At 35.3% G+C, this 72,089-nt stretch overlaps 1 protein-coding gene across 2 annotated transcripts; it reads left to right on the top strand.

The window, feature by feature from the left end:
- Positions 1-15,517: 15,517 nt before the first annotated feature.
- LOC131163325 (uncharacterized) lies at positions 15,518-43,837 on the top strand. Of its 2 annotated transcripts, XR_009139061.1 has the most exons (9): positions 15,518-15,796; positions 19,812-19,880; positions 25,020-25,148; positions 26,075-26,157; positions 26,265-26,340; positions 33,957-34,142; positions 34,741-34,869; positions 43,304-43,681; positions 43,778-43,837. XR_009139061.1 is itself a non-coding variant. In XM_058119896.1 (8 exons), the coding sequence occupies exons 1-8, from the start codon at positions 15,722-15,724 to the stop codon at positions 43,463-43,465; spliced, it is 909 nt and encodes a 302-aa protein (XP_057975879.1). In that variant the 5' UTR covers positions 15,518-15,721; the 3' UTR covers positions 43,466-43,797. The 2 variants fall into 2 exon arrangements, 1 of the variants encoding a protein (XP_057975879.1); XM_058119896.1 differs by having other exon boundaries at positions 43,304-43,797.
- Positions 43,838-72,089: the final 28,252 nt, after the last annotated feature.

Here is a 72,089-nt window from a genome sequence, read left to right as displayed (position 1 = left end):
AAAACAAGTGATCAGCACAATTATAGGATCATTATTAAAATTAGATTATTATTTAATAATCGATAAATTTTATTTATTTATTGTATATGCCATGGTTAGGAATTGTTTGGATCTTTTTTACTACAGTTGGGATGTACTACTCGTGATTCTAATTAATAATTTTTATTATTTTTTAATTCTTGCATGTTAACAAAGTAGATAACCCATGGAAGTAATAATAATTACAAACAAATTAAAAACAATCTTAATATTTTTTTTATACATATATTTTGCCCCGCCTAATTGTGGTTCCTGTATCCGCCACTGATAATAACCCATATAATTTAAGATATGCATTCATTAAATTCATTTCTATTACTTACAAGGTCAATCTTGAGAAAAATATTTTTCTCCTACTCTTCATTTTGAAAAAACTTTTAGAAAAAATATTTTTGAATTTTACAAGAAAGCTTTGAGCATAGTTAAACTCGTATATATTGCTTGAAAAGCTTCTTAATTTATCAAAAGTCAATATAAAGAAATTCATTTTCCTACTCTCATATTTTACAAAAAAAATATTTTGAGAGAAACTCATATACTTTACTGAGCTTCATTTATAAATTATTTGAGAATACATTTAGATTTCATTTGTACAAATCAACTTTTGAGAAGCATCATCTTGTACGCAAAATTTCATATCATTTGTATCCCTGCGGTTCGGGTAGTGAACCATGTTCCAGGCATGAGTTATCGCCTGAAGAGGAGGACTTTATCCTTAAGGAGTGTGTAAATGGCTTTGCTCCACCTGGTCAAGTGAGCAAGATAGTGGAATCCTCAAGCGGGCTGGTTTGAGGCGAAGACGTAGGCGAGTAGAGCCGAACCTCATAAAGAATATTGTGTTTGAGTTTTCTCTTCCTTACACTCTTTACACTTCAGCACTTGTATGTTTATGTTCAATTTGTTGTTGTTGTATATATGTTGAATATTTGCATACTCAAATATTTGTGAGATTTGTGATTGCTTAGAAAAATCCTAGGCTTCCATAATACTGATTCAGCTTTAAATTAGGGGTATATTTAACCTAAAATTTTTAAATACCTAATTCACCCCCCTCTTAGGAATACACCATTCCTGTCATTCATTATTTTGTGTCTGCATCAATTGTTCTAAATCAATCTGAGTGTTCTGAATTAGTTCATGATTGATTTCGTATTGGTTTGAGTTGTGCGTGCTTCCGTTGCGTGTTCAACTCCAACAGATACCATGTCAAATTCTCTATCTTCTTATTTCATCTATTTACATAGGTCTTGTACATATATATATATATATATATATATATATATATATATATATATATATATGTAGAGAGATTAACAACCCTATCCTTTGCTATACAGATTTTATGGTTATAATCATGTTAAAATCAGATTTTAATAATTATAATCATGGTTAATCCCTTGACTATTCCTATAATCTCTCTAATTGGTTTATTTCTATAATCTCTGTGATTTGTTTAACAACTCACGCCAACGGAGACTATGGAAACCTAAATGTTATATACCACCCTATAGATCTATATGTTTGGTTGTTAGCTAGAGTAAATTGTGTCTCTGAGTGTTGTACAGAAACTAGATAGTAACCTAAACCCAAGGAGAAGTTAATTCTCTAGGATAACTTGCAATGGTTCTAATTATAGAGGGGACCAATGTATAAGCCTCTCTCAAGGTCACCCTTGGATTCAAAGACTTCAAATCTTTTGATCAACTTTTAAAGGTTTTCAAGTGTTAATAAATTTGATTTAGTTGAAGATAACTAGGCAGTTAAGATAGATGACAACATTGTAAATTTTTTGATGCAGGACTTGTGTAGCCCGCTTAGTTGCCAAAAAATTTGGTGGCCATTTGAAAATCAAGCAAGTATAGTTAACCAAGCTTTTGGTTATTTAACTTACCTTTTTTTTGTTATAGAAAATAGAATCATCATGTTACTACAATTTTTTTAAAAAAAAAAAGCAAAATAAAGGAAATTTTTTTTTGAAAGAGATTTAAGTTCAAGATTATCATTATGAATAGGGAAGATAATTCTTTCAATTCCTTTTTAAGGGAATTCAAAGAACTAGCACTCTATAGGATTATTTTAAGAATGGTTACCATATTTACTTTGCATGTGTGTCTCCCTTTGAAAATGAATTTTTTTTTTGAAAAAAATATGTTATTTTAAAGCATAGTGAATGAGTTGCAATAGTGGTTGGTCGAATGCCTATACAGGCCAGTTGACAACCTATAGTGGCAAGTTGATCACCTCTTACAACCTCTATCCCTTTTACCTTTCTTTTAGAAAACCTTTTTACCTGAAAACACCTTTTTAAAAAGGATTTCGCAAGGTCCTTGTAGAAGAATTAACCTCATGGCAACCCCATTACTTTATGATATTTTAAAACAAACACACATTATTGCAAATTTTAAAAGAAAAAAAGAGAAGAGAGGTAATGAAAAAACTTAGTCTTTTTGGTTGGTATAACTAAATCTATAAAGTAGAAACCATAAAACCCAACTTAAAGTCCTTAATTTTGATTTTTACAAAAGAGATTTTTTAATCCACCCAACAGCTGCATTATGGACAATTTATTAAAAAGGTTTTTTTTTTTTTGAAAAAAAAAAAAAAAAAAAAAAATTTTTTGGTTTCTTTGGGTGGAAAATTATATGACTCAACTTTACATATTTTATTTTGTTTTTTTTTAAAGGCTTTTTCAATCTACTCAACAACCACATCATCTTTAGTTTACTAAAAAGGTAAATATTTTAAAAATAATTTTTATTTTTTTGAAGTGGAAAAACCATAAAACTTGAAGATGATGATTTTTGATTTTTTAAAGAGAAAAGTCTTAAAATTGACACCAATTTTTGCCAAAACAACTCGATCAATCTCATCGCGCAATATATATGTTGTGCCGGGCACCCCACTTATGCCAAACACCAATATTACTACTATTGCTATTGAATATATGTATAAGAAATTAAAGTAATGCAGAAACTAATAATAAAGCAATAAAAAGAACAATACAAGAAATTTACGAGGTTCGGTATAGAATTACCTACGTCCTCGGGCGCCGATGATCAATCCACTACTTCTTGACAAAGTACAACTTTGAGGTATGTTTTACAAATGAAGAGTTGAGCTCTTTATATAGCTTCAACCTCAAGTCTAAAAAACGCTTCTCTCCAATGTGGGACAAATAATATAAAAAATTGAAAACAACCTTTTATACTAAGGTGGAAGTATTCTACCAATGTGGGACAAAAAAACAACAAATCTCCACCTTAACGATAAAGTCAACCAAATTTTCAATCACTAACATTTTCTGGAGTTCCACATCATCGGCGCCTTCCAAAAATATTTAGATTTGCAGGATATTGATCAAGTCCAAACAATGTTTGAACTTGATTGTTGTCATAATCTTGGTCAACATATCTGCGAGATTTTCAGTTGTAGCAATCTTCTGAAGAAGTATCTTGCCTCCATCAATAATATTCCGTATAAAATGAAACCGAACGTCGATGTGCTTTGTTCGTGCATGATAGACTTGGTTCTTTGCCAAGTGAATAACACTCTGGCTATCACAGAATACAACCATGTGCTTCTAAACAACTCCCAAATTTTCAAGTAAACCCTGCAACCAAATAGCTTCCTTAACAGCCTCTGAAGCTGTCATGTACTATGCTTCTGTTGTAGACAAAGCAATGGTAGACTATAAGGTAGACTTCCAACTCACTGGACCATTAGCAAATGTAAAAATATATCCAGTACTTGATCGACGTTTATCCAAATCACCTGCAAAATCCGAATCCATATATCCAACAACACGTTGATCAATAGTATTATTTTTCTCAAATACTATACCAATATCAATCGTATTCATAATATGTCTCAAAATCCATTTCACAGCTTGCCAATGTCCTTTACCTGGATCATGCATATACCTGCTCACCATACTAACAGCTTGTGAAATATCAAGTCTAGTACAAACCATTACATACATCAGACTACCAACAACACTTGCATAAGGAACCTGTGACATATACTTACGTTCCTCATCTAACTTAGGAGATAAAGCAGCACTAAGTTTGAAATGAAGAGTAAGAGGAGTGCTTACTAGTTTTAACTGCTCAGACATGCCAAAACTCTGTACTACCTTCTTCAAATACTGTTTCTGAGACAAACTAACTCTTCCTTTCATTCTGTCTCTGCGAATCTCCATGCCAAGTATCTTCTTTGCTTTACCAAGATCTTTCATCTCAAACTCTTGATTTAACTGACTTTTCAACTTGCTGATTTCTTCCCTATTCTTTGAAGCTATCAACATATCATCAACATACAAGAGTAAATATATAAGAGATCCATTTTGTAGTCTGCGAAAATAAACACAATGATCATGTTTATTTCTGATGTACTTCTGACCCATCATAAACTGATGAAATCGTTTGTACCACTGTCTTGGAGACTGTTTTAAACCATACAACGATTTACCCAGTTTACATACCCAATTTTCTTTTCCAGCAATCTGAAATCCATCTGACTGAGTCATATAGATTTCCTCTTCCAAATCGCCATGTAAAAATGCAGTTTTTACATCGAGTTGAACTAGTTCAAGATCAAATTGTGCTACCAAAGCCAACAAAATTTGAATAGAAGAATGTTTAACAACTGGAGAAAATACCTCATTATAATCAATGCCTTCCTTCTGTGCGTAGCCCTTAGCTACCAATCTAGCTTTGAAGCAAACATTATTTGCATCTGGAAATCCTTCTTTCTTTACATAAACCCATCAACCAATTACTTTCTTACCCTTGGGCAGCTAGGCTAGCTCCCAAGTCTGATTCTGATGAAGAGACTTCATTTCTTCATCCATTACTTTTTTCCACTTGTCTGATTCAGAGTTCCTCATTGCTTCTTTGAAAGTGTAAGGAACATTATAATCCACAATTGGAAGTGCATAGGCCACCATATCAGTATACCGAGCAGGTTTTCGAATTTCTCATCTTGGCCTTTGAGAAACAATTGATTCTTGTTGCTGTGAAGATTCTCGAATTGAAATCTCCTTTTCTTGTACACTATTCCCCACCGTAACTAGAGAGTTACCTTGTGTAGTCTTATTTCTCACTAGGTTTCCTAAAATTGTCTTCATCCATTGCTTTTTTCCACTTGTTTGATTCAGAGTTCCTCATTGCTTCTTTGAAAGTGTAAGGAACATTATCATCCACAACTGGAAGTGCATAGGCCACCATATCAGTATACCGAGCAGGTTTTCGAATTTCTCATCTTGTCCTTTGAGAAACAATTGATTCTTGTTGCTGTGAAGATTCTCAAATTGCAATCTCCTCTTCTTGTACACTATTCCTCACCGTAACTGGAGAATTACCTTGTGTAGTCTCACTTCTCACTGGGTTTCCTAAAATTGTCTCAACCTCCGCCTATTGTTGAGTACCACTAGTCTTCTCTTCAACTCGTGACTCCTTGCGTATTGTTTTCTTCATCATCGAAAGTTCATCAAAAGTTACATCTCTACTTAAAATCAATTTTTTCGTCTCTAAACACCAAAGACGGTATCCTTTGACTCCTGCGCTTATCCCCAAGAATATTGCTTTCTTGGCTCTTGGATCCAACTTAGATTCTTTAACATGATAATAAGTCATAATACCAAATACATGTAAAGAATCATAATCACTAGCAGGCTTTCCAGACCATACCTCATAAGGTGTTTTTCCCCCTATTACAGATGATGGTAGACGATTGATGAGATGACACGCATATTTAACAGCCTCAACCCAAAACCTTTTGTCTAACCCAGCATTAGACAACATACATCGAACTTTCTCCAGTAAAGTTCGATTCATACACTCTGCCACCCCATTTTGTTGTGGTGTATTTCGAACTGTGAAGTGTCGAGCAATACCTTCATCCTGACATACCTTCATAAACGGGTCACTCGTGTATTCACCATCATTATCTGATCTAAGCCGTTTAATCTTTTTGCTAGTTTGAGTTTCAACTAATTTTTTCCACTTAAGGAAAATATCACACACTTCATTTTTATGCTTCATAGAATACACCCAAACTCTTCTAGAAAAATCATCAACAAAAGTGACAAAATAATGCATGCCACCTAACGAAGCCGTTTTTGTGGGCCCCCATACATCTGTATGGATGTAGTCTAAAATACCTTCAGTATGGTGGATTATTGTGCCAAATTTCACTCTAGTTTGTTTTCCCAGAATGCAATGCTCACAAAATTCAAGTTTGCACACCTTTGCACTCTTTAACAAACCTCGCTTAGCCAATTGTTGCAAAGGTTTTTCTCCTGCATGTGCTAATCACATATGCCATAACTTGGTTGTATCTGAACCTGCATATTTCTCAGAAACAATAGCTGCAGAGCCAATAACTGTACTACCTTGTAAATAATACAAGTTATTTTTCCTTATTCCTTTCATCACCACCAGCGCACATGATTTAATCTTTAAGGTTCCATCTTTTAAAGTGATAGTAAACCCTTTAGATTCTAAGGCACCCAATGAAATCTTATTCTTCTTTAGGCTTAGAACATACCTAACATCAGTCAAGGTCTTAATAGTTCCATCTTGACATTTCAACTGTATTGATCCTATTCCAGTTGTTTTACAAGTATTATCATTTCCCATAAAAACAACTCCACCATCTAATTCTTCAAAATTAGAAAATCATTCCCTATTGGGACACATGTGATAGGAACAACCAGAATTCAAAATCCACTCACCAAAATAATGTGACGAAGATGTTCCAACAAGAGAAAAATCTGACTCACTTCCATCATCATTGGCTATATTGGCATTAGAATATACTTTGCCCTTATTCTTCTGCTGTAATTTAGGGCAATCTTTCTTCCAATGCCCTCTCTCACGACAAAAGGTGCATTCATCTTTAGCAGGTCTCCCACAAGATTTACTCCTCCCATGAGATTTACTCTTCCTTCCAAGCATATGACTATGAGAACGTCCCCTTATTGTAGTGCTTCTGCTGTTTCCTTATGGACCTTCTGATCCTTCTTTTTGCATTCAGTACTAATCAATGCAGTACAAACAGCATCATAAGTAACTTTATCTTTCCCATACAATAAAGTGGTGGTCAAATGTTCATACTCATCAGGGAGAGAATTCAGTAACAATATGGCTTTATCCTCATCTTTCACCTTTTCATCCAAATTTAACAAATCGGCCAAAATTTTATTGAAAGCATTTATGTGGTCATTAATCGAAATACCTGGTTAATATTGGAAGCGAAACAATTTCTTTTTCAAATAGAGCCAATTTTCCAGACTCTTGGTCATAAATGTATCTTCCAATGTCTTCCATAATTTCTTTGCAGATGTCTCCCTCATAACACAATATTTCTGATTTTTGGCTAGACACAGACGAATCGTACCACATGCCTGACGATTGATCTTTTCCCAATCTCTGTCACCCATATCTACCGGTTTATCATCTAAAGCAATATCTAATTCTTGTTGATACAAGATGTTCATCACCTCATATTGCCACATACCAAAATTATTGGTACCATCAAATTTTTCCACCTCAAACCAAGCATTAGCTATCGTCTTCGATGATGATGTCGAAGTTGAAGGGGTTGGAGTTTGTGTGGACAGAGTTTCTTCTACTGCTGCACTAGTTTCTGCCATCTTCCATATATTCAATAGCAACCAACAAAGCAAAAGGCCTAGGGTGAATAGTACGTACCAATAGTGTCTACTCTATTTTATCCTATGAAATTCCACTTTGACCAGGCCGACCTCCAGGGAGCGACTAAGCCGCAATGGTCTCTGAGCACTCGCTTAGACAAAGTATTTCTTAAGCATCAAATGTGGAATCAAGGATCCTAACAGAGGAACACCTCCGTATCAACACTATTCAACCTAGCTCTGATACCAATTGTTGTGCCGGGCACCCCACTTATGCCAAACACCAATACTACGACTATTGCTATTGAATATATATAAGAAATTAAAGCAATGTAAAAACTAATCATAAAGCAATAAAAAGAACAATACAAGAAATTTACGAGGTTCGATATAGAATTACCTACGTCCTCGGGTGCCGATGATCAATCCACTACTTCTTGATAAAATACAACTTTGTGGTGTGTTTTACAAATGAAGAGTTGAACTCTTTATATAATTTCAACCTCAAGTCTAAAAAACACTTCTCTCCAATGTGGGACAAATAATATAAAAAATTAAAAACAACCTTTTATATTAAGGTGGAAGTATTCTACCAATGTGGGACAAAAAAAATAACAAATATAAACATTGCAACATTTCAAGAAATCATAGGTGAATGCAAAAAGAAAAAAAATAATATTTCAAGCTCTTGCTAAGCTGGTTGACCGTCTCCAAAAGGGTTGTTGACCGCTTACATGCTCAACTATATTCAATTTTTAATTTCCCAATTACTTTGATTAATTTAAATAAAGTTTAGATACTCCAAGTTGAAGTTGTAATAGTTTAAGATCTGTTCTTTGTTCTTTCAATAAGTTTGTAATTTCTAATTATTTAATTCATCCAACCTTCGACTTCCAATTCCTCACTATATTTACATTCTATATCATCTTAATATACCACTTTCACACACACACCTATCCATCCAGGCCTCATTTGGTATTAGAGTCATTTCCATCTTCATATTATGTTCATCTTTTTGTGTATTCATTTGTTTATGCTTATTCCAATATTTTCAAGAAAAATATGGGAAAAAGAGATTTTCATAAATCTAATTTAAGTCCCTTTATGTTAATTCTTAAATATGGTATAATGAATAAAAAATCGTTAATCCGAACCTAATTTGACTCGCTTAAACTAACTCATAATCTATTTACATATTAAATGAGTCGAATATGTTTAAACTATTTTTTATTATCTTTAAATGAGTTTGTTGGCGGATTTAAAATTTTATCAGATGAATATCTACGTGTCTACTAACAACTAATGTCTAAATTTATTAATAATCCTAGATGCCAGACTTATTAGGCATTAATTCAAATAAAATAAGCTCTACTAGCCAAGGCCTAATCCCACACTCTCAGCTCTTGCATTATTGTATGCGCCTCTGTGTTTGCTCCATGCTCATATTCAAACTTAAATCCAAATACTTAATTTTTTTGTAATTAAAACAAAGATCTCTAAATTAATGATATGAAAAATTTTAAAAATTATAATTTTGTGATTGGTTATTAAATGTTTAACAATCATCAAATTATAAATTTAAAAATAACTTCAATTGTTATGTTACAAAATAAATTATTCATCAAATGGTAAAAAAATTATATTAGGGATTTGAATGACAAATTAACCAACATCCACCATGGATTATCCAATCCAAACTGTCAAAAATCTACAAGTTAATTGAAATATGGATTGTAATATGACTCAATATTCCAATGTGTTTTATCAGGTCGATTAACCCTTAAATATAGCAACTTCTCGTATAAAAAAAATTGACAATGTCAATTAAATATATTCTAATAAAAAAATAAAAAATAAAATCACAAGAAAAATGTGCGCACAATACTTGCAATTTTATGTGCAATATTACATTAAATTTTAGTTTATATTGTAAAATGGAGAATTGAACCATCAAAATTAAACTAAATTGGTTGGCTTGGTTTGATTAAGTTAAATCTTTTAAGTTTAGTCCTAAAAACAAGGCTTAGTTCCTTAAATTGACAAATATCAATGAAGTATCTTATATTAAAAGCAAAAACGTGTGTACAAGACTAACAACTTTATTTATAGTACAATTCTGATTTTTAGTTATTATTGCAAAAAAAAAAAAAAATCAAACCATTAAAATTAAAATTTATTCAAATATTCAAGTTTAACCAAATTGCTAGACTTGATTGGATGAAGTTGAATCTTTTAGGTTAAAGGCACCCTAAAAGGTGTTGTTTATTGTCCCACATTGGTAGAATAGTTTCACATTGGTATAAAAAGTTGTTTTAAATTTTTTGTATTATTTGTCCCACATTAGAGAGAAGTATTTTTTGGACTTGAGGTTGAAGTTATATAAAGAGTTCAACTCTCCATTTGTAAAACACACCTCAAAGTTGTACTTTGTCAAGAAGTAGTGAATTGATCATCGACGCCCGAGGACGTAAGTAATTTTATACCGAATCTCGTTAATTTCTTGTCTTGTTCTTTTTACTATTTTATTATTAGCTTATGCATTACTTTAGTTTCTTATATATTCAATAACAATAGTTGTAGTATTGGTGTTTGGCACAAGTGGGGTGCTCGACACAACAATTGGTATCAAAGTTAGGTTGAATAGTGTCCATACAGAGGTGTTCCTCTGTTAAGATCCTTGATTCCATGTTTGATGCTTAAGAAAGAACTCGTCTAAGCAAGTACTCAGAGACCATTGCGGCTTAGTCACTCCTTGGAGGTCGGCCTGGTCAAAATGGAATTTCATAGGATAAAACAGAGTAGACACAGTTGGTACATACTATTCATCCTAGACCTTTTGCTTTGTTGGTTGCTATTGAATATATAGAAAATGGCAGAAACTAGTGTAGCAGTAGGAGAAACTTTGTTCACAAGAACTCCAACCCCTTGGCTTCGACATCATCATTGAAGAAAATAGCTAATGCTCAATTTGAGGTGGAGAAATTTGATGATACCAATAATTTTGGTATGTGGCAATGTGAGGTGATGGACATCTTGTATCAACAAGAATTAGATATTGCTTTGGATGATAAACCAATAGATATGGGTAATGGAGATTGGGAAAAGATCAATCATCAGGCATGTGGGAGGATTCGTCTATGTCTTGCTAAAAATCAGAAATATTGTGTTATAAGGGAGACATCTGCAAAGAAATTGTGGAAGACATTGAAAGATACATTTATGACCAAGTGTCTGGAAAATCGGCTCTATTTGAAAATTTGTTTTGCTTCCAGTATCAACTAGGTATTTCGATTAATGACCACATAAATGCTTTCAATAAAATTTTGGCTAATTTGTTAAATTTGAATGAAAAGGTGAAAATGAGGATAAAACCATATTGTTACTGAATTCTCTCCCTGATGATTATGAACATCTAATCACCATTTTATTATATGGGAAAGATAAAGTTACTTATGATGTTGTTTGTACTACATTGATTACTACTGAATGCAGAAAGAAGGATCAGAGGGTCCATAAAGAAATAGCAAAAGCACTAACAATAAAAGGACGTTCTCAGAGCCGTATGCCTGGAAGGAAAAGTAAATCTCATGGGAGACCTGCTAAAGATGAATGCGCCTTTTGTCGTGAGAGAGGGCATTGGAAGAAAGATTGCCCTAAATTACTGCAGAAGAATAAGAGCAAAACACATTCTAATGCCAATATAGCCAATGATGATGGAAGTGATTTAGATTTTTCTCTTGTTGGAGCATCTTCGTCACATTATTTTGCTGAATGGATTTTGGATTTGGTTATTCCTATCACATGTGTCCTAATAGGAAATTGTTTTCTAATTTTGAAATATTAGATGGTGGGGTTATTTTTATGGGAAATGATAATACTTGTAAAATAACTAGAATAGGATCAATACATTTGAAATGTCAAGATAGAACTCTTAAGACCTTGACTGATGTTAGGTATGTTCCAAGCCTAAAGAAGAATTTGATTTCATTGGGTGTCTTAGAATCTAAAGGGTTCACTATCACTTTGAAAGATGGAACCTTAAAGATTAAATCAGGTGCACTAGTGGTGATGAAAGGAATAAGCAAAAATAACTTGTATTATTTACAAGGTAGTACAATTATTGGCTCAGCAACTGTTGTTTCTGAAAAAGATGCATGTTCAGATACAACTAGGTTATGACATATACGATTAGTAGATGCAGGAGAAAAATCTTTGCAAAAATTAGCTAAGCGAGGTTTGTTAAAGGGTGCAAAGGTGTGCAAACTTGAATTTTGTGAGCATTGCATTCTGGGAAAACAGACTAGAGTGAAATTTGGCACTACAATTCACCAGACTGAAGGTATTTTAGACTACATCCATACATATGTATGGAGGTCCACAAAAACGGCTTCGTTGGGTGGTATGCATTATTTTGTTACTTTTGTTGATAATTTTTCCAGAAGAGTTTGGGTGTATTCTATGAAGCATAAAAATGAAGTGTGTGATATTTTCCTTAAGTGGAAAAAATTAGTTGAAATTCAAACTGACAGAAAGATTAAATTGCTTTGATCAGATAATGGTGGTGAATACACGAATGACCCGTTTATGAAGGTATATCAGGATGAAGGTATTGCTCGACACTTCACAGTTCGAGATACACCACAACAGAATGGGGTGGCAAAGCGCATGAATTAGACTTTGCTGGAGAAAGTTCGATGTATGTTGTCTAATGTTGGGTTAGATAAAAGGTTTTGAGTTGAGGCTATTAAATATACGTGTGATCTCATCAATCGTCTACATCATCTGCAATAGGGGAAAAAACACCCTATGAGGTATGGTCTGGAAAGCCTGCTAGTAATTATGATTCTTTACATGTATTTAGTACTATGACTTATTATCATGTTAAAGAATCTAAGTTGGATCCAAAAGTTAAGGAAGCAATATTCTTGGGATTGAATGCAGGAGTCAAAGGATACTGTCTTTGGTGTCTAGAGACAAAAAAAAATGATTTTAAGCAGGGATGTGACTTTTGATGAACTTGCGATGATGAAGAAAACAATACACAAGGAGTCATGAGTTGAAGAGAAGACTAGTGGTACTCAACAACAGGTGGAGGTTGAGACAATTTTAGGAAAACCGGTGAGAAATGAGACTACATGAGGTAGCTCTCCAGTTATAGTGGGAAATAGTGTACAAGAAGAGGAGATTTCAATTTGAGAATCTTCATAGCAACAAGAATTAATTGTTTCTCAGAAGTCAAGACGAGAAATTCAAAAACCTGCTCGATATACTGATATAGTGGCCTATGCACTTCTAGTTGTGGATGATAATGTTCCTTATAATTTCAAAGAAGCAATGAGGAACTCTGAATCAGACAAATGGAAAAGAGTGATGGATGAAAAAATGTAGTCTCTTCATCAGAATCAGACTTGGGAGCTAGCCTAACTGCCCAAGGGTAAGAAAGTAATTGGTTGCAAATGGGTTTATGTAAAGAAAGAAGGATTTCCAGATGCAAATAATGTTCGCTTCAAAGCTAGATTGGTAGCTAAGGGCTATGCACATAAGGAAGACATTGATTATAATGAGGTATTTTCTCTAGTTGTTAAACATTCTTCCATTCGAATTTTGTTGGTTTTGGTAGCACAATTTGATCTTGAACTAGTTTAGCTCAATGTAAAAACTGCATTTTTACATGGTGATTTGGAAGAGGAAATCTATATGACTCAGTCAGATGGATTTCGGGTTGCTGGAAAAGAAAATTGGGTATGTAAACTGGGTAAATCGTTGTATGGTTTAAAGCAATCTCCAAGATAGTGGTATAAACGATTTCATCAATTTATGATGGGTCAGAAGTACATCAAAAATAAACATGATCATTGTGTTTATTTTCGCAGAGTACAAAATGGATCTTTTATATATTTACTCTTGTATGTTGATAATATGTTAATAGCTTCAAAGAATAGGGAAGAAATCAACAAGTTGAAAAGTCAGTTAAATCAAGAGTTTGAGATGAAAAATCTTGGTGAAGCACAGACGATACTTGGCATGGAGATTCGCAAAGACAAAATGAGAGGAAGAGTTAGTTTGTCTCAAAAACAATATTTGAAGAAGGTAGTATAGAATTTTGGCATGTCTGAGTAGTCAAAACCAGTAAGCACTTCTCTTGCTCCTCATTTCAAACTTAGTGTGGCTTTATCTCCTAAATCAGATGAGGAATGTAACTATATGTCACAGGTTCCTTATGCAAGTGTTGTTGGTAATATGATGTATGCAATGGTTTGTACTAGACCTGACATTTCACAAGCTGTTAGTATGGCGAGCAGGTATATGCATGATCCGAGTAAAGGATATTGGCAACCTATGAAATGAATTTTGAGATATATTATGAATACGATTGATGTTGGTATAGTGTTTGAGAAAAATAATACTATTGATCAACGTATTGTTGGATATGTGGATTCTGATTTTGCAGGTGATCTAGATAAGCGTCGATTAACTACTAGATATGTTTTTACATTTACTAATAGTCTAGTGAGTTGGAGGTCTACCTTCAGTCTACCATTGCCTTGTCTACAACAGAAGTAGAGTACATAGCAGCTTTAGAGGTTGTTAAGGAAGCTATTCGGTTGCAAGGTTTATTTGAAAATTTGGGAGTTGGTTAGAAGCACATTGTTTTGTTTTGTAATAGCCAAAGTGTTATTCATTTGGCAAAGAACCAAGTCTACCATGTATGAACGAGGCACATCAATATTCGGTTTCATTTTATACAGGATATTATTAATGGAGGTAAGATACTTCTTTAGAAGATTGGTACAACTGAAAATCCTACAGATATGTTGACCAAGATTGTGACAATAATTAAGTTCAAGCATTGGTTGGACTTGATCAATATCCTGCAAGTCTAAATATTTTTGGAAGGCGTAGATGATGTGGAACTCCAGAAAATGTTGGTGACTGAAAAATTTGTTGAATTTATCGTCAAGGTGGAGATTTATTGTTTTTGATCCCACATTGGTAGAATAGTTCCACATATGTATATACAGTTGTTTTGAATTTTTTGTATTATTTGTCCCACATTGGAGAGAAGTGTTTTTTGGTCTTGAGGTTGAAACTATATAAAGAGCTCAACTCTCCATTTGTAAAACACATCTCAAAGTTGAACTTTGTCAAGAAGTAGTAGATTGATCGTCGGCGCCCGAGGACGTAGGTAATTCTATACTGAACCTCGTTAATTTCTTGTCTTGTTTTTTTTACTGTTTTATTATTAGTTTCTGCATTGTTTTAGTTTCTTATATATTCAATAGCAATAGTTGTAGTATTGGTGTTTAATACAAGTGGTGTGCTCGACACAAAAAAAGGAAGGCTTTTAAATTTGTAATACTACCTCACAAATAGGCTGCTTGTTATGTAAGGGTGGTAGACCAGGCCGAAATTCGACGGGTGACCCGTGACTCGTGACCCGCTTATTTAAATCGGGTTTGAGTTTAGTACATGTTGACCCGTTTATGAATGGGTCAATTCGGACCCGATCCATTTATTAAACGAGTTAGGTGTGTTCGGGTCGAGTCATTCGTTTATGATCCATTTAAAAAATAAAATGGAGTGTTTTTTTTTTTTAATGTCACTTTATAAATGTTTAAAATTTTTTAAAATAAATAAATTATATTTTTTAAATTGATGATCCATTTACTAAACGATGGATTTGGGTTCACATCGTAGTCACCCATTAATAAATGGGTCAACTCGAATCCCAACCCGTTTAATCCCAACCCGTTTATGATTCGTCCGAATTCGGGCCCTTCTAGGGTTCTTTCAGAAATTATGGAATATGTGGGGAAGATCTGTGAAATGGATTAAGGACAGGGAGTTCCCACTAATTATACGTATGTGGATACGCCTTGTTGCGTGCGTTTGTTCTGTGTGGCGGTGTGAGGGTTTCCTTCAGGCCAGTGTATTCTACCTTGCTTTGTTTTTTCGTGCTCGTTCTTTCCTGCAACAAGCGTCTCTTCCACTCGGTGAGGGCTCTCTTTGTGAAGATATAGATAAAAAATGCAAGGTGGGGAAGAGGTTAGCATAGATGAACTTGCTTCAAACCTCTCCACTTACAAAGATCAGCTTCAACAGGTAGTCTTTCACGTATCTTCTTCTTGAATTTTTTTACTTCTGTTGTCTGCTTTAACCTAAAATAAGAGTTTTACGCCGTTTATTTAATTGTTGTGCTTATTATTATGCTTTTTCCCTTTTAAATTCTGCCTATTTCGATGAATTTTTCCCAAGAAAATGTATTTGAAATGTCCCGTGCAGACAAAATTTTCCTAATTAATTTTTTGTTTGGAGATTTTTTTGAGGAATCATTTGCTGTTGGATAAACAGGGTTAAAAGAATTAGGGTTTTGTTTTAGCTCCGATTTCTTCGTAGTTGGTTTTCCTTTTCCTTTCCTAGTTATTATAATTTGCTGTACTGCAAATGTTAAGCAACTAGTCATGTTAACAACAACAATAACAACAATCAAGCCTCAAGTCTTATTAGGTGAGGTAAGTTTTTTTTTATGAATCTTTTTTTTTTTTTTGCCATTTTGCACAATTATTGGTAATATGTTTAGAAAATTGGACTGCCGTAAAGTTCTTATTTATTGTGTCACTCGGTCTTTGTACTTAAGGTCTACCGTTGGCCCTCCTGTACTTAAGGTCTCTTTTTCTCACTTCAGTGTCCAAACCATGTAATTTTACTTCTTATCTTCTTTGTATGTGTTGTGCCTAATTTACGTTAGATGTGTTCTATCCTCAATATATCTTTTAGAGCTATACTATTTATCCATCACAACATTCTTGTTTCTTTTACATTTATTTTCTAGATATATTGTTTCTTATTTGCTCAACTCTTTCATCCATATAACAAAGATAGTCTTATAGTTGTTTTTAAGAGCTTTTCTTTTAATTTAGAGGAATTCTACAATTGCACACTATTCATAAAGCACTTTTTCATTTTATCCAACTTGCATTAACTTTATGTGTCATGTCGTCTAGTTCTCCTTCAACTTGCCTGATAGGTCAAAGGTACTAAAATGTATGGTCACCAAGAATAGCTTGATCATTAAATTAATATTTTCTCCAATATTCCTTCTAGAACTACCAAAATTTATGTATTTTTTTTCTTCTACTTATCTTGAATTCTCTAGAATTTAAAGCTTCTCTCTATAATTAATTCCTACTTGGATTTTACTCCACCTTTACTCTCATTTATCAAGACAATATTATTCCCAAACAAAATGCAGAATGGAATCTCATTTTGGGATGTCTATTTATCAACAACTAAAGGAAAAAAGGGAGTCGGACATTTAACTGACACATCCTGATTTGAAATTATCTTGATTCTTCACTTGTAATCTAAGATCTAACACAAGGCATTACCTCTACCTACATTATTCATTTAAACCTTCCATATATATGTGTGTGCATGTGCATGCATATGGATACTAATGTGTGTTCATTTGATCACCCCTTCCCTTATACTCTCTCCTATCGGTGCTATGCCTAACTTTCCCTGAATGTGTTTTTCCTTTATTTACTGAGTCATCCACCTTATCATTCTCATTTGCGCAAAATTTGCATTTTTGATATGTTGCTTCTTAGATGCCCAACATTATTGTGATCCTTATAATTCCTCTCCAAGACCTTTACCATAAAGCTCCAACTAACATGGTCATTGTTGTTGGTATTAATACTACTTTTTTTTTTAAATTTTAGTAATTATTTTTAATTTTCTATAACTATTATTATTGTAAATAGTATTGTTGTTGTTGTTATTATTATGATAATTTATATTCACATTATTGTTGTCGTTATTGTTGTATTTATTATTATTGTTGTTGTTGCTGCCGTTGTTATTATTATTGATATTATTGTTGTTGATATTATTCTTATTATTGTTGTTGTTATTTTTATTGTTTTTGTAATAGCTAATATTATGCTTATAATTATTTTGTTGTTGTTTATTTATTTATTTATTTTTATTTTTTATTATAATTTATAATAATAATAATAATAATAATAATAATAATAATAATAATAATTATTATTATTATTATTATTATTATAACCGCAATGGGAAAGTTGAGAGATGTTCAACTTGTGTTTTATTTAGAATGTAATATTCAATGAGGGTTATGATTGTCTTCCAGAAAAAGGAGACAGGAATGGAATTGTGATTCCTACTTCTAAGAGGAGGAATACTAGGGGAATTCACATTCCAGATTCCACCCTTATGCAATCATGGTTTTAAATCGCGGTAGCGGGTAGTGTAACGTAACGGTAACAGGTGTAACGGGAAGCAGGAGTAGCGGATGTTACATAACGGGAAGCGGGTGTAACGGCCGTGAATTTTTTTGAAGCACGCACAACCTTGTGCATATTAGCGTACTTGCATGTTTTAAGCTTTTGGCCATTCTTAGAAAGGGTTTTAGTGCATTTTGGACCCTTTAGTTCGAGTAACTAAGTTATTTGGTAAGGGCAACAAGTTTACATTTGTTTTAAACCATCATTGATAGAAAATTACGTATGTGCACGTATTTATACTTCTCATTGTTCTTATCTGTGATATATTCTTATGTGTGCTAAATGAATTAATAAAATAAAATACATTATACACTCCATTAATCTATTAGACACATAAGACATACGAATAATATAAATATAAAATAGCTAGAAAAGAAAGAAGGTTGAAGTTGAAAAATAAAGAACATAAATATCACATTACTAATATTATTAAAAAAAAAAAAATTCCTAACAAGTTAGTATTTTGAAATTGTTAATTAATGCATCTATTGTGAGTATTTAAAGAAAAAGTAAATTTTGTATCATTGTCATCCTCATTATAATCTTTTCCCCCTCTTGCCACTTGGAATATTGAGAATGATATATGAAAGAGAGAGAAAAAGTGAGAAGAAAAAGTAAAAAATAAAATTTTTTTTGGTGTAACAGTCCTGTAGTGGGTACGTAACGGCCGTAGCGGCCTTTACGTAACGGTCACAGTCCGTAACGGCCGCTACGGCCGTGATTTTTCTTCTCACCGATTTCGCGGTGTGTAACGGTATTGGTAACCCAAAAAACCTTTATGTAACGGCGTTACGTAACGGTCGCGGCCTTTATTTAAAACCATGTATGCAATCCAAACATAGGAACGGGATTGGGTCAGAATTTTGGTTCCATTCCAATCCTGATTCTGCAAATCAATTTGGGGGGGAGGGGGGGGGGGAAGCTATTGATGCACATGGGATACAAAAGACAACAAATTTTCACCTTTTGTTTTTTTAAAGGCACAAATTCCTGGCTACCTGCCAATGGAAGACTCTAGACGAACATGTTCAGGTATAACTTCTGACCTTTTCAAAGCTCAAAAAGCTTTTGACTAAACACCACAAACCTTGCTTTTGCTTTTAAAATGGAGAAGCATCCCCCAAAAAAGCTGGCTACTTGAAACTTTAGTATAAATATTCTAATATATATAATATATTTCTTTCCTCATGGATTCTTGAGTTATTATTTAAAGTACGTTATTTAGTTTTGTTTTCAATATATTGTTCAAGTTGTGTATCTATGTGTTAAATAACAATTTAAAGTCTCTTCTCATTGGTTATGTGGTGGAAGAATGGTTAGTACCCCTTTCTAGGTTGGTTCCTAGCTTTGTAATTTATTTTTTTAGATATTGCAAAATTTACTGTCTTGGTGTAATAAAAACCACATCAATTGATTTTGATGATTTCCAGTTTTATTTGTGAAATCTTGGTCTTTGGAGGATCTGAATGTGGAGTTATGGGTTGTGGTTATAATTGTGATATCTGACAGGCTCTCCAAGAATGCTGGATGAATAATTTTATTTCAATTATTTATCATTACAATTTAAAAAAGATGATTACCAGGTTTTCTTTCTTATTATATTTCTTTTGCATAGAAAAAAAATATGAATACAAGTTATTCTGAAGGTGTAGTGTTATTGTATCATTATTCTGTTATCAAAGGATTGCCTTGTTGCCTTGATTTCTTCATGTTGTTGGTGCTGCATCTTTTTTTTAAATTGTTTTTGTATGAACTATTGTTGTTTTATCTTTTGTCTCATGACTTCTGCTTCACACATGGATCAGGTCAGAAAGCTTTTGGTTGATGACCCTGGAAACTCTGAATATGTGGACATGGAAAAGGAGCTTGAAGAGGTTATTCTTGCCCGTAATTTGTCTCTTCAATTTTTGTACGGATCAGCTTGGATCCTTTCTCAAAGATTTTCTTTCAGTCTTCTCACAATGTGTATTGAGCTCCTGTCCTTGGGATTGCTATATGACTTGCTATTTTAGACTTAATATTGTTGTGCAAAGCATAGGTAACTTGTTTCGAGCGAAAAGTTCTCTACAAGTGTACTTCATTTTATATGTGTTTGGATATCTAGGTTTCAATGCAGTTCTTGCCCTACCCTCTAATGGTCACCCCCCTCCCCCAGCTTAGGGCAACATCCTCTTTTTATTAATGAACTGGTTTTAGTGCTTTCCATGTTATCATTTTTCGAATATCAAGAATTTGAAACGGAGAGTTGGCATCATAAATAGGCCTTTAGACATTGTCCTTGAATGTTAACATAAAATAGGAAATTTGTGTGTATTTAGTTGCAAACTTGTAATAAACATTGAGATGTATTTTTAGCAGGGCAAAATGTATCATATTGATTTGCAACAAAGATTGGAGATCATTGACCGTAAATACATGCAAAGGGTGCTTTAGGGTGGAAACCTTATCATAGTATTTTTTGTTTGTTTGAAATGGGTCAAATATGTAATGGTTCCTGCAGCATTATGGACGTGAGTGAGCAGAGAAGGTAATCAAGGGAACTAAGGTCTGCTTTGCGATTTCCAATAGGGGTCCTCATTGGTAAATATGGAGATAATTTGCACAGTGATTAGAAGAACAATGGATACAATTTTCCTTCAAGAAACTCAATAGGCAGGGGAAAAATCTAGTTAAATTGAAAAGATAGTAACTTTGGTATACTGGGAAAGAAAAGCATAAGCATGAGTTAGCATCTTTGTGGACGAACACCTAAAAGATAGCAAGTGGATGTTAAGAGAGTAGGAGATATAATTGTAAAATAGGCATCTTTGTCGACAAAGACCTAAAAGATAGTGCAGTGACGTTAAAAGAATAGCAGATATAATTCTAGAAATTAAGATGGTTTTAGGCCAAAAGGTAATAAGTGTCATTACTGCTTATGCTCCTCAAGAAGGCTTAGCTAAAAATGTTGAAAGGACAATTCTTGGAAGATGTGGATAATATGTACTATGATGAGTAGGCTTAAATATTGGGGTGTAGGGGCGAAATTTTTTGTAGGAGCTGATTTAAATGCTTGCAAAGGAATGGATAATTAAGGTTATGAGAGAGAATGAGAGATAGATACATGGATGACGTGGAAATGGTGGTGAAAATGAGCATGGTGATATGATCTTAGAGTTTGATATATCATATGGTCTTATAAAAATAAATGTCTCCAAAAGATAGAATATTTAATAAGGTTCAAGAGTGGACAAAACAAAACAGAAGTTTTTTTTTTTGTTTAATTAAGAGAGTAGATCAGAACAATGTTATCTTAGGCGAAAGCTTAACCATGCAAGATAGGTTGCTGGTGTTAGTTATATGCAGTGTTTTACAAGGCGAAGGCATAAGGTGAGGCGTTTTACCCTCCGGGAGGCGAGGCATAAGCCTCAAGGCGTTGAGACGTAAGCATTTTAGGACTGTATTTTTTAAAATAATTAATAAAAAAAAAAAAAATATATAGTATAAAATTTTCTTTTAATTTTTAAATATTTATCTAACAAATCCTTAAAAAACATATATTTGCTATGTTTCTCATATAAATGTTGAAAAAACTGTAAATTCAATTATATTTTATAAGTTTACAAAATTAAAAATTAAAATAAGAATTATTTTGTACAACATGCCTCAAGATTTTTAGTTGTAAAAAAAATAATTTATATTTTGATTCCAATTTTTAATACAAAATATCACATCCTTTTCAATTTCTTATATCTATATATACATTTAAAAGATATTTTATTTTAAATTTGCTTTATATATGTTGGATAGATAAAAAGTGAAATAGTAAAAGTAGGCAGTCACAAAGCTAGCCAAGTTCTCTCGATGAAGCTTGGACAAATCGTTGGAGGCAGTTGTCCAGTCGTCGGAGAGGGAGTAGAAGCTTCACCGAGAGAGGAATCTTCGAGAGAGTGCTTTGTCGAGAGGAATCGTCAAGAGAGGAGAAGACTGGAGGCTTCGTCGAGAGATCTGAAACTTTGTCGAGAGGAATCGTTGAGAGAGGAGAAGACTAGAGGCTTCGAAGAGAGAGCAGGGGCTTCGAAGAGAGAGTAGAGGAGAAGAAGCTTCGCGGGAGAGAGAGAGGGAGGATAGGGTTTTGGGTGCGTTCTGGGTTCTAGCTTTTTAAATATATGCTTTAAACCAAGAATCCCAAAAGGCGTACGCCTTGCATATGAGGTGTAAAAAGGCGAGATTTTTGCCTGATGCGTACGCCTTCTCACCTGAAGTGTACGCCTTTGTGGACTAGTGCTTTTTCACTTACGCCTTGGTGTGTTTTAGGCCAAAATCGCCTCAAGGCGCGCCTCAATTATGCCTTTCAAATAACTGGTTATATGTATTAAAAGTGGAAGAGATACAGAACTAGGTGGTGGAACCATGAGGCAAAAAATGCCGTAAAATTTATTGACAAAATATTAAAATGATAAAATAAAGGTGGATGGACAAGAGAAGAGAACATAAACACAAAAATCCTTTTGGGCATAGCTTAACATTAGTTGGCAGTGGGATGGAGGATGTACAAAAATTAGTACCAATGTGGTTTAAGATATGACAACATTGTAGAAATACGGAGAACTTTGAATAAAGTAGCATGAAAATACACGAAATGATCTGGTAGTGAATCTATAACCAATAAAAAGATGTAAGGGCGATTTAGTTAAAACAGTTCATTTTCAAAGAAATTTTCGATTGTCCACTATTAAACTTCCCCCTCCTTCATGCACAATTTCTCCTTTGACCCACGTAGTGGGTGCCATGAGGCTAGTACACAATTTATCTGTTGTAGTAATTCCAATCGTGATGGAAAAAGGATGGGGCTGCTGATGGGAACAGGGGCAATTAACTGTAAAGTTTTATGTTAAGTTGCCTTTTAATAATCTTTATGGTGTCACAGATTAACATAGTTGGTTGCTATTTAATTTGAACCAGCTTTATGTTCAAGCATTCTTTACACACGACAAAAAACAATAAACTAGCCTCCCTACTTTTCCCCCTAAACACCTAAAGTAAAAAGCTCAAACTGAAGCTAAAAACTGCTTTTTCTGAAAGCAAAGCCATACATAGGAGTAATCCACTGCTGGAAAATCCTTTAATTTCAATTTTCATAGGTTTTATCCTCATAAGAGTCTCAAATAATAGCTGGAAAACCCGCAATTCTCCAAAAATAAATATTATAAAAAATCACATTGCTTGAAAAAGAAACATCATTCAGCTGCTGAAAGCATATTTTTAGAGGTTTTTATTTGTTTATTTATTTATGGGTTGAAAAGGAGAGAAATGCTTTTCATGTTGAACTATAATCCAAATATTGATATTGTATGTGAAAGTTTCAATAATTTAAAATAACAGTGGAGATAAAATTCAAATGAGCATGTGAATCTGTGAATCCTTTGGGAATGTCATTAAAAGTCATGCAGTTTTCTTTCTTGAAGTGCATAATTAGTCTGCTTCGCTGCGCATTTTAATCATTGTGCAAAATTGAAGATATATAGCGCTGAAGACTCTTGATATTATTGCTTCTGTGTAGGTCTGATGCTAAAGGAGAGAACTTCAAGAAAGAAAACCTACTTAAATGTTAAACCTTCATTTTTAGGAAAATAATTTTTATCAGGTGCAACCATGGTTTTAAATAAAGGCCGCGACCGTTACGTAACGCCGTTACGTAAAGGTTTTTTGGGTTACCGATACCGTTACACACCGCGAAATCGGTGAGAAGAAAAATCACGGCCGTAGCGGCCGTTACGGACTGCGACCGTTACGTAAAGGCCGCTACGGCCGTTACGTACCCACTACAGGACTGTTACACCAAAAAAAATTTTATTTTTTACTTTTTCTTCTCACTTTTTCTCTCTCTTTCATATATCATTCTCAATATTCCAAGTGGCAAGAGGGGGAAAAGATTATAATGAGGATGACAATGATACAAAATTTACTTTTTCTTTAAATACTCACAATAGATGCATTAATTAACAATTTCAAAATACTAACTTGTTAGGAATTTTTTTTTTTTAATAATATTAGTAATGTGATATTTATGTTCTTTATTTTTCAACTTCAACCTTCTTTCTTTTCTAGCTATTTTATATTTATATTATTCGTATGTCTTATGTGTCTAATAGATTAATGGAGTGTATAATGTATTTTATTTTATTAATTCATTTAGCACACATAAGAATATATCACAGATAAGAACAATGAGAAGTATAAATACGTGCACATACGTAATTTTCTATCAATGATGGTTTAAAACAAATGTAAACTTGTTGCCCTTACCAAATAACTTAGTTACTCGAACTAAAGGGTCCAAAATACACTAAAACCCTTTCTAAGAATGGCCAAAAGCTTAAAACATGCAAGTACGCTAATATGCACAAGGTTGTGCGTGCTTCAAAAAAATTCACGGCCGTTACACCCGCTTCCCGTTATGTAACATCCGCTACTCCTGCTTCCCGTTACACCTGTTACCGTTACGTTACGCTACCCGCTACCGCGATTTAAAACCATGGGTGCAACTATTAGAAGGCATACCAAAAAGAAAATTTCAGTAATATCATCAATTATCTTGGGGGATATTGACTTTTATCTAGATTTTAGGAAGCTACAGAATATTGGTCCTTTGATAGAAGTTTTACGTAATTATATTAATTGTCATCTAATAATTAATGTTGAAATCTTTTAAAGCTGTTGGACATGTCCTTTGAAAGATTAACATGTTGGTGGGAATTAAAAATGAAGGTATGAAATGAAGTTTATACACCCTGGAATAGGAACCTTCGTGGAATTTGCGAAATTAACTGGAGCTATGTGAAATTCCGAGTTTTATCAAGATGACCATCACCTGTATCTTGGTTCCTGTGCAGGTGTGCTTTGTGTCGTGATGGCCAGCTCTGTCAGATGTTCACGCTGAGATTCTAAGTTCGAAATTCATTGTTAATCGGGCCTTTATGATGCATACATATTTATGTCATTAAGCTTGGCCTAACTTTCTGGAGATGCAGGTGATTGCATTGACCGAAGAACTATTGGCAACTGCAAGGCAAAATGAGATATCTGGTTTGAAAAATGGGACTGGTGCAGATGCATCATCTAGTTTGGACCCATCAAGGGGGTCTTTTATGCATAAAATGGTAATCTGTTTATGTCATTGCATGAATGATGCATGAATGGGTGCATGTGTCTTTGCATATGTATATTTCTGTTGGGTGGGAGTGAGATAGTCTCACAGATAAGACTTATAATTGAGTGGGGTAAGTTTTTTTTTTTTTCATCATCTATTTTTTTTTTTTAATTTTAAATATGGAAAGTTATAGGTGCTTTTTTAAATTTAAAAAAAGGGAGAAGGAAACATTGTTCAATTGGATTTCCAGTTTGCAGCCCTCTTCAACTGAGATATCCATGTTCAATGGTGTATTTAGAGACTACTTTCATTGTTTCTTTATCCTGCAGTCGCTTCCTTCTTCTCTGTTAAATGATTTTTTGCTTCTTTAACGTTGGACTTTGTGATTGTGAAGCAAATATTATTTTACGGTGTTTTGACATTCTATATGGTTTGATGTGGTACCCTGCATATCACGCCTTGCCAAATTGTCACAACAATTTTTAAGTTTATTATTATGGGGTATGTGAGTCATGTACCAGTTTAGCTGTATGGTGTTTTGTAATGGCAGCTTTTGCAGCTTGAGCCATGCTATTTGTGACGACCCGTGACACTAGGAGGAAGTGATGATTCTTGTGTGTGTTTTCTTTTCACCAGATCTTGGAACAGTTGCTTTTGTGCCAATATTCTGATTTATTCTTCATTGCTTCTTTTGGAATACTTATTGTTCGATACTGTTTTGAGTCCCTTTTTGGATTGTGAAATTCATTGTCAAGTACATTGTTTTATTTTAATAACTAGGGCACTTTATGCAATAAATTTGGCTACAGTGCTGCACCATATATTTTTCCTAAAAGAATAGCGTTCCTGTGTTCTGATGATTTTTTTTTTCTCATACATGCATACATATATGTGTATGTGTGTATTAATTTTATTTTCCCTTGTTTTCATGAATAGGAATCAGAAAATGTTTCAGACCATTATGAGAGGTTTCCTGTTGGCACAAAAGTACAAGCGGTTTGGAGTGAAGATGGGGAGTGGTATGTCAAAACATAGCAATGTTCAAAATTTTAGTTAGATTCTGTTTATTTTTTACATTTGTTTTACCTATTTTTTTTCTTGGTTGTTTGATTAGTTGAATGTTCAGGTATGATGCAACTATTGAGGCACACTCACCGAATGGGTATTATGTTTGCTATGATGGATGGGGGAATAAGGAGGAGGTATATTTCTTTTGCCACTCACTCGAACCGCCAAGTTTCATTTGGTGTAATGACATGCTTAGACTGTAGTGATCATTATTCCTATGTTTGTAACTAGGAATGAAGTTATTTTTTCTATTAGCATGAGATTTTTCATTTAATTTATGGATGATTGCTCACTGAAAAATGCTAAAATGTGTCTATTATTCTATTTACTCATTTTGACCATTCTAGTATATAAATTAATGGTAGCCCGTTTGCTCTATAATCATGATCCTTGATAATGTTATTAGTATTATTTTTCTTGATTGCATGAGAAATTTATTTAGAAAGGAGGAAATAAGATTGTTGATAATGTTATTGACACCATTGATCATTGATGCTACTGTTATTTTTATAGTACTTATGACCCCCATCCTCAGATCAACGTGCTTAGACCCTCAAGCTATGATGGTGACTTCCCACCATTAGAATACAAAGATGTGAGATCCCGTGCGAAGCACTCCTGGAAGATCAAAGATCCACTTGTTGTGAACCTCGACAGATCTTCCAAGCAAGTATCCCCAGCTGAAGCAACTCTCAATTGGCAATCATATACTCATCACTTGCTTTTGCTGCAGCTTGCCTCCATCAATCCGGCCCATATTTTCATTACAACTCCATTACTACCATCATTGCGATTGTTACATAGCTTATGCCCATGTGTAGGACCAGGACCACATCCTATGTTTACTGCACCGGAATTTCAACCATAGACCATTTTTTTTTTCAGTGAATGCTTTTGCCTACATTGTAGTCTTCCACGCATGCCTGCGATTTTCACTTTGCTGAAAAATAAATTAAGCTAACTTGTTTGGTTCTTATTAGTGGTTTGTTTTGAAATGTTTAGCCAAATGATGCTTCATATTTGTCTCCCCTTGTACTGGTGATCAATTTTCTGTGCCTTATCCTACTTCTTGGAGCAGCATCATGATTTCTTCTTTGACATTGCTACTTAATCCATTGCTTTGTGTCACGAGCTAAGCTTGTTCAGGGCATTATGCTTGCCTGTGACCGCTTATCTCGTGTGCTTGGGATGAGTTTCCATCATGTAAATACTAGTGTAGGGTTATTTTCTGTTAGTAGTGTCTTTATATGCCAAATAAGGCAGTATGACTCCTCGATCACTTTGATGTTTCCTAGTACCAAGATGATAATTACATAAAAACCTCTTTAGGGGAGGGTGAGTGTTCATCAGTCATTGTAAAACTCACTAGCTATTGTCAACGTGTTTAGCCTACTTGCCTCCCTCGCTAAACACACAATGTCAACGGAAGTGTTGTTAATGAATTACATTTGCTTCAATGTTTACTGCTTGCTTGCCATGGCTTTCATGAATTGATTACTGTTTCCGTTGCTATTTGAATGAATGCTAATGAAAGTGTTTCGTGGATTAATGTTGGTAAACAATAGGCTGGCTAGTTAAGCAAGAGTGCTTTAGCTAGCGCGGCACGGCCCTTCACAAAGGTGTGAAAATAGTCGGACATGACACTTTGGCATGATTGTTGTAAACTACTTAAGCTAGTACCTCTTATGCCTTGAGTACTAATGGATTTTATGACTTTTTATTTTTATTTGTTGCTTGCAGTTTATTGTGAGGTGTATGGTTTGGATGGAACATTTGTAGCGTCGTAATTTAATAATGGTTGTCTAAGAGAATTTATGGTTGAACTATTGCAATTTTTTGTTGATGGGGTCATATGAATATGTGGTAGTTCTTGTAAAGGCAACTTAGAAACTTAGAGATGTGCATGTATTTTTTCAATTGATATATTGACATGATCAATCAATCTACATTTTGAATATGTTTATTAGTTTCCTAATGCTTTGATAGCTAAGTTGATTTGCTGGCATTACATCGATGAAGTTGTGATGTTGCCTGAACAATGCTCCAATGCCTAAAAGAAGCCACTGCTCCTCGAGATGGTCCTCATCGATTGTTTTCTTCATTGCAACCATGGAAGTGTCTTCAGAGATTGTTAAACAAAGTTTTGTAAGGTTCTTGAGGCAAGTTTATATAGTGGGGGGGAGTTTGGAATAGGTGTTTTCTATGGTTAGGGTGGAGCAAAAAATCATCAACTTGAGTCGTAACGACTCCATAGTATTTCAGATTTCAAAGTTTGCAAGGAGGTGCTTTTCCTTTTTTTTTTTTTACTGAAGATAAAGTTCCTACGGATTTCAAAATCTTTGGGGGTGATTTTCGAAGGTAGTTGAGGATTCGAAGTGGGGAGTTGAGGAGATTGCTTTGTAGAGATGGAGAAGATTGGGTCTCCATTAGGTCGCGATTCAATGGGAAGGGGAGACCCTTTTCTTGGAGAAGTCTTTCGAATGGAGATGAAGGCAAATTCAATGCATCTCTGAAGGCAAGAAGAGTGAATGATGGAGAGGCTTCTTTGAAACTTTGCTAAAGCTATTGATTAAACATGATGGTATTGTAAACCCTCGTTTAAGATGCCTAGGGTGTGGCTCTTCATTCGACACGATAAACAAACAATGAAGCAGAGTGTGCATTGGAGGCTCTCAAAGAAATGCTCTTTTTTTGATGTTGTCAAATTAGCACTGGTGAGGGGGAGGAGTATCTTGGGGAGGAGTGTAGTCCGTGATTATGGGGATGGAAGAGTATTTCCTCTCTCAAATGTGGATTCTGATTATGTTTCCAATCTTAAACTTGGTTTTGGGAGAGGTAGCAGTGGGCCTTTTCTTAGTGGGCCAGCTAAAGCAGTCTAAAAATGGGTGGTTAGTGGGAAGGGGTTGAATGGGTTCAACCCAGTTCAAGAAGTTGACCCGCTATCTTTTGGACTAGAGGGGGTGGGCTTGTATAAAGTCGTCTATTGAGAACAAAAATATGGGTGGTGACAGAAAGGAGGGTTAGAAGGGAGTTTTTGATGTGGTTGGTGCACAAAAAAGCTTAAAGCTGAAGGCAACTCGAAGAGAGGTGAGTATACTGAAGAGCTTCAAGGGGCTATATAACCAAAGGACAAGTGTATTCATATTGAAGATATGCCTTCGAATATAAGGGTAAAGGAAGGTGATCTAGCTAAAGGGGTTTTGATTAGAATGTCGAAGTTATATTGAAGAGAGTTGGACAAGATGAACGACACCTAAAGAATTTTCTACTGAAGGGTAATTGTGTCCCCTTTGAAGAAGTTTTGTTTATTAGTAGGGGAAAGACTTGTAATTATGACAATAAATTTTCTTCTCCACTACTGTGTGATTGTGGGGGAGCATAGAGGGGCATGGATAATGAATTCTGAGAAGGGATTGTTGGTTGATTAGTTGAGAGTTGACTTAGATTTGGATGGAGAAGATGCCTTGATGCAACTTTCAAAGGAACTTTTTGTGAGTGAAAGAGACAAACTATTGGGGCAGAGTATGATTCTATATGAGAAATTCATTAGTTTGGGGAAGAGTGCGCTCAAATGTTCTCTGACTCTATGCAAGGGGGTATGAGTGTTTAGTGAATGGTAGCTATTGTTGTTGAAGGATGAACCAACGTCTCATATGCAGTGGCTTGGTTAAGGGAACCCACTGGAGTCATAGCTAAAGCTAGCCTTCATAGGGCAATTGTCGTTGCTTATGGATGTGAATCTGGGTAATCTATCCATGTTCAGGATGAATCTTGGGTGAAACTATGTGGAGGTTTGATCTCTCTGAAGAAAGTATTGGTTGATAAGAGGCCTTTGCCCATTGATCCTGAGCCTATTCTCGGGCCTATTGCTGATATAATGAACTTTGTTGTTATTCCTTGGACTTTGTTGTTATCCCTTTTGAAGTTGGGTGGGATAATGGTGAAGAGGTAGTTCCTGTGGTTGATCTGAATTGTTTTGAATCTAGAAAGGGTATTCTTCCTCCTTCTTTCAATTCATTTTCTCATTTGACACTTTATGCCACAGGTATTGTCTTGATGGCGGAAGTGCTTTGGTTTGGCGTTTAGTGAAAGAGACCATAGAGACCTAAAGAAATTTATGGATGACCTAGGTTTGGAATTGGTGTGCCTTGTTGGGGTCGAGGTGAGGTTGGGCGTTGAGTCCTTATAGAATATATGAGTGAAAGAATGAGGTCGTTTAGAAAGAATTGAAGAATTTGGCTTCTTTTCCATCAATTATGGGGGTGGGAAGGGAGCCAAGAAGGGAGGTAAATGTGTTATATCATGAAGATTGTCAATTAGAATGTTAGAGCCCTAGGGGACTTTAGGAAGAGAAGTTTGATTATAGAGGTTTTGCGTAGATATTCACTCGATATTGTTTTGATTTAAGAGATGAAGCTTGAGAATGTTGATAGGGAGGTTGTTAGAGGGATTTGAGAAGGGCATTGTAAGGATTGGCTTTTATACCTTCTCACGGTGAGCGACATTCAATTTGGGACACAATCTATTTCTAGAGTGGATAGTCTCGTAGGTCTCTTTCTCTCTCTCGTTGGAGGTGACAAGTCGGTGCCAATGGTGGGTTTCTTCTGCGTATGGTCCTTCTAGATCAGCTCTTAGGAGTTCGTTTTGGGATGAAATTTATTTCTTTTTTGGTTTTTTGTGCCCCTAAATGGAGTGTGAGTGGTGATTTTAATGTTATGAAGATTCTATGGGAGAAGCAGGAGGTATGGTTACTGCGATTGTGCCTAATTTTGATGCTTATTAGTGAATGTGGTTTGAGAGATCTTTGTGGAATGCTAATTTTATGTGGTTGGTGGGTGGAGTGAGGGCGGTGGCTAGCAGGTTTGATAGGTTCTTGTTCTATAGTGTGTGGGACGATGAGTTCCCTAATCTCTCCTATGCTATTTAACCTAGACCTGTTTTGATCACTCCATTCTTGATGGAGTCGAGTAAGGTTTCTTGAGTCGTACTCCCTCTAGGTTTGAAAATATGTGGGCAGATCATCATTCCTTCCAGCCTTTGGTGAGGAATTCTTGGAGTAAGGAAGTGGAGAGGGTTGGGAAGGGTTTAGATTTATGGAAAAGTTGAAGCAGCTGAAAGAGAAGTTGAAAGGGTGGAATATGGAGGTGTTCGGAGATATTAGGTTTAAGAAATGCAAGTATTTTAGGCAAGTTGGATGTGTTAGATAGGAGGGAAGAAGTTGTTCCTCTTTCGGAGGATGGGGAAGTGAAGAAGGTGTCAGTGTGTCATTGGAAAACAATATGAAATAGATGGTTTAAATAAGATTTTGGAGGCAGAAAATGAAGTTTAAATGGGTTAAGACGGTGATTGTAGTTCTAGATTTTTTTTATAGGATAGCAAATGGGAAAATGTGGAAAAATTCAATTTGGGATTTGGATGTGGGTTAGGTGGGGGGGGGGGGGTTGGAGATTATCTTTGATTCTAATTGGACTTCTTCCGAAATACCTGATTTTTAAAAAAAATAATTTGTACTCTAAGGAGGATGCTAGTAGACTGATGATTTAAGGTTTAGAGTGGATCTTTTATCTAGTGATAAGATTAAGGGTGACTTGTTTGAGGTTTTTAACTAGTTTTATTGGAATGGAATTTTTAGCGAGAGTATTAATTCCACTCTTATAACCTTGGTGTTGAAAAAAAGTAGGTCTATCAAGGTCTTTTGACTATAGACCTGTTAGTCTAGTTTCTAGTGTATATAAAATTCTCACTAAAGCACTAGCTATTAGGTTGAGTGTGGTTCTTGATAAGACTTTACTAAGGCTCATAGTGTGTTTGTTGGGGGGTGGGAGAGACAGATTGTGGATGCCATTTTGATTGCTAATGAGGCTATTGAGGTTATTTGGAGATGAAAGAAAGGGCTCATCTTTAAGCTAGATTTTGAGAAAGCCTCTGATAGAGTGAGTTGGAACTTCTTGGATAAGATTGTTTTGAGCAAGGGGTTTGTATAGAGATGGCGTCAGTGGGTGAGGGATTGCAAGAAAGAAGGGTTCATCTTTAAGTTAGATTTTGAGAAAGCCAATCATAGAGTGAGTTGGAACTTCTTGGATAAGATTTTTTTTTAAGGGGTTTGGAGAGAGATGGTGTCAGTGGATGAGGGGTTGCTGTCTAATGTGAGCTATTTCAATTTTGGTGAATGGTGAGCATAAATCTTGGTTTTTAGGGTGAAGAGGGGGATTTTAGACAAGATGACCCTCTCTCCTTGTTTTTGTTCATTTCAGTGGTTGATATTTTGAGTAGGTTGGTTGATAGGGTAGTGGTTAACAGGTTTAGTGAAAGGGCTGGAAGTGGGGAGGGAGGGTGTGATGGTTTTGCACCTTTAGTTTGGTGATGATGGTGTCTTCTTTTTAGAGGACCATAGGCCTTTTTTGTTTGAATAATTTGGGTTTTTTCATATTTTATGGGGAAGAGTGGTGTTGCGGCTATTGATGTGTCTGATGAGCGTGTTAGGGAATTTTCTTTGGAGGAGTGTTTGGATTTTGGAAATTTGGTGTCTAAAAACATAGTTCTCTTGGCCAAATGGCTTTGGCGGTTCCTACTAGAGGATTCTTCTCTGTTGCATGGAGTTGTTAAAAGAAAATTTGAACTAGATGAAATGGGTGGGTTACTAATTTGGGATCTAGATGTTCTTTGGAAAGTTTGTGTAAAGCTAGCTGTCAGATTTATGTTCTCTTTATTCCCCATACTAAATTCCTGTTGGGTAGGGGCTGTAATATTTGTTTCCGGAAAGACATTTGATTGGGGAATGTTGTTTTGTCCACCTCTTTTCCTTTGTCTCTTTCGTCTAAGCTCAGGGTAGAATGGTACCATTTCTTCTTTTGTTCTTGATTCAGGTTTGCCTTTGTGGGGTCTTCACTTTCGGAAGTCCTTGAATGATAGGGAGGTGGAAGAGTTATCCCCTTTGTTGGTCTTGTTGAATAACTGTCAGCCTTCTTTGAAAGCAGATAGTCGGTCCTAGTCTTTGGATCCTTCGGGAGTATATTCTTGAAAATCATTTTTGAGAAATTTTGAGTAGTTTTGATTCTTCTTTTCCTCTCTATAAATTTATTTGGAAGGCCAATGTCCCCCTCCTCTCTCTCTAAAATCAAGGCTTTTGTCTAGTTAGTTGTGCTTAATGGAATCAACAGCAATAACTTGTTGCAGATTAGGAGATCTTTAAAGGCTCTTTCCAGATGTTTGTGTGCTTTGTTTTAACTGTTCAGAATCTACATTGCATATTTTTATGCAATGCAATTTTTCTTCTTGGAGGGTATGGAATAAGTTATTGGGTTTTGTCAGAGAATGTTGGGCCTGTCCAGAGACAGTGGAGGATTTCTTGGCAGTTTCTTTTGTCTGTTTTGGTAGGAAAAAGGAGACGACAGCACTCTGGAAATGTGTTTTCTCTTCTGTATTTGGGGGTGCTGTGGCTGGAATGCAGTATGTGTATTTCCTCAGGGAAGAAGTTGTCGTCTCTGCTGGTTTGGGAGAAGATCCATTACATGGCTTCTCTTTGGTATGTGGGCCATGAGAGCTTTAAGGGGGTGAATTGATAGTTTGTGCTGGTTTTTTGTTTTGTTCTCTTTGATTTTTGGTTTTCTTTGCTTTTTCCCTGGATTATCCCAGATTTTGCCAAGGAGATGTCTTATTTTTCTGGCTGTATATTCTGCAATGCATCTATCAATGAACTTCTTCTTTTGCTATCCTGAAGAAAAAAAAAAAATTAATGTTGTTAATGCAGGTGGATCCAAGCAATGTAAGGTCAATTCAAGGAGGGGTTGTCAATGCTTTATTAGAAGCTGAGAAAGAAGCTGAAGCTACAAAACAAGCTATAAAAAGGAAAATTGCACAAGCTGCTGCTGCAGATTTCCAAGCACGAAGTTTACCAGCAAAACTTCGTATAGAACCAGATGACCCTGAAGATGTGGTGAGTACTAATAGTGCACAACTTCCTTAATTTTTAACAGAAAAGAGGGGTTGAGGGCTGTGGGAAGCCAGTGACATCCATGCTAAAATCTTTGGCATTGGCTGTAGTTTATTTTGCTTGCTCTAAAATATTTAGCTGACTATGATACAGCATTGCTCCAAATAACCGAAACTGTGCTTCAGCAAAGAGGAATAAGCATGCTTTGGTTTCAATTTTTCTTTGAAATCTTGAAAATTTACATGTTATTTTCATGATTCCCACATCAATGGATTTTCTACTATATTTTGGAACAACTTGCCTTGGTTGTAGTTCCGAAATAGCATCTAATTTGTAGGCGAACAATATGGGCTGTATTTATTTCAGTTGATGGTATATTATGTTAGATATCTAACTGGCCACTCATTCTCCTAATTATTCCCCTACACAATATTGAGTATTTTTATTGGGTTTAATATGCTGTTAAATTTGTGAAGTAAAGTTTCTGCATTGTTTATCACTTGAATTTTATTTCCAATTCTTTCCTTATAATTTCTTTTTTAAAAAGAAGCTAAAAATGCTCTAGGATGCACTTGCTAACAGCAATGTTTATACTTTACAGAAAACTGCCAAGCGTAAGAAAATACATGCTTTTAAGTCAAAGATGCGGTTCGAGCAGCTGGAAGTCACACAGAATAAGCGCCAAAATGCCTGGCAGCAGTTTCAGACAACCAAAGGCCGGGCTAAGAAGGTAATCTTGTATTCTAGTCCTAGCATGATGTGTGGTCTCCCACAAAACCACATAAAAACTACAATGGTGTATGGTTACAGCCTTATATGCAAACAACTGCCAATTTTTAATGTACTGGATTTCGAAATATGGGTAGAGCTGCTGTAGGTTGCTTAAAATTGCCCTGGCATATGTTGTAGAATTGGAAATTATTGGTTCCCATGAGCATAGTTTTAAAATCAAGAATCAAAATTCCAATTTCATGAATTGAGAATTGAGAGTCAAAACTCGATTCTGACTGATATGCATATGTATACAACAAACAAAATAGTAAGGGACATTTGAATTTCAACAAATATGGATTAACATACTGGAAGCTTAAGTGTCAAAACTAAAGCACCAAGTCTAAGAGAAATTAGGTAAGGATTCAAGAAATTTTTTTAAAAATCAAACTTTACGTTTTTGGTGCAAGTGTAACATGTACTAACAGTAAAAGATCACGTGTATGCCCTTTTTTTTTGGTTGAAAAAGCAAATAAGGGGAGGAATCAAGAAGAAAGGGTGTCCTTGGGCCACAAGGCTCCTTACTTTGCGAGGGAAGGGGAGTGATCCTCACGGTGTACCAGCCTTACCACTATTTTTCCTTTGAGAGACTGTTTACTTGGACTCAAACCCATGACTGACTGGTCACAAAGGAGCAACCTTATTGTTGATTCAAGGCTCGCCATCTAAGAGGAGGAACTAAGAAGATATCATTAAAAAATTGAATTTTATGGTTTTTAAGGGAATGAATCAACAAAAAGTAATAAAAATTTGAACTTTATGGTGCTTAATTATAAACAAAATCATTTTTAATGCTTTGGCTTTCTCTAGAAACTAATACTAGAAGAAAAAGTAAAGAAAAAGGATAAACAACCAGAAGATCACCCACCCACATCAACCAGCTTTCCTCTCAATGGAAAAAGGGTGGGCTGGTTTTCTTCTCCACTCAGTTTTCTTCTCAATGGCAGTCAGTTGCAAAATGGGAAGGTCAATGGGATTTTTATTCTATTTCGAACTCACATAAACAACAAAAAGAATAGCAAATAGAATCTTACTGTGGAAACAAAAAAAAAACGGGTTTTGGGTGGATTTTGCTGTAGTCAGACCTCACTGGATCAAGGATAAACTGAATTGGTTGATTCATATGATCTGATTCGATTCAATTTAATTAGATTCTGGCATTCACCAGGTGACTCATTATATTCGCTTACAATTCACAGAATTCTGCAATTTACCCATGAGATTTAAATCAGATTCAGCCTTACTTAATACAAATCGTACAATTCAAATAGAGAATTGTACAATTCTAATAACTATGCCCCTAAGTTATATATGTATAGTAAATATTTATTACTTCTATATCTGTCATTTTTAATTTTTAATTTTTAATTTTATGCTTAATTTCACAATTGGTTTTTTGCATGGAACACACATCTTTGATGCACAAATGTTTGATGGGCAACTTTCTTTCTCTTATTGAACCTACCATTTTTTCCCTTATATTTTATTTATTTTTTTAAAACCATGGAGTTTAATCTTGATTATTTTATCTTGTGTTAACCTCAAGTAAGCAGCTAGAATAATTTGATAATGTTTTAAGCTTATAATTTCTGGATTATTTAAATGGGAGAAGATCCCTTTGCCTTGAATTTCCATAGTCTTCTGTGCAGAAATTAGCATGTTGTACTAGTAATGGAATGCCTGATTTTCCGCCACATGCTGGACTTAGAATGGGAATACCAAGTTGCTTTGAGGCTGTGATATTTTCTTTTAACTTTGTAAAATAACACACATTTGATTGGGCAGTCTAAGCCACCAAACTTATTGTACAAATCGGAATTTTTTATCTAAATAGCTGAATTAAGGGACAGATTTTTAATTAATAGAATCGTATGCTTGCATAACTCATTGAAACAAATTGACTTTTGTAGTATGTACAAGTTATTATATATTTTGACCAATTTTTTTTTTCTTCTTTTCTGTTTATAGTAAATTATATGTTTTGACCATTTTAGAAAAGGTATTGCCAATAGGTAATATTGTCTCATTGTTGCATGGAATTTGGCTGATAGCGTTGTATAGATTGTTTCATAAGAACATTATGAGTGCACAAGAGTGTTTTTGGAGGTGAAAGTGAAGGAAGCATTTGAGTGTGACGATATTGCAAGTGAGCCAAGTTACCATTCCTATCTTTTTCTTCTTCTCTCAAATTTTAATTGTGCAGCACCATTCACTGAATATTTCCTTCTATTCTTCTTGCAATCCTAACCATTACTACATCTTATCCAAGAAAAGCCTGAAACAAGGAAAAGCCCCTGAAGGCACATCCTTAGAAACAAAGAAGGATTACTGGCATCATGATCTGCCTCTCCCTCACTACAAGTGCGCGTGCATGCGTGTGTGTGACATGGGCGTCATAGGGATGCACTCCATCATTGAACATGTTCCACCTAACCTTGAATTTGCATCTTTCAACACTGGCTCACATAACCTCACTCAGCCTTAATTCAGAATCAGATGCGTTACCATAGTTCCAGAACCTCTTCACAGAGCATTTTTCACCTTAAACCCCCCCGTAAACCTTAATTGTTTGACTTCCTATATCCATAACTAGAGATCATCCCGAACCTTACGATCATCCATGCTTAGTATCCTGGAGTTTCTCTTTTTGGATACATTTTGAACCTTAATCTCATTGTAGTAGTTCAGTTTATTCCTCCAATGCAACATTAACCAAGATGATAAATCTCCTTGGTTTCGAGAAGGAGAGCAATGTTATGGTCAACAAAAAGGAATTTATTTTTGAGGAAAAAGGAAGATCTCTTCATCATAGAGAGAACCAACCACCATCTTTTCTTCATCTTTCTTTCTGAGGAGTGGCGATGGTTGTCAAGGGGCTGCGCTTCTTCTCTTGTTAAAAACAGAGCCCATGTGTGAAGAGCTTTATGGTTGCTGAGAGCAAACATTTATGGACGTTTTATATTGATGGAGAAGGTGCTACTCAAGGGGGCAATTCAAATGATGTGTATTAGATATGGAGGCATTGGGATAGAAGAAGTTTTGGGAAGCAACGTTGAAGTCAGCGGAGGAATGACATCTAAATAACTTCAACTAGGACCTGTGTTGCATTGATTGTGGCTCTTTGAATGTGGGCCAGTTGGTTTTTTCAAGGATTGAAGTTTTGCCTTGCTTGCAATGGAGAAATTTCTGTGAGTTTGGTTGGGAAAGGAAAATCAAATTAGGACATGTGTGACAAGTAGGAAGATTGTTCATTTTGAGGAACTTTTCAAATTTGAATCTAGTTTGGAAGAAATGTGTGGCGTGGGACACTCCCCTTCCAGAATTGATAATTTTGTTTGTTTTTCTCGTTCTCTGCCTTGGTGGTTGTGAGAGGTAGGGGTTGGTGGTGGGTCTCTTTAGTATATGAGCCTTCTAAAGTCTACTATTAGGAGCGCCTTTTGGGATGAGTTAATACATGGGCTGAGAGATCTCCTTTTGGGTAATGCTCGTTATTCTTGGCCCATCGGTGGTGCTAAGGCTGTTGCTAGTCAGCTTGTTAGGTTTTGTTTTACAGCAAGCGAGTGGATGAATTTTTGAATCTTTTCTGAACTGTTTTACCTAGACCTGTGTTTGACCACTTTCCTATTTTGTTGGAATCTCTCAAGGTTTCTTGGGGCCAACTCCTTTTTGTTTTGAAATAGATGGTTGGATCATGATTTTCTTCGATCTTTGGTTAGGATACTTGGAGCGAGGATTTGGAGAAGGGTGGGAAGGTTTCATGTTTATGAGGGAAGCTTAAGCGTTTGAAAAGACCTTGAGAAAGTGAAATAGGGAGGTGTTTGGCATTAGGATTAGGAAGGCCAACATTTTAGGTGATTTAGATTATCTAGGTTGAAAAGATGTTAGTCTTTTGGGGAGTGTAGAATTTAATACAATTTTGTTGAAGAATGAGTTGAAAGAGTTGATCTTTAAGGTAGTGAGAAGTTGGAGATAGAAGACCAAGTTTAAATGGGTTAAAGATGGTGATTATAATTCAAGAATTTTCCATGATCTAGCTAATGGGGAGAGGAGGAAGAACTTGATTATGGAATTGGATTTGGGTAGGGGTGAGGTCATCTCGAATCCTCATCTGATTGCCTTTAAGATCATTGATTTTTACCCTGAACCTTCATATGGAGGAGGATGTCTAATAGACCAATGAGGGCTTAGAGTGGAGTCCCATTTCTGGAGATTCGATGTCTTGGCTGGAAAGACTGAGGAGGAAGTGAGGGCTAATGTGTTTGGGATGGAGAGGGATAAGTCTCAGGTCTGGATGGATTTATTATGGCCTTTTTTCAAGATTGTTGGGATGTAATTAGGTGGGATTTGCTGAAGGTGCTTAATGAATTTTATTGGAAAGGGATTTTGAGTGAGCTACTTAACCTTTATCACTTTGGTGCCTAAAAATAATATGTCTATTAAGATTGCAGAATATAGATCTATTAGTCTAGTATCCGGTGTTTACAATATTATCGCTGAAGCACTAGCGAACAGGCTGAGCGTGGTGCTTGATTAGACTATTTCTAGGGTTAGTGCATTTGTTGGTGGTAATTAGACTGTGCATGCCATTTTGATTGTTGATGGGGTAGTGGAGGACAATTGGAGATAGGGAAAGGGGATCATGGTTAAATTGGATCTTGAAAAAGCTTATGATAGAGTTAGTTGGTAGATTGTGGATGAGGGTTGCTTGTCCAATGTGTTCTTTTCTGTTATGGTGAATGGTGAGCCTAAATCTTGGTTTAGAGCTTTGTCCTTCGAGGGAGGTTAGATAAGGTGATCCACTCCTTTTTTTGTTTTTTTTTTGTTTATGTTAGTGGTTGATGTGTTATGCATGATGGTTGACAGGGTGGTGGATAAGGGTAAAAGGTTTGGAAGTGGGGAGGGTGCGGTTGGTGGTTTCTCACCTTTAATTTGCTTATGACATCATGTTCTTCTTAGGTTATCACAATTTTTTTTTCTTGAATATTTCGAGTCTACTGCATATTTTTGAGCAGGTTTTGGCTTCAAATTAACCTGTGGAAGAGTGGTCTTGCTGCTATTAATTTCACTGTTGGTCAAGTTAGGGAGTTGGCTTCATTCACGGGTTGTGGTATTTTGGATTGGCCCTTGTTTTATTTAGCGATCCCTTTGGGCTGTAATCCTAACTCAGTTAACTTTTGGGATCTGGTAGTGGAGTGTGTGAAAGTGTGTAGATGCTTGGAAAGTTGCATTATTTTCTATTGGGGTTTACATTACTCTTATCAAGGCTTTTTTTGCTACTATCTCTTTGTATTATTTGATTGTTTTTAGGATTTCTGTGGGGATTGTTAGTAAGCTTGAGGAAATTATGAGATTTCCTTTGGTTTGGGGTTTTGGGGTAAAAGGGGTGATTTGGTTAGTTGGGGTGCTGTGTGTTGCTAAGAAATGGAGGGTGGTTTGGGTCTTGGAAATTTGGTGTCAAATACCCTCTTGGTTAAATGGCTTTAGTGGTTCCCCTTAGAGGATTCATCCCTTTGGCGTAGAGTCATTAAAAGTAATTTGAATTGAACATAAATGGTTGGGATAGTAACCTGGTATCTAGATATTCCTTGGAAAGTCACGTGGAGATTTCTCTCTCAGATTTATCTCTTTTTCATTCTCCATAATAAGTAATGTATCGGGTGAAGGTTCACATATTCCTTATCTGGATAACAGGAGCGGCTTTTCACAATATGGGGCCCTAGGCGAATGATTTAATTAGGAGCCCTTAATATTTTATTTAATTTTAATTTTTATTTAAAATTAATTTTTCTAGGTACATCAAATAATTTTAGCTGCATTGCATGTGCACTCACCCACCAAATACGTGAATTCCATAAATAATGTTAACATTATTATATTAAAAAAGAAAAATTTGGGGCCCCAAAATTAGGCAAGCACCTCAATGGCCTTAATGAAGAGCCGGCCTTGCTAGATAAGGAATGTTGCCTGTCCACCTTTTCTCCTAATCTCTATCGCTGGAGTTGAGGGTGGAATAACGTTCTTTCTTTTTCTGTTGTTGATTTGAAAGGTCCTTTGCTGTCTTAAGGTTTTCGTTATTGGAGGTCCCTCAACGATAGGGAGACGGTTAAACTCTCTATATTGATGATGTTGAATGATTGTTGTTTTTTGTTGGGAGTGGATGGTCTGTTCTTGGTCCTTGGATTCTTTGGGGGTTTGTTGATTCAAATACTTGTATGGTTTTTTTACCTTACCTAATTTTTCTATTTTGTCCCATAAAAAAATTTGGAAAGCCAAAATTCTTCCAAAATTTAAGGCTTTTATTTGGTCGATTAAAAGCTTAATAGAGTCAACACCAATAACTTCTTGCAGATTAGGAGACCTTTGAAGGTACTTTCTGTGTACTTTGTTGTTTTTAAAAGTTCAGAAACAGCATCCCATAAGTTCCTCACCGTGATTTTGCCAGGAAAGTGTAGACTAAGCTATTTGGTTTATTGGGAGAGAGCTGAGTTTGTTTGGAAATGTGGAGAAATTTTTGGCAAATTTTTCTTTTGTTAGTAACGTGTGTATTTCTTTTGGGAAGAAGGCGAAGATTTTGATTCTAGGATATCTAACAAGATTGGTTCGATTTGTTGGCTTCATTGGTGTTTTTTACATTTCCTTTATGTCATGTTTGGTTTGCAGGGATGGAATGAGGGAGGAAAGGAATGAAATGAAAATTTGAATGGGGAGGACAATAAAATCAAATGATAAATTTGACTCCATTCATCTCCATTCCATTCCATTCCTACATGCCAAACATGCTGTTGCTGTTTCTAGTTCTCATTGTTTTTTTTTTTTTTTTTTTTAAATTTTTAGGAGGATGTCTTATTCTCCTTTTTGAACAATTTTGGTATGCTTTGTGATTCAGAATGTTGGGCAACTAAGAAACATGTATAAAAAGTAAAAATTGCTGAAATGCGAATGTTAAAGTGGATGAGTAGTATAACATTAAAAGATAAAATAAGAAACAAGCATATACATATGGTTTAGGCATAGCACCGGTCGAAGATAAGGGATGGGCGGTTTAGATGGTTTGGACATTTGAAATGCAGACCTAATAAAACATTTGTGAGGAAGATTGAGTTAATGTTTTTGGCATGAAAGGGATAGGAGTAGACCTAAAATATCTTGGAATGAGGTAGTGAGGAAGGATTTAATAGCTCTTAATCTAATAGAGGAAAACGCTCTCGATCGGGTGAATAGGTGGAAAAGGATTCATGTAGCTAACCCCACCATATGAGACTTAGGCTTCTTGTTCTTCTTGTTGTTTCAACAACAACAACAACAACAACAATAAAACCAAGCCTTAAGTCCCACTAGGTGGGGTTGGTTATATGAATCATTTTCTGTCAATTTATGCGATCATGGACCATTTTTTTTTGACAAATTTAGGGATATTAAATCCTTACTTACTGCCTCCTCCCAAGTTATTTTAGGTCTACCCCTACCCCTTTTACTGCCCCTAACAGTAACTAACTCATTCTTCCTCACTGGTGCACTATGCGGCCTACGTTGTAAGTGTCCATACCATCTGAGTTGTCCCTCTCTTATTTTATCTTTTACAGGAGCTACACTTAACTTAGCGTGAATATGTTTATTCTTTAATTTATTTTTCAATGTTATACGACTCATCTATCTGAGCATTCTCATCTCAGCAATTTTTATTTTTTGGATATCATATTTCGTCATCCAATATTCCGGTCTATATGACATAGCTGGTTTTATAGTTGTCTTATAATACTTTCCTTTCAATTTTAAGGGTATTCTACGATTACAAAGCACACTTGAAGCATAGCTGGTCTTATAGCTGTCCTATATATATGTTTGAAATGTATATGTATGAATAAATATATAGGTTTGTATCTATATGCATGCATAAATTCACACACACACACACAAGTATATTATATGCGCGCGCACACACAAATTAATCAAACCATTAGTTTGTTTATCCTTAAGTGAATTTATAATTGAATCAAATACATCGTCCTTAAGTAAATCTTTAATTGGATAAAATATTTTTCTTACTATTAATTTTTATATAGTTTATAATAACAGATTTTATAACACTAATAAAATTTCAAGAATATTCAGAATCAATAAAAAAAATGGTACGAGAAAATATCTTGGGGTTCCTTATTATTTTTTCTTCTAATTAGCTCATCAGTTAATATGATTGGCATAATACATTATATCACTGGTTCAATCACCAGTTTGTCTTTCGACTGTGAACTTATTTGACCAATCTGTTGGCTTTACTAGGAGATTATTGGTCTGGGTTTTAAAACTATGATGACATGCTGTTAGTTGATGCTTACATTTTTGCAAAAGGGAGACATTACAGTTCCTATTAATGATTCTGTTTAAATCTCCAGATTGGTTTCTTCTCGGGCCGCAAGCGCGAGAGCATTTTTAAATCTCCTGAGGATCCGAATGGCAAAGTTGGTGTCACTGGAAGTGGGAAAGGCTTGACAGACTTCCAGAAGAGGGAAAAGCACTTGCATCTCAAGGGTGGAAGCGCTGAAATTGATGATTAGGTTGTAGAGTTTCTTTACTTTTTCCCTTGCTGGATGGCACTTTGAAACTTCTGCTTCAAGGAATTATGCAAACCAGTTCGCTGTAGTCTGGCGTTTTGTGAACCACCTCAAATTGCATGGTGTACCATAGGCGGTTTTATGCATTGTAGGAATGGGGTGTTCAATGTCTAGCAAAGATCTTTCCGTAGCCATTACCGCTTCTCCTCGGCCCAACAGGTGTTTGCCTCGTTTCTGTTACTTGTTTTGCTTTGCTCTATTGAATTTTTTGGTGTGCGTAAATTGGAGAATATTTACTTGGAAAAATATTTACAGATGAATTAAGCGTGCACAAAGATGACTGGCTTAGGAGTGGAGAATATTTACATGGGAAAAGTGTGTGAAGTACTCTGCCGATCGCCCTTTATATAGAAGTTCAAGTGCTTGGTGATAGAAATAATGAAAACTAAAATTAAATGGATCCTGAAAATAAAATTCAAAATGAATTTTAGTTTAATTTTAAAGAGAAAATAAAATAGATTACATGGACGACAAAAATCAGTTTAAATGACTCATTTCGAAGGTATGGTAATGTAACAAAGTGAGATTGGGTCAAAACATATTTGAAAGGTATAAGCATCTAATTAACCATTCCATTTTGAGGAGCTGCACAAGGATGACACGATCAACATCAAAATACCCACAATCTCATGGCATGATATGGAAGAGTGGTATAATATTGCATGGCTAAATGTGATTAACATGCATGTCTTCAAATGGTATTGTAACACAACAAAGTAAGATTGGGTCAAAACATCTCCATTACGTATAAGCATCCAATAAAGATGCTTATACTTCATATGAGTTGATTGAGACTCAGGTAGGAAGCTCTCAAAACAAAACAAAATGAGGCTGGGTTAAAATTTATCAAGAGCTAGCAAAGCGAGACTAGTCAGAATGTCTCAATTCAAAAAATCATGATATTGCTATAAACAAGAACTATATATGTGTGCACACGATGGAATGAATGGTAATTAAAAACAATTGGTCCTTAATATTCTTGATAATTTCATAATCAACAAAATTAAGTTGCAAAAATAATAACAATATACGTTCACTAACCCAAAACACTAAAAGATTTAGCTAAACTGATATGATTTGTATGTTCTTGAAAAATTTAGGAGTTAAACCCTTGGTTAGTGGATCCTTGATTATATGCTCTATGGCTATGTGCTTATTGTGAGTTTGACAATCATGAATCTTCTCTCTAATAAACAAGATCTTAATGTTTATATGCTTCGAGCATGAAGAATTCTCGTTGTTTCAAAAGAAGCTGAAGTAGAATTGCCATGATATCTTAACAGTGATCTCGTAATAGAATCAACAACTAGAAGCCATATAATGAATTTTTACAAGCATAAAGCTTGACATGTAGCCCTATAACAAGCTATAAAATCTGCATTTGCAGCTGCAATAATCACTCTACTAAGAAATAGCTCCTTTTGCAATCATGATAATAAAATCAAAAGTAGAATTCCTATCTTCTAAACAATTTACATATTCAACATTAGAATATCCAATAACCTCAAAATAATTTGACCTCCTGTAGGTGAATATATAATCTTTAGTAGTACCTTACAAATATCTGCTTACTTTCTTTGTAGTTTCTTGAGACTCACCCCATAATCACTTAAATATCTTCTAGAACACCAATTAGTTCAGCAATATCATGATTGTGTGTACAATAGAGCACATATAAGAATACACTTCATCCATAAGGGACCTCTTTTATACATGTTTTTTTATTATCTTTCTAAGGATAACGAGCCATTCAAAGCCTATACCTGCAAGATTAAACTAAGTCAAAGGTCATCTAGCTCTAGACTAAATGCTCAAATTCGATTTGGAGCTAGTGCTTGTAGGATTAACCATGTTACCAGCTATTGAAGGCAACTAGGGTGATACAAAGATTGGTGAAGATGGGTTATAGCATGCTAGACAATTTGACAATAATATTTGATATGGGGAACTACTTGGACATGGATTTATGTTATCACATGGAACTAATGTTTTGTGTTAAATAATAAAAAATAACATTTTCTGGACCATTATGAAGCCCTATCAGAAGACCACATTTGTGGGCAATTGCATGATGAGAAAGCTAGAATGGAAAATGTGCAGATTAGGGTTTTCTTGGTATTTTTTGCCTCTGCTAAGAAGACTATACCAACTCTAAGTTGTTGAGGAGTATATCCTATCTTTATATGATGAAGGTATGAACATCTTTGCTTAATTTTGGTCTATAATTTTGAATTGCAATAACATCTAGAAGTGTAACTTAAATAGACACTTAGGAAAATCACAAATTGTGCTGCCGACTTAGCATCCTATTATAGCCTTAAACTGGTTAAATTTTTGTACTAGAGTTGTTTGTATAAATTTCTATTGAATTCCTACTATATTAGTAACAATAACTAAGATTCTTAGTTTCTATAAATAAATCAATTTATATAGAAAAATACATTGTTAGCCCCAAAACTACATGCATCCATTTAAGAAAAACAAGGTAGATATATGCAATCAATCAAACTCTTAATGTCTAATTGAACAAGATGAATCTTATTAGGAGAAGTTTCTCTAATTTTCTTGAGCTTGGGTTGTGCAATGCCATAAAAGTGAAGGACCTATGCATATTACCAAAAATCATTGCACATGTGCCTTCATTTGGTCCACCTATGTTGATTAATGTTTGGAACACATGCATCATCTCATAGCTCCTAGCCAACTAGGGTTCTAGTTGGGGTCCTTAGTAATAATTCTAATTTGGAGCCACTCGAATCAATTGGGAAAATGAAGAATATTTAGGATTGATTGAAACATGCAAATTATTGCAAGACCCAAAAGGCTTGTCAATTGATAATTAGGTTTATGGACATTCTTCCCTTAACGTCATTTTATTATTAGAAAAATAACAAATAAAAACACACATTTATTGATAAATGCACATTGTCAAAACAACATCCCAACAATATTAGTACAACTTCTATGCAAGAAAATACCAATAAAGAGGCCTAGTCCTAAGAGGCTGCTATATAGGGTCATGAAGATTAAACTCAAAAAGACTACATTTTGAGACCATAAAGCACAAAAGTATAAAGGCCAAAGTGGTCTACATAGAGAAACATGGCAGAAATATCAAGTTCAATGGTCCAACTAGGCCCACTTGGTAGGAGGCCAACTACAGAAGGTTAAGTATACCCATTTCGAAAATCAATCCAAGTGCTAAAGGCAAAACTAATTAGAGTTGAAGAGTAGGCCACCTCAATCTAAGTATTTGAGGTATAGGAAAATGGGTTAAAGCCCACCTTGGATTCAAGAGCCAAGTTTTTCTCAAATCTAATAGTTGAGCTCTAGTTTGATTAGATAGTTGAGATAATTCAGATTAAACAACCAAGCTCTGCCTACATCAAACACCTAAGCTTTGCTTTGAATTTGATAGGGATCAGACAACCGAGCTCTTTTTTTGGATTTGATAGTTGAGCTTTGCTCGAATTATACAATGCTCGGATAAGATAGCCAAACTTTGTTTGGATTTAATAGCTGAGCTTTGCTTGGATTAGATAGACGAGACTTACTTAGATGAAACAACCAAAAATTGTTCAAATCAAATAGCCAATATTTTCTTGAATTGAGCAGAGGTACTACTTGAATTGAGAAAAAAAACCTAAACCTAACTTGGCTAGAAGAAAGAGCATTAGATGTTCTTGGTATATAATACTCCTAAGCTTGAAACTTCCTACCAAGGCTTGTTACTAGGGTGCATTTGATGAGGTTTAAAATAATATGAACCAAGACTTGGTCAAGTAAGGAAATGATCATTTTGACATCAAGGAAAGAGATGTAACCTAAAAAGGATAATTACTGAGGAAAATTATGAAGTGAGATGAAGGGTGTATCCCTAAAATTTAAAGTCCTATAACCTACTTAAAATTAAAGATGTAAGACAATATTATACTTGGGAAATGGTAACTTATAGAAGGAGGGGCTTTGACTGAGGTAAGGGCACACACACTAATACAAAAAAAAAAAAAAAAAAAAAAGGTGGAAAAAGAAAAAAGAAAACTATGATTAAGTGACCTAATTCCAATATTCATTTGAGTGTCAGAGAAGACCCCAAAGGCCGCTAGGGTCTCCTAAGGTTTCTCTTTTTTCCTTGGTTATGGGCAATCACTACGATTTGAAAATGTGAAAATTGAGGTTCGATATTTGACATCAACAATATTTATTATTTGCATATGCCTGAGGTTTGTTGAGATTAGTGCAATGCATTCACATCACCTCCAATAGCTTGTCATTTTACTTTTGAAAAGACAACAACCTGAAATTATTATTCATATGAAGGTAATGTTTTATAAAGGCTCTATTTGCACTCCAAGAAATAGTATTGGCACTTATTTACATTTTGTATAATGGATGACTAGCTAGTTTGCCTCTAGATTTTAACTTTTACCCATTCATTTTCATTCTGCAAGTGAAAAGACCAAAAAAGGGGAGAAAAATACACTCACACCCTCTAAATTATATCATCCATTAAAAATGCCCCGCTAAATCGTTAAAAAATGACATTTATAGTCCCTCAACTATTGAGGAGGGGTAATGGAGTTAACATCCATTAACTAAAATAATAAATATATTTTAATACTCTTTTATTTTAATAAAATAATATTAAAGTATTGAAGATAAAAGGGTATTACTTAAACCACGTGTAAGGTACTGAAAATAAAATCAATAATTTTAAAATTAATGATCAAGAGTTATTAATTTATAATATTATAATAGAACATCTATTGTGAAGTTTTAGATATCATTTATATACATTATATACAAATGCGTTAAATTTTTATAAATAATAAAATATTATTTCTTTTCATTAAGTTTTTTGGATAGTAAAATGTAATTTCATAAGATATAAATTATGTGAATAGGTAAAATTGCAATATAAGTATATATATATAAGTACACCATAACATTCAACTTGACATTGATTGAGGAAGAAAAATGAGAAAGAAATATGCTTTCCATTTACTTTCTTTCTATATCAAATATCATTAAAAATAACTTTTTAATATTTTGATTGAAAATTAAGAACAATTGAGTGTTAATGAAGCATGAAATTTATATTTGTTTATCGATTTGCAGTCAATTTTATTTCTTTTTTCATTTTCCTTTACAACCATATATAGAAAGTAGGATTCTTCCCTATTTTTTATTTTTACAAAATCTGAATATTTTTTAAGTTTCAAATGGAGGCTCTTTCCATTAGTAGGATTTTGTTTACATCAAGGAGGCTCAACGAGTTCTATTAGTAAGATTTCGTTTACATCAAGGATTTTATTACTAAACAAAATTATTTTTATTGCGTTTTCTCTATATATTAATTAAGGGTCCGTTTGGATCTAGAATTTTACCTGTGAAAAGGAAATGACAGGAAAAAAAAGGAGGAAACCCATTTTTTCATGCATTTTTCTTTTATATTAAATATTATAAAAAATGAGAGTTTATTTCAATACGATTCAAAATTAAGAAAAATTAAATATTAATGACGTGCAAGTAAAATTGAAATTTTTTTTAATGAATTTTGTATATATATATATATATATATATATATATTCTCAATAACCAAATATGAAAATGTGAGTTCATCGATATTTTTCTTTTCTTTACTCAATATTTTCTGAATTTCAAAGGAACTAAAATATTTTAATACTAAAAAACTTATTCTAAAATAATAAAATTGTTTTTCTATTAATATCTGCATATATCATTTTCTTTTTTTCAATAAATCAAACATACAAAAATATAAACGTAATCATAATTTTAGACGGGACTTAAAAGTAGATGAGACGCATCAAATAAGTAGTGGCAAGAAGAAAGAAAAATTTTGAACGGTTCACAGCCACAGCTACAGAAGATACGTTGTTGACTACCTCCCCTATTTTGACTTCTGCACATGCACGGCGGTGGTCGGCTTAATGCAGCCAATAGACTTTCTGTGAGGAGACCGTTCAATTTGGACGGTTCCATTACCAAATTGCCTCCATCTATCTTGAGTGCCGTTTGGATATACTAATTAATTAACTTTATAAGTTGGTAGTCTACAAAATGACAATCAATAATAAATAAATAAATAATATAGGGTGCGTAAGTGAACACTCCACGTGGGATGTGCCAACTAGTTGAGAGAAATGGACATTTAAAAATGGATATTTTGATTGCTGTTTAAATAATTTAAAAAGTAAATTATGTTAACTCAAATATTTGAGTTGGTTAGATATTACTTTAGCCACTTAAAAGTTAAGAAGCAAAAGATGTTTGAATGACCTAGAATACACTCAAAGGAAATTACTAAAAAAGGTTAGCTCGGTGCATAAAGTTTCCGCGTATGTAAGGTCCGGGAAGGGGGGGGGGGCCACAATGGGTCTATAGTATGGAGCCTTACCTTACATTTTTGTAAGAGGCTATTTTCATGATTCGAACCCGTGACCTCCCCTTCACTTTAAGGAGATTACTCCAATGTCTAAATTAGGAAAATGCAAAGGTGTTGAAATGGTATTTTAATAGCTTTTGGCTGAGCATACCTTTGGTCGAGTAGCCTTTGCCCTAGCCAAGCTTTGGCCAAACAAGACGTTTTACCCAAGCAGAATTATAGGCAAAGTTCACATTTTTTATCCCTCATAAGCAGAGCTCATTAGTTGGACTTTTAAGGCCTTATGAGCATATATTATTAGGTGGATTGTTTTATACACAAAGCTCACATTCTTTCATGTCCTATAAGTAGAGCTCATCATTTAGGCTTTAAGGCCTCGTGAGCAATGCTAATCAGTTGGGTTGTTTTTATAAGTAGAAATCATATTCATTCATGCCAAATGAGCAAAGCTCATCAAATTTGGGTTTTAAGGCCTTATGAGTAGGACTCATCAAATGAGCCACTTTATAAGTAGAGTTCATCTCTTTGTGCCTTATGATCAGAGCTTATCAATTTTGGCTTTAAGGCCTTATGAGTATAGCTCAGTAGAAGGGTCATTTTATGAGCTCGACTCAAATTTATTTGTGCCTCATGACTAAATATAATCAATTTGGGTTTTAAGGTCTTATGAGAAAAGCTCATCAGATGGGTTGTTTTATTAGCAGAACTTATCTTTTTCGTGCATTATGAGCAAAGCCAATCAATTGGGCGTTGGGCCTTATGAGCAGAGGTCATTAGGCGGGCCATTTTATTGTGTATACTTTGCCTTTCCTAGATAGATTTCCCAGATCTTCTATGCTTCCTAAGATGCGTTGAAGATTGTGCAGATTTTTTTTTCCTTCCCTAGACCTTCATCTCTTCTATAAGAAGCCTACCTTTTCTTCTCATTCTTCACACTTGGAAGAAGGCTTCACTTTGGAGGTATGTTCTATTTTCTCCTTCGTTTCGTTCCAAGTTTCTTTGGATTTCCTTTGAAGCATGTTTTGGATGTTTGAGTATACTTGATTTTTTTGTTCTTGCACACTTAAATCTTTTGTGGAAATTCTTTGAATGTTCTTCAAAATTTCCCTTTCCAATCTTCTTTCTAATTCCATCTATGATCTTAACTTTTTTTTTTTAGATAGAGAGCATGCTCCCTTTGTCCTTATGAACCTCACCGAGTCTCAATCCTATTCATTAGTTAGTGTAGTAGATGCTATATCTTTACAAACTTAGGAAGACATGAGCTTTATAAGTACATTGTATCATGTTCTTGATTCCGTGCAATTTCGTCTACCCTTTAGTAAGGAAACGACCCTTTAGCCAAATTTGAGTGGGATATGCCTTTACATAGATTATTTTGGGTCTATACTTCAATTACCTTTTCACCACTTCATATATGATACATGTGGTTTTACAAGTTTTCTCTTAGTTAGCTAGCCCCCAAATCTTACTTAACCCTATTTTGCTTTGCCGTTTTCCCCCTTTGTAAGGGTTACCAGCTCTGTACTACGTTGTTTAGGGCTTGCTTTCAAATGCGAAAGTACCTTTCTAAAAATGATGTCCTATACTTTAATTGTTGTCTTGAGCATAAATTCTTCTCCTCTGGCCTCACCTTCTTTTTCATTTTCTACTGAATTTAGATTTTGAATACAAATATAGATCGGAGTGAGCTTGAAGCGTTGGCTATTGCTAAAAAGAAGAAAAAGAAAGGAAGATATTTAGGAATAAAAAAAATACGTTCAAGTGGAATCTTCCTAGGCTCTTGCCCTTGAGGGACTTTCTGATGAGGTGGAGGTGCCACTTGTGACCTCGATCCTAATTGATAACATATTTGCTTTACACGATCCTCTAGTCTCTTCCAGAGTCCTTTATCATTTTGTTTTGCTTGAGGATTTGTATGAAATGCAAATGATGATGCAAGAGGCCTTAGGATCTATTACTTTCCACGAGGCCTATCAGGTATGCCTTGTCACTAATATTATTTTCTTATCTTCCTTTGTATGTTTTAATTCTTTCCTACCAGTTTGCAGCTTGCTGCTATGGCCTTGGAGGAAAAGATCAGTGAGATGCCTCATATAACATTGGAATCTAGGGAGCTAGTTGCAAACTTGTAGATGTAGGTTGCTGCAAACACTACCCACATAAATGCTTTGGAAGAGAAGACCTTCCAAACTAGGATGACTGATATACTTCTTGTGATTAATTCTATGTTTCAAGAACCTAAAGGATCCAAAAAGTTCAAAAGGCTTTGAAAATTTTTTATGTTAAAGTCTTTTCATAGAGGCTTTTAGAGGTGTAGAGAGTAGTTCAAAACTAAATTCACAGACATTGATGCGACTAGAATTAGTTCTTCAATGTATAGTAATTCCAGTCCTAAAGAGTAGTTCTTCTACTAGTTCTGTGATATGTGCACAGAATTTTAGGTTATCCTTCCACCCATCTTTCTTGTGTGGAATCAAGTTGTGTCTTAAGCCTGTGTAATATCATTTGGTTCATTTTCTCCACTTTTCCATTGCTTTGTAGCTATGCCACAAAAGTATAGCAAAGGGTTATATTCAAATCAGAATTGAATGTTATGAAATACCCACTGCCAAACTGTTCATCATAGTTGGTTATTACCATGCATGGGATTTTATATCGGCATATAGTCGATGTCTAGAAGAATTCATTTGTATTCCATTGTGTAATATGTGACGAAGCTTCTACTTCTACCCATTTAGTGAAGTATTCATGGTGACGATGAGAAACTTTCTTTGTCCAGTTGCTTATGGCAGAGGACCCACAATATTAATTCCTTATTGTGAAAATAGGCAAGGACTCATAGTTGCAAAAGTGTTTTTGGCTAGTGAATGGGGTGTGTTGGTGCATATCTAGCATCTGTTGCACCGTTTGACTAAGTTCTATGCATCTTTTCTCATAGTCATCCAATACTAGCCCTGTCTCAGAGCTTTATGAGTGAGAACCCTTTTCTCCCACAGGCCACTTGTGAAAATGAGAAAGACTTAAAGATAACTAGTCTAGAAAGAAAGATAGAAGATCAATCTAAAATCATCTACAACCTCACAAGAGGAAAAGAAAATTTTGACAAACTAGTTGGGTCTCAAAAGATGTCCTTAGACAAAGAAGGCGTTGAATTTAATGGAATAGTAAATAGGATGAAAAAGAATCTCTACATGGGCTATTTTGCAAGAGAGTCTAAAAACTATGTAAGCACCTCCTCAACCAATGCATACGCACACACCACATGTTTCTTGTGTAAGAAAAAGGGGCATATAAAATTTGAGTGTCCATTTAAAAGAAAACATGTTAAAACCAAAAAGGTGTGGACATAAGAAGGCTTGGATACCTAAAGTAACAACTTGAATTCTTTTGTAGGTGTGTTTTAGGTCTACCCCTTGGAAAGAAAAGTGGTACTTGGGCAGTGGATGCTCAAGGCATATGATAGGAAATAAGTCTAAGTTCAAATCATTAACCCTAGAGCAAGGTGAACATGTCACTTTTGGAGACAATGCAAAAGGTAAAATTATTGGCATCGGCAAAGTTTGTAAGGAACCATCTTTAATAATTGAGAATGTCTTGTTAATTGAAGGTTCAAAGCATAACTTTCTTAGAGTCAACTTAGTGATAAAGGATTGGACATAACTTTTATAAAATATAAATGCATAGTTGAAATTACCAAAAAACATGAAATATTGTTCATTGCAAATCGGGTTGAGAACGTATATTGCATAATCTTTGAAAACCTAGTATCTTAAGATGTAAAATGCTTTATAGCCTTAAATGAATCCAATTGGCTATGACATAGGCGATTAGGACACGTTAGCATGGACCTTTTATCCAAGTTAGCTAGGAAGAACTTAGTTAAGGGCTCACCTAGCACAAAGTTCACAAAAGACAAAGTTTGTTATGCTTGCCAACTTGGGAAACAAATTAAGATAAGCTTTAAAAAGAAGGAACTGATATCCATAGGAAGGCCATTGGAGTTAATTCATCTAGATTTATTTGGCTCCACTAAAACACAAAGTCTAGGAGGAAAGCAATATACATTCGTCATAGTTGATGACTACTCCAGGCTCACTTGGGTGTTATTATTAGCCTCCAAGTATGAAGTGTGTAAAATGCTCACCAACCTATGTAAGAAACTTCAAAATGAAAAGGGGTATGTTGTTTTACACATTAGAAGTGATAGAGGTGGTGAGTTTAAAAATAAAGATGTTGAAAATTTTTGTGATGAGAATGTAATATCACACAACTTTTTAGCACCACGAACACCTCAACATAATGGAGTTGTTGAGAGAAAGAATAGATCCCTAAAAGAAATGGCTAGAACTATATTAAATGAGCATAACCTGCCTAAATACTTTCGGGCTGAAGCGGTAAACACCATCTATTATGTAATGAACAGAGTCTCCATTAGGGCTAACTTGAATAAAACCCCTCATGAACTTTGGAAAGGAAAAAAGACCAAACATTTCATACTTCCATATATTTGGATGTAAATGTTTTGTTCTGAATGATAAAGGGGACCTAAGAAAATTCAATGCAAAATCAGATGAAGGAATTTTTGTAGGATATGCTTTAAATAGCAAAGCATTTAGGGTCTACAACAAAAGAACATTATTTGTTGTAGAATCCATTCACATCGTGTTTGATGAAGTAAATCCATATTTTTTAACACTACTGATAATGATGATCTAGATATAAGAAAGAGTTAAGAAGACCTAGCAATTCATGAAATCAAAGAAGAGAGCATTGAAACTAAAGAACCATCTAATGATGACTCTCTAGAGCAAACTAAATTGCCTAAAGAATGGAAATTCTTGAAGAACCACCCTAAGGACCAAATCATTGGTGAACCATCAAGAGGTGTGTCCAGTAGATCTACACTCAAAAACTTGTGTGATTATAGTGTGTTCTTGTCACAAGAGGAACCTAAGAACATTAATGATGCAATCAATGATGATTCATGGGTATTAGCTATGCAAGAAGAACTTGTTGACTTTTTGAGTCCGATCCATGTTTTGATTATGACAATGCACATCATCTCATTTGTGTGCTAAGTGTGGAATAGGTTAAATATTAGAATGCACAGATGATGATACAATATGGAAGCCATTACGTACTTACATCGCTCACATTCTTGGCATATTCCATGAAAATCAGAAGAGCAAAAAGCTTGAAGACTTGTGTAATTTTCGTGTTGTAATAGTAATTATGTTTCAATTTGTGCATGCATTTCATATGATTTAAATTGAAACTCTATCATGACCATAGTGTTAACCCTATGGGTCATACCTTGTTTTGATTATGACAGATACTTAGGTATTTAATGTCTGCCGAGTTGATGTGTAGGTTTATCTTAGCAGTATCATATGATGGCACTCGGAGACCCGAAGGAAAATGAAGACCCTAGTTGTAATTTATTTGTTGTAACTTCTATTTGGGTTTGTAATCTTAATTAAGAAAATGTATGTAATAATATGCATTTCATGCATATATGAACTACAGGCTCAAAGACCTTAGAACAACTCTAGGTCCCTACACAAAATCATGACCTTAGAAAGACCTTAGGGAACACCCTTCAGTTAACCGACGCCGGATTTTTTTGGTGTCCTAAAGAAGACCTAGAATGACCCTAGGACACTCATACACACACACACACACACACACACACACACACACACACACATATATATATATATATATATATATATATATGGCTAAATGGAATGAGTGATTACATAAGTGAAAAGAACCGAAATGCACTTTAGTTGCATGTTCGTTCGACTGTACTGCTCAAGTACAAATTCCCTCGGTTGATCGAACCGGTGCCGAGTTAACAGATTGACCACAGCCCGGTCAACTGAACTTACCTAGTTCATTTATACCTGGTCGACCGAACTCCCTAGGAGTCAACATTTTGACCTTTTGGTCAACCATGCCAAAATTGCATGCCAAACACCTGGTCGATCGAGTTCCCATGTGTGGAACTCAACGATCTGGTCGACCAAACTTGTTAGTTCATTGGATTCGCGGTCGACCGAACCGCGCTAAATGAAAAAAATTGCCCTTGGACCTGGAAGTCCGGTCAACCGAACTTGCAGTTCAATAAATCCCCGGTTGACCGAACTTCAAGCAACTCGGTCAACCAAACTTGCCTCGGTCGACCGGTGCTCTCGAGTTACCCCAAATATTTTATCGCGGTTAATATTTTTAAACATGGTTAATTGGGTAAAAATGATTTAAAACAATTTTAATAATACCCTACATGTCCTAACAACTATAATTTTTCCTATCTCTATATATAGACCTTCATTCGCAAAAATTAGTGGGAGATTAGCCAAAATAATTAGCAAAAATTCTCTCTATCTCAAAATTTTATTTTGCCCAAAATACTCTGAAATATTTATTCCCTTGATACATCTTGATATTGTGACATTTTATTGAGTGTTCTTGTGTTTATTAGATATTGCTAATACTCCCATTCTTCTTGTTTGATTGATTGATTTTAGGGGAGTTTAGTTAAGTTTATCCCACTGATTTCAATATTATAAATCTTGTATTGGGATAAACTAGCAAGTTTCAGATATTTGCATTATCATTGCAAGTGTCCCATAGCTTTGATTTTGTTGTGCAAAATATTTTTCACAAGCTAAAATATTTTTCAAACTACTCGCGTACTTATTTCATTGAAGGAAATCTTTTGAGTTAATTTGAATACTTGTTTAACATCTTTGAAACCCTGATTTGCTATTGAGATTTCATTTAACTTGTTTCAAAGATACAACTTGTTTAGAACACTCTTGTGCTTGACTGAGTATAATTACTATATTGAGTGTAAATTACACACATACACCACTGAACTTACAGATCCTACATGTTTGGTGTGGATTGATTATTACTTGTGCGTATTGGGTACATATCTGCTTTACATAAAAGTACAATCACTGTACCAACTTTATTGAGAAAAATATTGTTGTATTTCCAGTCGTGGCCTAAGGGGGCAGTAATCCAGCCCGGTAAGGATTGTGTAAAGGTTAGGGTCAACTTTGTGAATTTGACCTAGGGCCTTCTCCGCCTCGCCAGGAGAATTTGTAAAGGTTGAGGTCAGCCCTGTGCTAATTGACCTAGTTGTATTAGGTGCCACCCATTAAGTGAGCTATTAGTGGAATCCTCGGACTTGCGAGCTAGAGGCGGGGACGTAGGAACAGTTGGCCGAACCCCGATAACATATTGTGCATGTGCTTTTTATTTTCGTAAATTTATTTTCCACATTTTTATTTTCAGCACATGTATGTTGTATGTTTGATTCATTATATGTAGTACATGTGTTGATTGAGTTTATAATTAATAGAAAGACCCTAGGTTTGTGTAATGCTGTTGCTAGATTAGCTAAACTTAAGAATAAATTTTAAATACCTAATTCATCCCCCTTAGGAATACACCAATTCTAACACATAAATTGACCTTAGGAACCCAAATATTTCGTAAAACCTTTTTATACTCGAAGCTAAACATCGTTTAAAAGGTTTGAAATAATTTTGAAGTAAATCCAAGGGCCCAAAACTCATTTTTGTTAAGGCCCAGTTGATCGGCTGTTAAAGCCTAGACGATCGGAGTGTTCATTTGGAAAAAAATGAGGATTTAACAAAGGGCCAATCAACTGGATGTTTCATCCTAGTCGACAGGACTGACCAAATGGGCATCTTGTTAAGGGCCCAGTCGACCGGCCTCTCAAAGGCTTATTTGGCCCAGTCGATTGACCTTTATATGAAGGTTGATCCGTGTAGAGACCCGAAGAATTATAATATTTAAATAATAAAATAGGGAGGAAAATGAAATTTTAAAGGGGGGCAAAGCAAAATCTCATTGACGAACGCAAAGAGTTTGTTGACGAAGCGACTTATTTTGATCGTCGAAAGGGACACGTGTCTCGTCGACAAGGAATTACCAAGAGGGGTTATTTCAGGGTTTGAAATTCATTGATGATGAATAAGTGTTTGTCAACGAATTCTCTACTTGGCCTCATCGACGAAGTGACGTGTCTCATCGACGAAGGCAGGTGTATAAAAAGCTCAAACTCAAGTTTTTGGTGAGAAAACCTGTATGCAACCCTTCTCTCTCTCTCTCTCTCTACATTTCATCCTCCACCCTTTCTCTCTGAGTTTTTGGGCTAGTTTTTCACCTGTTCGATGATCCAAAGCTGCCACGCTACTTCTGGGAAGATTCTCTCCATATATGCTAAAGTGAATCATTGATTAGGCTTACTTGGGCTCCCAAAATTTGGGTAAGTAAGTTAATTTCAGTTTTATTAGGTTTGTCGGTTTTTGGACTAAGAAGAATTTGTTAGGGAAGATAATATTGAGGTTTTTTTTGGGAAAATATTAATTTCAGGGTGTTGAGCTGGGGACCACATGGGTGTAATTATGGAGTAATATATAAGCTTTTCCATAGGCCAGGTAAGGGGATAAACTAATTCAGTATTTCCATGAAATTATTTATTAATATTCAGCTTTTATTTTCAAGGAAATTATGTATGTTATAGAACTGAGTTTGGAAACACTGTTGTTAACAGGAAAAAAATTTTAACATAGTTCAGCAGGGATTATGATTTTGTGTAAATTTTATAAATAAGAAAATATTCACTACTGTGTGGCATGAGTATGAAATTATATGATTTTATGTAATATCAGAATATTATGTTTCCAAAATAAGCATGTTATTATTGTTTTCAGGAAAATATTAAAAACGATACAAGGATTTTCAAACTATGAATGTTATATGATATGTTGGCATAAGGGGTGTGGACTTTATATGATATGCCAGCGTAAGGGCCGTGGACTTATATGATATGCTGGCGTAAGGGCCGTGGATTTTATATGATATGCCAACGTAAGGGTCGTGGTTTTATATGATATGCTATGCCGGCGTAAGGGCCGTGAATTTTACATGATATGTTATGTAAAAATTTATGAAAATATTATCATGACGAATATTATTATGAAATAACTATGTATCATTATTTGGAATTTACTATATGTTATCAGAACGCGGATGGCTTGGTTTAGGCTTCCACAAAGCACGGTACCGTAGCTATATGATCACGATCATGTATATGTTAGTGCTACCACTTGTCGTAAGGGGCAGTGGGAGATCGGTAGTCGATGTGGTTTTATGGTAGTGCAGGTGTCCCTTTGGCATCTGGATCAGGAGGGGCAGACCTATTGTACTTACAAACTTATGTTGATCAAGTGTGGTCAGCCAGCCATTGCTAGGTCCCACCTTTGGGCCACACAACCTAGTCGTGTGGGGGTATGACATGACACCATCCAGCTATCCATCCAGGGTGTTATTTCATGTATTTTTATATATGATGATTTCATGTATAGAAACTCAGTATGTTATACCAAGTTATGATAAATTATGTTTCAAATAGATATGATACAGACGATTTTACTAGATAGGATTTATGTACTGTTCTATGTATAACACGAAAATACTCATGTTGCCAGACACTAATGTTAGTTTATTTCCCTGACTGAGAGGTTTCTCACCCCATCTATGTAAACATTTTAGAAAATCCAGGTAGAGGAGCAGATAGAGCTCTGTGACAGTAGAATTCGACTGAGCTACCTTGTTAGAAGGATGAGTGGATGAGCTAGGGTTAAATTTATTTTTGGAAAGTGATGCTATGCTACTTTTGGTCTTTTTGTGGATGATTGTATGTATATAACAGTTTTTGTAGGACTATGGTATTGTGGTTGGTTGTATGGTATGTTGCAATTTACGTTTCCAGCTGCTTAGGTATCAGTGTTGTATTTTGGGTATATCCCTTGTACCCATGGGTCCAAGTTGATCAGGTTTTATTAGTTGAACATGATTATTATATTAAATGTTATTATGGAAAAAACAAATTAAATTAGTAAATTAGGCAGGTCGTTACAGTTTGGTATCAGAGTTTAGGTTGCTAGGTTCTGTAGACTTTAGAGTGCAGTAGAAACGATACCAGAGTATAGGAAAAAGATTTAAGTTTTTTTTCTACAGTATAGAGCCAAGACTTTCATAGTGGTTTCTGTGTCTTTCCTGGGGTAACAATTTTAGGAAAGCCATAGTAAGCTATTACCGGGTTGTGTTTCTATAGTATAGGACCAAATCTTGAAATAAGATAAGGATGTCAAGATAGGGGATTTTGGTTATATGTGTAAGTTATAAGGATAAGGTCCTTAAGTCATGTTTTTTGTCTTTTTAGGATGGACCCTGGAAGAGGTAATGCCTATGTGAGCGGTAGTGATGGTGTAGGGCCCTCGAGTGTAGGTGGGGCTGATTCTGATGCGGTATTACATAGTATGGCTCAGAAGGTTATGGCTGAGATCGCTAGGAGCCCTAGAGAGTAGGGAGGCTCTTTTGTAGGCCATGGGTGTGCGATAGAGAAATTTACCAAGATGAATCCTCCAGCATTTTTAAGAGGAGTTGATCTTGCAGCCGTCAAGAATTGGATGCAAGAGATCAAGAAAGTTTTGACAGTATTACAGTGTACGAAGGAGTAGAGGGTCCTCTTCGCCACCTATAAATTGATAGGGGAGGTTGAGAGGTGGTGGACTGCTGTGAACTTCTGGAGCAGCAGAGAACGACGTCGATAGTTATGACTTGAGACCAATTTAAAGAATTATTCTTTAATATATATTTCTCAGCCACTGTTAGGAAAGTTAAAGTGGAAAAGTTTCTGAATTTGAAGCAAGGATAGCAGTTGGTCCAACAGTATGCAGTGCGATTTATAGGGCTATCCCACTTCGCCTCATATATTGTTTCTGATGAAGTAAAGAAGGCGAGACAGTTTGAAAGAGGATTAAGGCGAGGAATATACAAGCAGGTGGTAGTGCTGAAGATATAGGATTTTGCTGAGTTAGTTGACAGAGCAGCTTTGGCCGAAGCTAGTGAGCGCATGGATGCAAAGGAGCAGGGACAAAAGAAGAGGATCTGCGCTTTTAGGCTTCCAGTAGGTATATAGGTAGGGTCAGTGGAGGAAAGGAAACTATGGTAAAGGATAGAGGTAGGAGACTGGAGGTCATCAGTTTTAGGCGGTGTATAATTTTCCTATTTTTCAGACTTGTGGAAAGAGACACCTAGGAGAGTGTCGAGTAGGGAGAACCGTTTTCTATCGCTATGGTAGGCAGGGACACCTGGTGTGAGATTGCCCTACACCACTTGATACCACTCCTACTCCCTAACCATACCGGGGAGGCTATTAGGCATCCCGTAGAGCAGAGGACTATAGCTCCAGTGAGGGTCTATGCTTTGATGCCTAGAGATGCTAAGACAGCTAGCGATGTGGTGGCAGGTGTGATTAACATGCTTTCATTTAAAGTTATTGTATTGTTTGATTTAGGAGCCACACACTCGTTCGTGTCTATGGGGTGTATTAGATTATGTGGGATAGGAACACAATTGTTAAACATCGAAGTGTTAGTAACTACACCGACATGGTTAGTAGTGAGGTGTAGTAGAGTGCTCCGAGGCTGTCCAGTTAATATTCAAGGAAAATTCTAGCCAACTGATTTGATAGTATTGGACATGCATGGGTTCGATGTAATTTTTGGTATGGATTGATTGATAGCCAATTACTCTAGTATAGACTGTTGTTTGAAAGAAGTAATATTCAGACCTCTGGGAAGACCAGAATTCAGGTTTATAGGGTCTCGTGTGCAATCCTCGCCACAGTTAGTATCAACTATATAGGCGAGGAGATTACTCTTGGATGGTTGTCAGGGGTTTATGGCTTTTGTAAAGGAGTTGTCAGAAAATGAATTGAAGTTGGGAAATACATCAGTGGTTAAGGAATTTTCAAACGTTTTTCCAGGAGATCTACCTGGGTTACCTCTCGACCGCGAGGTAAATTTCGTTATTGATCTACTTCCCGAGACGACATCGATCTCTAAAGCTCCTTACAGAAAGACTCCAATAGAGTTGGGAGAGTTAAAGGTTTAGTTGCAAGACTTGCTAGATAAGGGTTTTATTCAACCCATTGTATCACCGTGGGGAGCTCCAGTGTTATTTGTAAGGAAAAAGGATGGGTCTATGAGGATGTGTATAGATTACAGGGAAATTAATAAGGTGACAATCAAGAACAAGTATCCTCTACCCGTATAGACGATTTGACCAGCTTCAGGGTATGCGGGTCTATTCCAAGATTGACCTCAGATTAGGCTACCATAAGGTGAAAGTAAAGCAGAAGATGTCTCAAAGACAGCTTTCAGGACCAGGTATGGACATTATGAATTTCTAGTTATGCCATTTGGTTTGACGAATGCTCCTACTGTATTCATGGACTTGATAAATAGAGTATTTCACTAGTATTTAGACCAATTTGTTGTAGTTTTCATTGATGATAATTGGTCTACTCGAGGAATTTTGAGGAGCATGAGACGCATTTACAGCTGGTACTTTAGATGCTCAGGGAAAAGAAGTTGTATGCCAAGTTTAGTAAATGTAAATTTTGTCTAAAGAAAGTGTCATTTTTGGGGCATGTTATTTCAGGGGATGAAATTTTAGTGGATCCTAGCAAGATTGAGACAGTGTTGAATTGGGAAAGGCTGAAGAACGTTCAGGAAATTAGGAGTTTCTTGGGATTGGAGGGTTATTACCATCGATTTGTAGAGGGGTTTTTAGCTTTATTAGGACCTATCACGCGGCTGACTAGAAAGAATGTTAGGTTTGAATGGGATGAGGATTGTGAACAAAGCTTCTAGAAACTGAAATAGAGGCTTGTCACTGCACTAGTGCTGATTATTCTATCAGGGGGTGATGGTTACGTAATTTACGGTGATGTGTCTTTGAAAAGGCTCAGTTGTATGTTGATGCAGTGTGGTAGAGTTGTAGCTTTTGCCTCTAGATAGTTGAAAGAGTATGAAAAGAACTATCCTACCCATGATCTGGAATTGGTTGCAGTGGTGCACGCATTAAAGATTTGGAGGCATTACTTGTACGGTGAGAGATGCGAGATATTCTCCGATCAAAAAAGTTTGAAGTACTTCTTCACTCAAAAGGAGCTGAACATGAGACAGAGATAGTGGTTAGAACTTATTAAAGATTATGACTGTACTATTAGTTACCACCTAGGGAAAGAAAATGTGGTAGCTGATGCTCTAAGCATAAAATCAGTAGGACTAGCACTAGCAGCTATGGAGATTCAACATCCGATTCAGATGGATTTGGAGAGACTCGGTATAGAGTTGGTAGAGAGTGATCCTCAGAAATTTATTGCCAGCTTGCATCTTACTCCACAGGAAAGGATTAATATAGCTCAGAGAGATAACGTAGAATTAGCAGAGCTGATAGCTAAGGTGTGGGATGGACAGGGAGATGAATTTAGTATTTCTAATGATAAGGCCTTGAGGTTCCGTTCCAGGTTGTGCGTACTTGCAGTTATGGACATCAGGAGGACGATTTTAGAGGAGGCTCATAGGTCTTTGTACACAGCTCATCTAGGTAGTACAAAAATGCATAGGGATCTGTGAGAGTTATACTGGTGGAGCGGCATCAAGAGGCAAATTGTTGAATTCGTACAACGGTATTTGACGTGCCAGCAGGTAAAAGCTGAGCACTAGAGGCCAGCGGGCTAGTTGCAGCCACTTTACATCGTAGAGTGGAAGTGGGATCATGTATCTATAGAATTTGTGATGGGTTTGCTATGGGCACCACATGGTCAGAATGCTATTTGGGTGGTCATTGATAGCTTGATGAAGACCGCTCACTTCATTCCTATTAAAGTCAACTACTCTATGTATAGATTAACAGAGATTTATGTTCAGGAGATAGTCCATTCTCATAGCGTGCCAGTGTCTATAGTGTCAGACTAAGACCCACGTTTCATGTTACGATTTTGGAGGAGTTTCCAGGAGGCTTTGGAGTCTCAGTTATCTTTCAGCATGACGTCTCATCCTCAGACAGACGATTAGATTGAGAGGGTGATTCATATATTAGAAGAAATGTTGCGGGCGTGTGTGTTAGATTTTGGGAGTAGTTGGACTTAGTATATGCTGCTGGTAGAGTTTGCATACAATAATAGCTATTAGGCCAGCATTGGAATGACACCTTATGAGGCACTTTATGGTAGGAGACATCATACTCCTTTATACCGGGATGAGTTAGGGGAGCGGCGAGTTTTGGGGCCAGAGCTAGTGCAGCATGCATGTGATAAAGTTTGGCTCATCAAAGATAGGATTAGTGCGGTTCAGAGCCGATGAAAGAGTTACGCTAATACTTGCCACAGGAAACTGGAGTTTGATGTTGGAGATCATGTGTTTTTGAAAATAGCCCCGTTAAAAGGAATTATGAGATTTGGAAGGAAAGGTAAGCTTAGCCCTAGGTTTATTGGCCCATTTGAAATTCTTGAGAAAGTGGGGTTAGTTGCCTACAGGCTAGCCTTACCACCTGTTTTGTCAAGAATACACAACGTATTCCATGTCTCCATGTTGAGGAAATACGTCCCAGACCCCTCCCTTGTGATCAATTATGGTGATATAGAGCTCGGGGATACTTTGCCATATGAGGAGGTACCAGTGCAAATTTTGGACAGGAAAGAACAAGAATTGTGCAATAAGAAGATTCCTTTGTAAAATTTATGTGGAGAAATCATGCGATAGAGGAAGTTTCATGAGAACTTGAGGAGCAAATACGACAAAAGTACCCGTATCTCTTTAGCGGGGATCAGTAGTAATTAGGAAAAGTTATGGGTGAATATGTAAAATTTCTTTTGTACAGATTAGTTAGATGTGATAATTTTTTGGTAGTAGATAGTATTTTGGTTGTGAGAGAATTTTATTTTTTATGTATATGTAATCTCCCAGAGCCTTGATTGTGACCACGATATTCCTTTGCCATAAGTGAGAATAAGTAATAAAATAAGTAGCCCATTTTCTTTAAAGGATGGTGTTAGTACAGATAGTAAATTTCGAGGACCAAATTTTATAAGGGGGGAGAATGTAGAGACCTGGAAAATTATAATATTTAAATAATAAAAGAGGTAGGAAAAGGAAATTTTAAAGTTGGGCATAGTAGAATCTCGTCGACGAACGCAAAGAGTTCGTCGATGAAGCGGCTTATTGAGATCGTTGATGGGGACATGTGTCTCATCGATGAGGAATCACCGAGAGGGGTTATTTCAGGGTCTGAAAATCATCGACGATGAATAAGTGTTCGTCAACAAATTCTCTACTTGGCCTCATCAACGAAGTGATGTGTCTCGTCGACGAACAAAGGTGTATAAATAGCTCAAAGTTGGATTTTCAGCGAGAAAACCTACATGCAACCCTTATCTCTCTCTACATCTCATCCTCCACCCTTTCTCTCTAAGTTTTTAGGCCAGTGCTTCGCCGGTTCAATGATCCAAACTGCCGCGCTACTTCTGGGAACATTCTCTCCATATCTGCTGGAGTGGATCATTGATTAGGTCTATATGAGCACCATCCCAAAATTTGGGTAAGTTAGTTAATTTCGGTTTTATTAGGTTTGTAGTGTTTTTGGACTGAGAAGAATATGTTAGGGAAGATAATATTGAGGGTTTTTTTTTAGGAAAATATCAATTTCAAGGTGTTGAGCTGGGGACCATATAGGTGTAATTATGGAGTAATATGTTGGTTTTTCCATAAGCCAGGTAAGGGGATAAACTAAGTCAGTATTTCCATGAAATTATTTATTAATATTCAGCTTTTATTTTCAAGGAAATTATGTATGCTATAGAACTGAGTTTGGAAATACTGCTGTTAACAGGAAAATAATTTTAACACAGTTCAGCAAGGATTATGATTTTGTGTAAATTTTATGAATGAGACAATATTCACTTTTGTGTGGCATGAGTATGAAATTATATGATTTTATGTAATATCATAATATTATGTTTTTAGAATAAGCATGTTATTACTGTTTTCAGGAAAATATTAAAAATGATACAGGGATTTTCAAACTATGAATGTCATATGATATGCCGGCGTAAGGGCCGTGGACTTTATATGATATGCTAGGGTAAGGGCCGTGGTTTTATATGATATGCTATGCCGGCGTAAGGACCGCGAATTTTACATGATATGCTATGCAAAAATTTATGAAAATATTATCATGACGGATATTATTATGAAATAGCCATGTATCATTATTTGGAATTTAATATATGTTATCAGAAGTCGGATGACTTGGTTTAGGCTTCCACGAAGCACGGTACCATAGCTATATGATCATGATCATGTATATGTTAGTGCTACCACTTGTTGTAAGGGGCAGTGGGAGATTGGAAGTTGATGTGATTTTATGGTAGTGCAGGCATCCCTTTAGCATCCGAACCAGGAGGGGCAGACCCATCATACTTACAGACTTATATTGATCAAGAGTGGTCAGCCAGCCATTGCTAGGTCCTGCCTTTGGGCCGCACAACTCAGTCATATGGGTGTAAGACATGACACCAGCTAGCTATCCATCTAGGGTGTTATTTCATGTACAATTATATATGATGATTTCATGTATACAAACTCATTATGTTATACCAAGTTATGATAAATTATGTTTCAAATAGATATGATATAAACAATATTACTAGATATGATTTATGTACTGTTTTATGAATAACACAAAAATACTCATGTTGCCACACACTGATGTTAGTTTATTTCCCTTACTGAGAGGTGTCTCACCCTAGCTATGTAAACATTTTAGGAAATCCAGGTAAGGAAGCATATAGAGCTCCGCGATAGTAGAATCCAACTGAGCTACCCTGTAAAAAGGGTGAGTGGACGAGCTAGGGTTAGATTTATTTTTGGAGAGTGACCCTAGGCTACTTTTGGTATTTTTGTGGATGATTGTATATATATAACAGTTTTAGTAGGACTCTGGTATTGTGGTTGGTTGTATGGTATGTTGCAATTTACGTTTCCAGCTACTTAGGTATTAGTGTTGTATTTTGGGTATATCCTTAGTACCCATGGGTCCAGATTGATCAAGTTTTATCAGTTGAATAGGATTATTATATTGAATGTTATTATGGGGGGGGGGGGGGGAAATTAAATTACTAAATTAGGCAGGTCGTTACAATCCAGTCGACCGGATCATAAGGTCCGGCATACCGAAGCTCGTAGAAAGGGAAATCGCCCTTTGGTTGGTTGGCTGGAGCTCTCGGGTTCAGCCCATTTTGAGCTTCCAACGGTGGAAAAATTTGAATTTAATTATTATTTAAATGCCCAACGGTCACATAAGGGCCATATTTTCAATTTGCCTATAAATACTTGACTCAATCACTTGGAAAATGTTAGCGAAATTCATTGAAATAATATTTGATCATTCTTTGATTATTACTTACATGTTATACTCATTTTCAAAGATTATATCTATTTTTTCTCCTACTCTTCTTCAAAAATATTTTTGGAGAAATTTTTTAAGGGTTCTTAAAAAGGCTTGAGCTTATATTTGTTTCATATATATTGCTTGAAAGCCTTCTAGCTTGTTATTTCTAAAAGGTCAATCATTTTGGAAGAAAACCCTAGTTTCTCCTATTCTTATCTTTGAATATATTTTTGGGAGAAAATCCTTAGGTTATTCAAGAGCTTTGAGCATATATTTAATTCATATATACTTGCTTGACAAACTACTTGAGAAAGGCTAGAGCAAATACTCACTTTCATATCTTTTGCTTGGAAGCCTTCTTGCATCTAATTTTACAAAGGTTAATCTAGAGAAAAATGTTTTTCATACTCTCAACTTTACTTGAAGAATATTTTGAGAGGAAAACCCTAACTCTATTGAACTTCATTTTATAAATCATTTGAGAGTGCATATAGTTTTAAATTGTACAAATCAAATCTTAAAGGAGTATTTTGTTGTACACAAAATTGTTTTTTAAAACAAACCTTTGGCAATTCGGGTTGTGGACCCTGCTAAGTGAGGGTACATCACTTAGAGAGGTGGCTCTCTCTAGAAGGAGTGGTATATGGTGTGATCCATACTGAGTGAGGGTACATCACTCAAAGAGGGGGGCTCTACCCTATTGAAAGAGTGGTATACGATTCAGATTGTGAATCGTACCAAGCATGGGGTATCGATTGGAGAGGAGGGCTCCATCCTATTTGAAAGAGTGTGTAACGGTTTGCTCCGCACGGTTAAGGGAGCATATTTAGTGGAATCCTTTGGGGGTTTGCCCAAGGCAAGGATGTAGGTGGGATTTGCCAAACCCCATTAAAAATATTTGTGTCATTTTCTCTTTCCCTTATCTATTTACTTTTTGCACGTGTATGTTCGTTTATTTTGTTGTGATTGTTTTACATATATGCATTTAAATATTAGTTGGGATATTGTTTGGTGAATCCATAGAATATTTTTCTGAATTTTTTTTTAAATTCCAATTCACGCCCCTCTTGCGATTACACAATTCCCTTCAATTGGTATAAGAGCCCGGTTGCAATAAGCTTAACCATTTTTGCATAAAAATTGCAATGACTCACAGTGGTGTGTCTCAGTTTAGTGAGGGTCAATCTTTCTTAAGACCTGCATTGTTTTGTGGTAAAAATTATATTGTTTGGAAACAAAAATGATCATATTTATTCAAACTTTTGATTGGAGGGCTTGGAAAGTGGTCGACCAAGGGACCTATATCCTAATGAAAATTATTCAAAATGTAGACTTTTTGAAAGTTTTAAATGAAATGAATGAGCATGACTTAAAGTTAATGCAAATCAATTATAGCGCATTGAACATGTTGGCCTAACAAGGTTTAGAATCTTGTTTTGATGACAAAACATCTAGGATACTTAACATGTTTGTTTAAGTAAAGTTTTAGGGCTAAAATTATTTCGTAAAGATCAAGATCAAGTGCTTGAAGAATTTCAATAATGCTTGTACTTGAAGAGTTTTACTATAGCTTGTACTTACTATAAGGAATGTTGAAGTTAAAGATTAATGAAGAAAGAAAGCTTGAAGTTGGATATAGAGAGTAAGCCAAAGCATGAAGACTTTGTTCTTAAGATAGAGTTATCATATATAAGTCTCATGTAAGTACTTCACAAATTCAATATTGATGCATGGAGCTCTTTGGAAAGTTCAAGTGACTTAGAAACCTGATTTTAAAATCATGAAAAATATTTTTAAAGTCTTACTTACATTTTTCCAAGATCAAAGTAAAGTTTTGAAATCAAATTTTGAAAAGCACAAGTCGAAAGTAGGACAGGTGACTGATGGATTTTCATCAGGCGACTGACCTTTTATGCTGATAATTTTTAACAAACAGAGTCGAGACAGGCGACTGACCCTTAAAGCTCAGTCAACTGACTCAACACTGAGTTTTCAAAATATGCTAAACTTATAAAGCTCAGGTGACTGACCCTCGTGTCACAGTGGACTGAAGTTCGTGTTTTAACTTTTAAACATCATTTGAAAAGTTTCCAAATTTGATTTCTTGGGCTCCAAACTTGAAAAATAATGCAAGAAACTTGGGGAAAATGTCAAGTAGCTTTATTACTTTATAAATATTTGTTAATTTCACAGAATTACATACACGAGATCAAGCACATACAAATCAAATATTCATAGTTATCTTGCTGAAAGTTTTCTGAAGAACTGCTATGCTCTTCTTAATTTAATTCACAAATTTCTCAAGTCTAAATCAGAAATCTGGTGATATTCTACTGAGCTTCATTCTTATATATTGTTTATTGTTGAAGTATATTGATTTTCAATTGTAAAAATATGCTCTAACTGAGAGTGTTTTTTGTATGACCAAAGATTGTTTCTTGTTTCTATTGTTTCTTAAAGATTCAGGATTGTTGGATCGTTGCCTAGCAAGAGGGTGTTCTCATTAGAGAGGGATCTTTACCTCAAACGGAGAGAGGTTTTAACTTCACCTAGTAAAGAAGTTGGAAAGGAATTTTCATAGTGTGTTTCTTGGGGCAAGGACGTAGGCCGCTGGCCGAACCTTGTAAAAAATCTAGTCTTCAGCTCTTCTTCCCTAATCTCTTTACTTTATTGCAAGTATATAATTTGTGTGTATGCTTATTGAGAACTTGCTGTGTATTAGAAGTTGCTGAAATACTGATTTTGGTTCGTGTTTGAAATCCAGAAACTGATTGGTTGTATGGTTTAGAAAATTCTGAATATTGAGTTTTTGAAAATACATCTGAGGTATATTTTTGTAAAATTGATTATCTCATTAAAAATAAATTGCAAGGCATCTGAGATTAATCTTGTGAAATTTTATCTTGATATATATATTGAAATTTTTTGAAAAGAAAATTGATTTTGAATATTGTTTATCTATTGGAACATTGAAAATTGGATCTTGTTGATAATCACATATTCATATACTCTCATGTATTGGATTGTTAGTTGGTGGCTGATAAAAAAATGTATTGTGTGAACTTAATCAAGTAAAATTGAAAAGGGATTTTGTGTCTAAAATCAAACTAAAATAAAAAGGGTTATACTTAATTAAAAAGGTTCTTTAAGAGAACATTTTAAAACCCAATTCACCCCCCTCTTGGGAGTACACCTTACTTTTCAATTGGTATCAGAGCCATAGGTGTTAGTAAATCTTAAACTAAAAACTACATAAAGATCTTTATGGCACACGTTGGTGTATCCCCTTTTGGTGAAAGCCAATCCTCATCTAGACCACCGATTTTCTACGGCGTTAACTACACCTTCTGGAAATAGAAAATGAGAATATATTTGCAAACCATGGTTTGGAAAGCCTAGAAAGTAGTCACATATGGTGACCTCATCCCCATTAAAAATGTAGATAACAAAGAAATACCTAAGGATGAAAAAGAGATGACTAACAATGATCTAAACATGCTGCAAATAAATTCTAGTGCAATGAATGCACTATATTGTGCTCTAGATGTCAATGAATTCAATAGGATCATGGGATGTAAATCACTTAAAGAAATTTGGGATAAGCTTGAAGTAACTTATGAAGGAATGATTGACATAAGAGATAGTAGAATTGACATGCTCACTAGTGAGTATGAGGCATTTAGGATGAACCTTGAAGAATCCATCACTAGTATGTATACTAAGTTTATCCAGATAATAAGGTCTCTTAATGCATTAGGGAAAAAATAATCTACTTATGAGATGATTTGAAAAATCGTTAGAGGACTTCCACCAATTTGGGAACCTAAGGCCACTGCCATAATGGAAGGAAGAAATTTTAAAAATACCTTCCTAGATGAATTAATAGGATCGCTCCTCACATACAAGATGATGATAAATGAAAGAAATTCTTAAGGTAGCAAGCACAAGAAATGAATAACTCTTAAGGCTTCATGAGAAATTTCTAGTGAAGAAGATGACAACAAACTAGATGATGATGATATAGCCTTAATTACTAGGATACTTGGAAAATTCTTCAAAAAGAACAAGAAATTTACTCGAAAATTCGAAGGCTCAAAATATGATAAAGGAGAAACTAGAAAAAAGGAAACAAAGAATGAACCTACTACATGCAATAATTGCAACAAAGTTGGACACATAAAACCTGATTGTCCATAGCTTAAGAAAGATGCCAAGAAGAAGAAAAAGAAGGTGATGAAAGCTACCGCGTGGGATGAATCAAGTTCAAGTGAATCAGAAAATGAATCAAGCGATCAAGATGTGGCAAACCTATGCTTCATGGCGAATGATGACGGGGTAAATTCCTATTCTAGCTCACAAGAAGAAGAATCTAGTGATGAATCATATAGTGACTTATGTGAAAGCATGCCCTCATATAGAGAAATGCAAGCTGAACTATTTTCTTTGCATAATAGGTTTATAAAAGTAACCAAAAGAAACATAGCATTGAAAGAACAAAATGAAAAGTTAAAGAACCAACTATATACTTCAATATCAGTTGAAAAAGAAAAGGACTCACTTATTCATGAACTTATGAGAAAAATAAACAAGATGTCTCAAGACTTAGTAAAGCTTCAAGTAAATGGAGAAAATATAAAGGACTAAAAAATATGTGGTCTTAAGAGTAAAATTGAAGATAAATACAAATTCATCCACAACTTTACTAGAGGAAAAGAAAATTTTTATAAACTGGTTGGATCACAAAGAAAGTCCTTAGATAAAGAAGGAATTGGATTCAATGGAGTTGAAGACAAAAACAAAAAGAACCTCTAC

This window comes from Malania oleifera, chromosome 9, assembly GCF_029873635.1.
Source record: "Malania oleifera isolate guangnan ecotype guangnan chromosome 9, ASM2987363v1, whole genome shotgun sequence".
Classification (NCBI taxonomy): Eukaryota; Viridiplantae; Streptophyta; class Magnoliopsida; order Santalales; family Ximeniaceae; genus Malania; species Malania oleifera.
Note: the sequence above shows the minus strand (reverse complement) of the source record. Positions and strands in the feature narration are given on the sequence as shown.

What these genes read in the sequence shown, in the direction of transcription:
- LOC131163325 (XM_058119896.1), top strand. Translation starts at nt 15,722, where the DNA reads ATGCAAGGTGGGGAAGAGGTTAGCATAGATGAACTTGCTTCAAACCTC. An exon ending in TGGAAAAGGAGCTTGAAGAG is followed by an intron (nt 19,881 to 25,019) that starts GTTATTCTTGCC and finishes CTGGAGATGCAG; the next exon opens with GTGATTGCATTGACCGAAGA. An exon ending in GGTCTTTTATGCATAAAATG is followed by an intron (nt 25,149 to 26,074) that starts GTAATCTGTTTA and finishes TTTCATGAATAG; the next exon opens with GAATCAGAAAATGTTTCAGA.